At 35.6% G+C, this 72,089-nt stretch overlaps 5 protein-coding genes across 5 annotated transcripts; 4 read left to right on the plus strand and 1 right to left on the minus strand.

The window, feature by feature from the left end:
* Window positions 1-12,074: 12,074 nt before the first annotated feature.
* LOC131614818 (uncharacterized) lies at window positions 12,075-15,044 on the minus strand. The gene has a single exon (XM_058886366.1). The coding sequence runs from the start codon at window positions 15,042-15,044 to the stop codon at window positions 12,075-12,077; it is 2,970 nt and encodes a 989-aa protein (XP_058742349.1).
* Window positions 15,045-22,270: 7,226 nt separating this feature from the next.
* Window positions 22,271-31,638, plus strand: LOC131614819 (uncharacterized). Its single transcript, XM_058886367.1, has 5 exons — window positions 22,271-23,440; window positions 23,555-24,218; window positions 29,605-30,764; window positions 30,850-31,513; window positions 31,601-31,638. The coding sequence occupies exons 1-5, from the start codon at window positions 22,271-22,273 to the stop codon at window positions 31,636-31,638; spliced, it is 3,696 nt and encodes a 1,231-aa protein (XP_058742350.1).
* A 2,414-nt stretch (window positions 31,639-34,052) lies between these two features.
* LOC131614820 (auxin response factor 18-like) lies at window positions 34,053-35,897 on the plus strand. The gene is made up of 2 exons (XM_058886368.1): window positions 34,053-35,066; window positions 35,166-35,897. The coding sequence occupies exons 1-2, from the start codon at window positions 34,053-34,055 to the stop codon at window positions 35,742-35,744; spliced, it is 1,593 nt and encodes a 530-aa protein (XP_058742351.1). The 3' UTR covers window positions 35,745-35,897.
* Window positions 35,898-46,643: 10,746 nt separating this feature from the next.
* LOC131614821 (protein FAR1-RELATED SEQUENCE 5-like) lies at window positions 46,644-49,336 on the plus strand. The gene is made up of 2 exons (XM_058886370.1): window positions 46,644-46,691; window positions 46,778-49,336. Exons 1-2 carry the CDS (start codon window positions 46,644-46,646, stop codon window positions 49,334-49,336), a joined length of 2,607 nt encoding a protein of 868 aa, XP_058742353.1.
* Window positions 49,337-70,155: 20,819 nt separating this feature from the next.
* Window positions 70,156-72,011, plus strand: LOC131614822 (auxin response factor 18-like). Its single transcript, XM_058886371.1, has 2 exons — window positions 70,156-71,307; window positions 71,424-72,011. The coding sequence occupies exons 1-2, from the start codon at window positions 70,156-70,158 to the stop codon at window positions 72,009-72,011; spliced, it is 1,740 nt and encodes a 579-aa protein (XP_058742354.1).
* Window positions 72,012-72,089: the final 78 nt, after the last annotated feature.

Here is a 72,089-nt window from a genome sequence, read left to right on the forward strand (position 1 = left end):
AAATAAATGTGAAACAATTAAAATGAAACGTAATGTCAGGAGTGTGGCGGATCCGGTCAACTGCCTGGTCCTCCAGTTAGAAGCCTCATTCAGCTTCTAGTATAGGTATACCAGAATAGCTGGCCCCCAGTTCCACTGGTGAATGGTAGTCAAGTCCATGAAGTAACAGAGGTAGGTCACATCGACGTATCTTGCACTCTTGTCCACAAAGAGTGCAGTGCCTATCAAAAACCTGAACCATCACCGGAGAGCGCAAGCTCGATGATACTCCATAAATAGGCCGTTATCTGCATCCTCGGATTCGGCCGCCACCACCAAGTGGTGCTCATAATAATCGCTCAATGTGGAGAACCGGATATGAGCCCCATTTGTCGTCCGACACTCAAAATCAGCCATATCTGGGTCCATACCCAGATAGATCGCCATCCAGTCGATCGCATCGACCCTTTGGATCCGGGAATGGTTCAGCAGCATCTCCATAATCGGCAAGTGGAGAAGACACTGCACATCGTGCAAGGTGATCGTCATCTCTCCAACCGGTAAGTGGAAAGAAGACGTCTCCCTATACCACCGCTCCACAAAGGCCCCCTGCATGCCGTGGCTGATGGTGGTATACCCGGTCATGCACAACCCACCAAGCCCGGAAGCAGTCACCGTACCAGTAAACCACTGCGCCTCTTGTTTAAAGAGACCAAAAATCTTCCGCGCGTGTTTCACCATTTTTAAAGTCGGTCTTTCTTGTTACAAAAAAAACAAAAACAAAATACATTGTTAATTAGACCGTTAAGAAAATGTGGAATAAAAAGCTAAATAAATAACGGTTAAATAATAAAGTCGGATAAATTATAAAAAATACCTCTCCATCCCAGACACGTCGAGCGACGTGCTCGTGGTAGGAAATCAGCACGGTCGTGTCCCAAGGCCCTCCCGGGTAGCCCTCCTCGTCCTCCTCCCCGTGTGGAGGATCAGCATCTGGTATCTCCTCCTTCGCCTCCTGGTATCTCACCTCCTCCTCCTCCCGTACCTCCTCCCGACGGGAAGAAGATACCCGAGCCAGCCGACTCCTCGATCTAGACGAGGAACCAGGCTCATCTGTATGTATGGGTGCTCGTACTCCACCCCGTCCCCGCGTCGATGCAAGCTGCGCCGCGTGCTCGTGTCTAGCCGACGCTATATGTGTCTCTCTACAGGGTAAATGATTTAGGGGGAGGGCTGTTTTGTTTAAACTGCAAAACGCGCAGTATTTCGGAAATGCACTTTCGAAATGGTGTTTTCGAAAATGCATTTCTGAAATAAAAAAAATTTGAAAAAAAAGTGTTTTCGGAGATGCATCTCCGAAAATAGCATTTTTTTGCACTTCGGAAATGCATTTCCGAAGTATAGGGGCGTTTAAGGGTTTTCACCAGGGGTCACCAAGAAGATAAGGAGGTGGATAAAGAAATTCTCTAAAAATAAAGATAAAAAATTGTTTCAAAGCTTCCATGTTCTAGTAGGCCCATTCTAGAAGGTAAGTTATTTTCTAATTTTGTCCTCGAGTAGGATGGTGTAGGATGACAACCCACTGTTGAAGAACACATTAGTTACTAGTGTATAAAGTACTTTTTACATCGGGCGAAAAGTACTTTTTTACATTTGGCCTGGGCCCGATGTAAAGCCAGGTGTTGTAATAAGTCAAAGACATTTTACATCGGGCTAAGGCCCAATGTGAAAAATTAACATACCACACCAGTTGAATTCAGATGTCTGATGTAAAAAGTAATGCAATTTTTTATTAAAAAAAATATATACGCCATATTTTACATCGGTTGTCCTGTCCGCCGGATGTAATAGATTGTTTTTACATCGATTTTCTATTTTGCCCGATGTAATAGATAAGTTTTTACATCGGTTTTCCATTTTGCCAGATGCAATATGTTTTCTACTTTTAAGCGTATAATAGTTGTTTTTCCTATTTTAACCTGTAATATTTTTTGTACCTAATTTTCCATATAAGTTTCAAATACCATACAGACCAAAGTTAGGTCGCTATTTTGCACATTTTTCCCACAGCACACAGACCACATTTAGGTCACTATTTTCATATTTTCTAACCAATGAAAGATATAATTTCATTGCACCAAATAGCTAAGATATATATATATATATATATATATATATATATATATATATATATATATATTCTTCAAAATTTACCAAAGTATTAATCTAAGATACACGGGTGTACAAGGGTGTACAAAATTATAAGAAAGTTTACACACGGTGGACTACTATAAAATATCAAAACAACAAATATCCAACCATTTAAGTTTTTTTGCGCACTTGAAATACCAAGATGCATCCACGAGAAGATGAGTTGTAGCTTCTGAAGACAACACCAAAATTACATTTGCTGAGAATAAACAATAACACTAATTAACGTCAGTAGACAACACCAAAGTCAAGAAACTAGCTCAAATAAGAAATATAGACAATTCCATATAACTCATCAGATAAAGCTTAATCTTTATATAACTCAAAGAAATATTTTGCTCAACGGGGTCACAAATCATACAAATCATCTTGTGCTAATTTTGTAAGATCATCAAATACCTACAATACGTAAATAACAATATATTCATTCTTTGAAAATTCACATTAAGTTGTAAACCAAATACATGATGTTTGACAAACATATAAGAACCTTCACACAAGATGTTTCCAAATCCTGTCACAAGTAAACCTTATTTTAGCCACACAAAAAACCACATAATGTTATAATCATATATCAGAAACAACAATATCATAATTCAACATATATCTTAGAGTTCAGAAACACTTCAGTTACTGAATTCAGATAATGCAGCATATATTCACATCACATGATTCAACATACATCTATTACAGGATTCAACAACACGTATTTAGCAAAGGAACACTGCATATAATAACACAAGAAAATATAAAAAAGAATATGTTTGGGATATGGGGAGTCTATGAGTTGGAAAAGATGTAAGGTTTTATTAACATTTTATGATATAAATCATATTTATATCAAAACGTATCTTAGATGTTTGCCTAAATTTTGTTTTAAAATTAAAACCAGAATTCAAATTAAAAAATGTTCAAAAACACTCTCAAGTGGAATGCTTTCTTTCACACTAGAATGATCAGAATGAACAGGATAAGAATAATAATATATAATTATTAATAATTTCATTTCAAGTACTACTAGAATGAACAACCAATTAAAAGAATCAAAACAAGAATCATAACTCATAAGACACACAAGTATGTGTGTGTTCTGTGAATTGAGTTTTAAGTTAAGTATTAATGACCTTGTGTCCAAGCCTCTGAAGTACAAATGGTCTGAAAATTTAGTGCAGACGATTTATGATCAAGAGATTCTCCTCCTCAGACAATAAAGCCTAGTTACAAACAGAAAACAACAAAATTTGATACATTTCACACATTGTTAGGTTTCGTATTTAATAGTATAGAAGGGTAATGATAGGGAAATGATAGCCTTTCCAAATTATATTTTATTTTTAAAGTATAGAAGGGTTATTTACAATATGGTGCTGAATTTTCCAGGCAAAATTGGGAAGCTTAAGTGTAGTAAAAATTTATTTTTCCCCTTTTGTTGACTTCTTCAGTGATATAAACACGAAAGTTTCGCAAGTTCAGTAAGCCTCACAATTTTATCACCTGAAATATTCATGTGAGAAATGAATACTTTTCACTGCTGATATCTAATGGGACATATAATAAAAACTCTTTTGCGCACTAAAGAGAATGAACAGATTGAATAACTCACTACTAATATTATTCAAGTTTCTGATATCACTGCATCATGGTTGGATGTCAATTTATATAGGCTTAAAAAACAAATCCTTGTAAATTAAGTAACTAAATGGCGGTTTAAAAGAAACGGTGGCGGTGATACTAGCTAACTTTAACTTATTAGCTAAGTATATGCTTAGTCTTATCTATTAAGACTAAGACAGATATTAAATATTATTTTTAATGGTCCAATAGAAGCATTTTCTTAATCATGAAGAATAACACCATATCTTCAAGGCTTGATTTAATTTAGTCAACAACTTCTACAATTCAAATTACAAAATTTGAGAAAGAATGAAACAGAGAAGATATATGAAATAATTGTTGCAGCAAGTTATTATAAGCCTTACTATGCATATATCGTATGTATCTAATGTAGTTTCCAATTTGAAAGCATCATCGTCAATTAAACTAGCATCCAAACCAGCATATCCATTTCTTTCATTCTTTTATAAATCTGTAAGTTAAATATTTAGAAATATAACAATTGAAAAAATAATAATAACAGTTCAAACTGAAATTAGAGCCGGTGAGAAGCTAATCACATCAAACTTATACTAAAAACAATGAAAAATTTTAGTACCTATGATGCAAGAGGATTAGCAACTACTATCATAAACTAGGGTTAGCCATTGCATAAACACAAAACAAATAAAAGAAAGAGTTGTTCATTAATTTTCTGCCTTCTACCAAGCAGCAGCAAGGTTTAAATACAAGGACCCTAATGGATCAGATAAGTGGGCTGGGCCCAAAATAACATTCCCAAACTAAATAAAATAAAATAATTAAATTAATTCAACATGTAATCACTTAGATAGCTGGGCCTTTTAATAATTCGTTTGGGCCTTCTATCACTACTTTCTGGCCCAATGACAACCTTGTCCTCAAGGTTGGAGTCAAAAGGGGTGTTGGTCCGCTGAAAAGCTGAGGCCCAATTGTTGGAAGTGGAAGACCGCATAGGGCTAGCTGGCATTGCGTTGGTAATCCCATTTGCACGCGGGCCAGCTGGAATTGGAGTGGCAATTTTGGGAATCTGTGTGGAAGCTTCGCGTGACTTATGGACAGAGGAGGTAGAAAAATCTAACGGACTAGATTGAAACGCAGAGGAATCCAATGAAATCAAGGGAGGAGATTTAGTAACCGTTTCAATCTTGGGAACTGGAGGGGCGGTACTGTTACCCATGTGAGTTAAAGTGACTTCCACGCCAGCTAAGTGAGAAGTATGCTTAAGAGTTTCATTAGTTCCATTTAACTTTGAAGACCCAAAGCGTTGTTGTGTTTTCTCTGCAGCCCTTCCATTCTCAGATGTGTCCTTCTCTCCTAACTCAAAAACATCTAAGTCTCTTTGTGTGTGTCTCTTCTGAACCTCTATCACCTTCTCCATCCTTCGCTCCGTGTCTGTGAACGATGGCAAATCCGGTGGAAGTGGTATGAATTTACCAGATGAGTTGTCTCCGTGAAAAGCCCGTAGCTGTGAAACGTGGAAGACGCTGTGGATGCGTGAGGTAGGTGGAAGCTCGAGATCGTAGGCCACCGGGCCGATACGGCGTCGAATCGGAAAGGGACCAAAGTAGCGGTGGGAGAGTTTCTGAGAGGTGCGACGATGAACACTACTCTGGCGATACGGTTGAAGACGCAAGAGCACAAGATCTCCAACATTAAAGGTACAGTCCATCCGTTTTTTATTAGCTTGTTCCGTCATGCGTTTCCGTGCTCGTTCGAGGTTAGATCTTAAGGTGCTAAGGAGTTCTTGTCTGTGTTGCAGGTTACTATCCAGATCCGGAATAGAAGTAGTGCCTTTGAGATATTGGGGAAAAGAAGGTGGTTCTCTACCGTATAAGGCTTCGAACGGTGACATCTTGGTAGCAGAATGATAAGCGGAGTTATGCCAGTATTCTGCGAGGTGTAAGTACTTGAACCATTGGTTCGGATTATCACTGGTAAAACATCTCAAATAAGCCTCTAAACATCTATTCATAACCTCTGTTTGTCCGTCTGTTTCAGGGTGGTAGGCTGAACTGAACTTTAAGGTTATGCCCTGGATTCTGAAGAGTTCTTTCCAAAAAGAACTTAAGAACAAAGGATCTCTGTCTGAAACGATAGAACGAGGGATCCCGTGTAAGCGACAGATCTCAGTTGAAAATCTTCTAGCAAGGTCGCGAGCCGTGAAGCTGGTAGGTAGTGCAACGAGATGGACATATTTTGTCAGGCGGTCACAAATTACCCAAATGGTCGTATGACCAAATGATGAAGGTAAGTGTGTTATAAAGTCCATCGATAGTTCATCCCATACTTGCAAAGGGATTTCTAACGGCTGTAGTAACCCTTGTTTCTTTTTTGGCATGTATTTACTATGTTGGCAGGTTTGACATTCCTTCACAAACAGTTCGACATCTTTGTAAATACCAGGCCATAAGAAGGAAGCTGAAAGACGAGATAAGGTGGGTTGCACGCCTGAATGACCCGCTACTGGTGTAGAGTGATATTCTCGAATGATTGCACGACGTAGATCTCTCACCGAAGGTATAAAAACTCTATCTTTGTAGTATAAGATGTCGTTTTTGAACTGATAGATGGTTGATTCGGTTTTTGCTTTTGTGATGAGGTCTTGTCCCTCTGTTGTTTTACGGTAAAAGTCAACAAGCTGGGTGAAGAGGAGCGGAACCGGAGAGGAGATGGATAACAAAAGAGATTCGTCTTCATGCTGAACACGGCTCAGAGCATTAGCGACTTGATTCTGCTTACCAGGTTTGTAAAAGATTTCAAATTGAAAACCCTGCAATTTAGCGGCCCACTTTTGTTGTTCGAGTGTTTGGATTGTTTGTACCAGTAGATTTTTTAAGCTTCTTTGGTCTGTATATATGTGAAACTGTCTCCCTATCAAATACTGTCTCCATTTCTTTACTGATTCCGTTATGGCATACATTTCTCGGACATAGACTGATGATGCCTGCATTCTGTTGCAGAGTTTCTTGCTGAAGAAAGCTAACGGATGACCCTGCTGAGACAAGACTGCACCCACTGCAATGCCAGAAGCATCCGTTTCAATGACAAAAAGCTTGGAAAAATCAGGAAGGCACAAAACGGGAGTGGAAGTCATTTTTGTTAGCGCAACATCGGGGGAGGGTCAAGTCAGGAGCATCGTTAATTTCCGGGACATTCCTTTGAGCAACACCTTTGTGGGAGAGACACCACTTCTCCACCTAAAACCTTAAGGTGATAGGTGAGTGGGTTCTCCCACTTATATATGCTCAAGTCACCACACACATTTCCAATGTGGGACTATTATCCACACTCACACTTGATTCTCAACACTCCCCCTCAAGTGTGAGTCTTACACAATGCTCCCCCTCATGTGGAAGCTCCTCTTCCACATACACTTGTATCCGTTGACTTCAACTACATGTATCTGTTGGTTCTCTTCAACTACATGTATCCGTTGACTTTCAACTACAAGTTTTAGCCGGTCCCTTTTTCTTGAACCAAAGGCTCATGATACCATATGTTGGAATTAGACTCTCAAACCTTTGAGTAATTCCTTATCGTTAAAGATGACAATGAAGAAAATAGGAGCAAAACTAGGATTAGGGTTTGCGGAAATTAAAAGAGAAGAAGGAAGTATTTTCTGCAGAGTTTCTCTCTGCCCACAAACTGTGGAAATTCTGTTATTCACTTGCAACTGCAACTTCTGTGAATACAAGATTAATGACTTGATTACAAATAATGAGGGTTACTCCCTATTTATAGATTTAGGTTAGTCTTCTCCCTAAGCCAAAGCCCAAAACTATAAAAGCCCAAAATACCTATTTTGGAGCTAAATCAAATCTAATCTATTTTAAATCTAAATCAAATCTATCTAGATTTAAAACAAACTTATGTGTAACAAACTGTTACACACTTCGATACACCTTGTGTTCGAGTAACAACCTGCCTCGACACAAGGAATTACAAATTAACACACCACCTAATTCATTGTGTCTAAGCTATCAACATTCATCATAGCTCTTAGTCTTCTGAATATTTCGACCAGCACTCCCTTCGTCATGATATCTGCAATCTGATTCTCAGTTCTGCAGTGTTCCAAATTCATCTTCCCTTTAGCTACCTGCTCTCGAAGATAATGGAACCTCATTTCGATGTGCTTGCTTCGACCATGTGCTATCGGGTTCTTCGCAAGATTGATAGTTGACATGCTGTCAATCTTCATGGTAATTGCTCCATGATCTTTACCTGTTATCTCTTCGACCAAGTTCACCATCCATGTTGCTTGACATGCACAAAGAGAAGCAGCTATGTACTCTGCTTCGCATGATGATAGTGCCACTACTGGTTCCTTTCTCGAACTCCAAGCAACTGGTGCACCACCTAGCATAAACACATATCCTGCTGTGGATTTTCGATCCTCAGCATCACTACACCAACTCGAGTCGGTGTAACCCACTAATTTGCATTCTTTTCCCTTATCAGCTGCAGGAAACAGAATGCCATAGTCGAGAGTTCCTTTCAGATACCTCAGTATCCTCTTCGCCGCTGCTAGGTGTGATACCTTTGGCTTCTGCATGAATCTACTTATCATACCTACACTGTATGCTAAGTCAGGCCTTGTGTGACAAAGGTATCTCAATGACCCAATAAGTCTTCTGTATTGGGTTGGGTCGACATCCTCTTCATCTGGGTTCTTCGACAGTTGCAATCTTGTTTCAGCAGGTGTCGAAGTCGAATTGCATTCTTCCATCTCAAATCTCTTGAGAATTTCACTTGCATATCTTCTTTGATGCATCATCAAGCCTCTACTACCCTTGTAGAATTCGATACCAAGGAAGTATGAAATTTCGCCCAAATCTGACATTTCAAATTCCTTGCTGAGATCACCTTTAAAGCCTTCGATCTCTTTCTTGCAGCTACCTGTTATCAACAAGTCATCGACATAGAGACATAGTATAAGCAATTCACTCTTGCTTCTTCTTACATATACCCCATGTTCAGTTGTGCACTTCACAAATTCTTTCTCCCTTAGGAAACTGTCGATCTTCTTATTCCAAGCTCTTGGAGCTTGCTTCAGTCCATACAGGGCTTTATGCAGTCTGTACACTTTTCTCTCTTCGCCGTGTTTCACAAACCCAACTGGTTGTGTAACATAGACTTCTTCGTCCAAGGGTCCATTCAGGAATGCACATTTAACGTCCATCTGACACATGTGCCAATTGTTCATGTTCGCTAGACCAACAACCAACCTGATCGTTTCGATCCTGGCAACAGGTGCAAAGACCTCATCGAAGTCAATTCCTTCCTTCTGAAGAAATCCTTTTGCCACAAGCCTCGCCTTGTATCGAGTCACTTCACCTTTTGGATTACACTTCACCTTGTATACCCACTTCACATCAATTGCCTTCTTGCCTTGAGGCAATTCGACAAGTGACCAAGTATTGTTGTCTTCGATGGACTTCAATTCTTCATTCATAGCTTTCACCCACTTCGAATCCTTCAATGCCTCAGTTGCATTGACAGGTTCGACATCTGCGTAGAAAGCGTAATGTACCAGCTCACCTTCATCATTGACTACATCATCTGATGTAATCACACATTCTTGCAACCTTGCAGGCATGTGTCTTGTTCTCTGAGGTCTGCCTGAGCCTGCATCACCTCTGACTTCTTCTTGTCGAACTTCTTCTCTTTCGACTTCAGTAGCTGGTTCGTCATAAAGAATTCTCACTGAATCCTTCTTGACATTTTCAGTCCAATCCCATTCTTTAAGCTCATCTATGATCACGTCCCTGCTGATCACTACTTGCTTGTTCACTGGGTCGAACAACTTGTATCCTCCAGTCGAATGATATCCTATAAGTATCATTTGACTCGACTTGTCATCAAGTTTTCTTCTCAACTGATCTGGCACATGTCTATGTGCTATAGATCCAAATACCTTCAGATGGCTCAAGCTAGGCTTCACACTAGACCAACATTCTTCTGGAGTAATTCCTTCTAGCTTCTTTGTCGGACATCTGTTTAGAATGTATGTTGCAGTCGACACTGCTTCTCCCCAAAATTCCTTAGGTAAATGCTTTCCTTTCAACATACTTCTCACCATATTCATGATGGTTCTATTCTTCCTTTCTGCAGTTCCATTTTGCTGTGGAGTGTAGGGTGGCACCACCTCATGCATAATCCCTTCTTTCTCACATAACATGTCGAAGTCTTTCGACACATATTCTCCACCACCATCAGTTCTCAAAACCTTGAGCTTTCGACCACTTTGTCTTTCGACCATAGATTTGAACTTGACAAATACCTCGATCACTTCACTTTTCTTCTTGATCAGGTAAGTCCATAGTTTTCGACTGAAATCATCTATGAATGTAACAAAGTATTTGTTACCTCCATTCGAATCCACCTGGATTGGTCCACATACATCAGAGTATATGATTTCGAGAATAGCCTTCGACTTACTTCCTGCATCCTTGCTGAAGCTATTCTTGTGCTGCTTCGCCTGCACACATTCCTCACATACCTCGTTTGGAATGTCGATTTCTGGCAGTCCTGAAACCATATTCTTTCTTTTCAAGTCTCTGATGTCATTGAAGTTGAGATGCCCTAGTCGATAGTGCCATATCCATTCATCTCTGCTAGCTGCAGTTGCAAGGCACTCGTGTTCCATCACATTGAGTTCGATCTTGAAGGTTCTATTCTGTGACATAGGAGCCTTCAAGATTAACCTCCCACTTGCATCGACAACTCTCATCATCTTGTCTTCGATCGAAACTTTGTAATTCTTTTCGACCAACTGCCCAATGCTGAGTAAGTTGCTCTTCATGCCTGGTATGTACAACACATTGGAAATTACTGACCTCTTTCCATCTTTCCTCGTAATCATTACATCACCAATACCTTCAGCTGCTAGAGTATTGTCATTTGCAAATTTCACCATATTTTTCATCGAGGGTCTTATGTTGACAAACCAATCTTTTCTTCCAGACATGTGTGATGAGCATCCTGAATCCAAGTACCATTGGTCCTTGAATTTATGTTCATCTTTTGTTGTGACCATCAACAACATCTCTTCTTCTTCTTGTTTTGCAAACTTTGCATCACTTTCTTGACTTTTATTCTTTTCTGGACAAACTGTCGAATAGTGACCATACTTCTGACAGTTGAAACATTGAATGTGACTCTTGTCAGGCTTTCGACCACCACCTCTTCCTCTACCTGCAGCACCACCTCTTTGGTATCCTTGGTAAGAAGGTTTTCTCTGATTCGACCAATTTCCTTCTTGCTGATTTCGACCAGTCGAATTGTTGTAGCCACCTCTACCTTTATTTCCAGTCCAGCTTCCTTTGCCTTTCTTTTCGTTTGCTGACTGAGCCTGCAGAGCCACTTCGCTCTTCGACTTGCCTGCAGCTCTTTCAGCCATTCTTTGTTCATGAGATTCAAGTGTCCCTTGAAGCTCTTCTTTTGTCAATTTCGACAAGTCCTTCGACTCTTCTATGGCTACCACGATGTGGTCGAACTTAGGAGCCAAAGATCTCAAAATCTTTGAGACAACAGCTCTTGTTGTTAATACTTCTCCACATATCTTGATTTGATTCACTAGTTTCGTAATCCTAGTGAAGAAATCAGTTATGCTTTCGCTATCTTCCATCTGAAGCAATTCATATGTTCTCTTGTGAGTTTGTAACCTCACCTCTTTCACCTTTTCTGCACCTCCAAAAGATTTTTCAAGAATCTCCCAAGCTTCTTTTGAAGATTCTATATCACTAACCTTTTCAAAATTATCTGGACTCAGACATTGATGGATTATAAAGAGAGCTTTATAATCTTTCTTCTTCAATTCTTTATAAGCAGCCTTTTCTTCCTCCTTCGCACCTTCTGCAAGCGGTTCTACCCCTTCTTTTACAAGATCCCAAAGATCTTGACAACAGAATACAACCTTCATCTGCTTGCACCAATTCTCATAGTTATCTCCTTTCAGAATTGGTAGTGTTGCTGGAAAATGCCCATTCGGATGATTCATTGCCATCGCCATTCTTCTTGCCTTGAATCGATTAACCGGAGCTCTAGATACCAGATGTTGGCGCAACATCGGGGGAGGGTCAAGTCAGGAGCATCGTTAATTTCCGGGACATTCCTTTGAGCAATACCTTTGTGGGAGAGACACCACTTCTCCACCTAAAACCTTAAGGTGATAGGTGAGTGGGTTCTCCCACTTATATATGCTCAAGTCACCACACACATTTCCAATGTGGGACTATTATCCACACTCACACTTGATTCTCAACAATTTTATGCTTTAGATTTGTAAATGCTGCTTCGGCAGATTCATTCCATGTAAACTTTGAATGTCTTAATAAATCGGTGAGAGGAGCGGCGAGAGAGGCGTAGTGGCGCACAAAGCGTCTATAGAAACCGGTGAGTCCGAGGAAGCCCCTGAGAGTCGTGAGAGAACGTGGTCGAGGCCAATCCATGATTGCTTGAATTTTTGTAGGATCAGGGGTGACACCATTACTTGAAATGATATGACCTAGATAATCAACACTAGGAACAGCGAAAACACATTTGGATAATTTTGCATAAAATTGGTTAACTGATAGTAAATTGAGAATTAAAGATAAATGATGGGCATGGTCAGTTAAACAAGAACTATAGATCAAAATGTCGTCAAAAAAAACTAAAACAAACCGTCGTAGGAACGGCCGTAGTAGGTCGTTCATAGCCGATTGAAAAGAGCTAGGAGCATTAGTTAGCCCAAAGGGCATCACCAAAAACTCATAGTGTCCATCAAACGTGCGAAAAGCTGTCTTGTGTGTATCCGCCGGTGTAACCCTAATTTGATGATAACCAGATCGAAGATCGATCTTGGAAAAAATAGTTGCTGATCCTAGTTCATCAAAGATTTCATCTATGGTCGGGATAGGAAAACGGTCTCTAACGGTAACAGCGTTTAGTGCTCTGTAGTCAACGCAAAATCGCCAGCTGCCATCTTTTTTTCGAACCAATAGAACTGGGGAAGAGTAGGGACTTTGGCTGGGCTTAATTATTCCCTCAGCAAGCATGTCTTGAATTAAAACTGTCATAGCATCTTTTTGGGAATGGGGGTATCTGTAAGGTTTTACGTTGACAGGGGTGGTATTAGGTAAAAGAGGGATGTGATGGTCATGAGGGCGTGATGGTGGTAATCCGTGAGGTTTGTGAAAGACTTTTGGAAAGGATTTGAGAAGAGTGGTGATTTGGGGGGAAAGGGACGAAGGTAAAGAGTCAAAGAGGTCTGGATTTGAGGGAGAAGGGAGGGTATCTTGGGCAGGGGTGGGTTGGCAAATCAAAAGGTGTAAGGATGCTATTGAATCATTGTGGAGGAGATGGCAGATTTGATGAAATGAAGAGGGTGTGGGTAGTGTTTTAGAGTCACCTGTAATGGTGATGTCGTTGTCATTGTAAGTGAAGGAGAGCTTTGGAATTGAAAAGTCAGCCATGAGTGGACCAAGAGTACGCAACCATTCCATCCCAAGAACGATATCTGCCCCCTCTATAGGAAGTAAGTGGAACGAAATAGTGAACAAGTTGTCTTGGAGGGTGAGAGGAACTTGTTGGCAAAGTCCTGAACAGTTTAATTTAGAACCGTTACCTACCATAACCGAAAAGTTAGGGATAGGGGTAGTTTGGAGTTTTAGGTGGTGGGCAATACGAGGTTGGAGGATGTTATGTGTACTCCCTGTATCAATTAAAACAGTGACTGGTAAGCCAAAAATACTGCCACGAAATTTGAGGGTTTTGGGAGATAGGTGTCCACAAGCAGCTTGGGGTGATAGCTGGAAATAGGTTTCTTCCTGTTCTGAGTGGAAAACTGGTTTAGACTCATGTTCAGACTCATGTAAACTAGTGTCTTGTTGCAGTATTTCGTCCTCATCCACCAGTAATAAAAGGAATTTTCCAGCAGAGCACTTATGACCGGCGATGAATTTCTCATCGCAATTAAAACATAAGCCTTGGGCGCGACGCTCTTGAAGTTGGGCATTTGATAGGCGTCGAATGGGAAATTTGTTGGGCTGAATGGTGGTATTGGTTTTGGGGGGTGTAGATGGAATAGGTGGGGTTGGTTGGGTAGGCGGTTTAGGAAATGGGTCGGGAAAAGGCTTGTTATATTTTGGTTTGGACTCTCTTAGTTTAGATTCAATGAGTTTAGAAAGCCCAATAGCCTGAGAAATGGATGTGGGTTTGTGTATAGCAATTTCATTCTGGATTTCTGGAATAAGGCCTGAGATAAAACAATTCAGTATTGCATCATGTGATAACCCAACAACTTGGTTGCCCAATTTTTCAAAAGCTGCTTGATATTCCACAACAGAATTAGTTTGTTTAAGCTTAAATAATTCTGCTTGGTGATTTGCAAAAGTAGAAGGCCCAAATCTTAATTCTAATGCTCTAGTAAAAGAAGCCCAATCAGTAAGTAAGCGATTATGATGCATCCATTTAAACCAACCAAGAGCATCACCCTTCATATAAAAAGACATCATAGACAATCGATTTTCCGGGGGCATATTATAAAATCCAAAAAACTGATCTGCTTGGAATAGCCACTCTAAGGGATTTGACCCATCAAACAAAGAAAGTTCTAGTTTGGGAGAGCGAAATGGGGGTAAAGGTGGCAGATTTGTTGGTGGTGAGTAAGTATGGGGGTTTGGAAAAGGAATATTATAAGGGGAAGGTGGGGGTAGGCTGGTTGGAATAAAAGTGTAAGGAGTGAAGGCAGTGGAAACATGATTGTGAGGGTTATACGTGAAAGAAGGAATTTGGGAGGTTCCCCACGGAATTTGTGAGGTTCCCAACGAAAAGGGGATGGTTGTGGTGGTGCGGGGAGGGGTTGTGGAAGTGGACGCAATGCCGGACAGGGGTGAGGCTAGTGTAGGAATAGGGGAGAGTACAGTTTTCATACCTGAGGATGTAGGGTTGGTGGCGGCTGTAGTGGCAGCAGGTTGCTGTAGCAGCAGCTTTTGTAGTGTTGACATAATAGAGTCATATCGCGAGTCTGAGATCTGCCGGTCATTGTCCATTTTGGTGGTGATTTCCTGCAGATTCTGGTGTGTTTTATCCAGATCTGACTGCACAAAAACAAACCTATCATCCAGATCTGAATGAATCTGATCTACTGCATTAGCCAGCTGTGTGTTAGAGGTTTGAACAGCTTGTTCAATAATCTCTTGAGGTGTGGGTTGGGGTGGTTTGGGAGGAGCCATGGGTTCAAGATGAAAGCACCAATGATGCAAGAGGATTAGCAACTACTATCATAAACTAGGGTTAGCCATTGCATAAACACAAAACAAATAAAAGAAAGAGTTGTTCATTAATTTTCTGCCTTCTACCAAGCAGCAGCAAGGTTTAAATACAAGGACCCTAATGGATCAGATAAGTGGGCTGGGCCCAAAATAACATTCCCAAACTAAATAAAATAAAATAATTAAATTAATTCAACATGTAATCACTTAGATAGCTGGGCCTTTTAATAATTCGTTTGGGCCTTCTATCAACCTACGATGGATAAGAAAGAAAACAACTCACAATAGCAGTCGCTACAGAAACAAACAACTAACAAAAAAATATTAAATCAAAATACAATAAATCACAATCTCAAACCCTAAATTTTTTATAGAGATAGATTTTGTGATTAACTTACTTGATTGAGACAGAGCCCTACGAGCAAACTATCATTCCACCTAATTTGCAAAGCATCATGAAGGGAAGTTTAAAAACATAGTTAAAAAATGAATGTTTATTTTGATTCAAACATCATACTGAGTTGACTAAGGGTTGAACCGATAAAGTATGGAAAAAATCCAGAGAAATCTGTGTCGGGATCGAATTGGGTCCTTCTTCAAAGATGAGATTGAGCTTAGCGGTTGAGAGAGAACGAGTCAGTTATCAAAATCAAACATATTCTTTTGGAAACCACAAAACTGAAGTTCATTTGGAAAAAGTCAACTATGTGGGTCAACCTTTGACTTTTGAAAAAAAGGGTCAACCATGAACTTTTGAGGATTCAAATCATCAACATATGACTATGGAAGACATTTGACCAAGAGAAATCAAGAAAATTCATCAAGAATCAAAAAGTCAACAAAGGTCAAAATTAGGGTTTTTAAGTGATTTTGACCTCATTTTGGGGACTTCAAATTTCACCTACACACTCAAAAATCTCTCGACATGAAAGTTGTAGATCTCGATCATATAAACAAATATGTCACTTTTCTTATTTCAACAAAAAATGATTATTTTGAGAGATATGGAATTATGAAGATTATGTTCAAAAAAAGTTAAATTTTTTTTAAGTGTTTTCACTTGAATTTTTCCTAACTTTGTGGCCATTTTTCTCCATGATCCCAAAAGAGTTTGAGAAAAATTTTAACAAGTGGATTGAAGTAAGTAGAAAGGGATTTCCAAAGAGACAATTAGCATGAAATTCCATGGCTTGATCTAGGAGATATGATTTTGTGAAGAAGGCTCCATAACACTAGAAAAACTCCATGAACATGAAGAAGTTATGAACCAAAATCATTTAAAATGCAAAGATTCCTTTCTTGCAGCCCCTCTAACATGTTCAAGGCACCAAAATCATAAGATTTCACTTGCTTTTGAGCTATGACCCAAGTGTTTAAGACATTATCCAAGTGATCATTCCACTAATGGCATAAAGATCACACTTCCATTTTCAAAAAGAGGCTTTAATCACAACAACTCTTCTCTTGAGCCACTACAATGTTTCTTCTGCAGCAAAAGCATTTCAAATACCACAAGCAAGCTCCTAATGTTCAGAATAAAGTCACACAAGCATGCTTGAGCCTTGTACCACACCATGGGAAACCTAATTTTCTCTTTTCTTCACAAACAAGCAAGATGGTACAAGTATCACATGAGAACTCCAAATGCTGATATTTTTTCCCTCCACAAACCCTAATTCATGCCTTTAAATAGAGGGCCTCACTCCCTTGACCAAACACATAAGAAATCCAAAAGTCACTCTTCATTCCAAAATCCATATTTTGTGTCATTTGCATTTTCATAGAAATTTTTAGTTTGAGAAGTTATGGGTGCAAATCAACCTTTCTAACATCTTCCATATATCATTTGGAAGCTGTTGATCACCTCCATACACTTCCCAAACACCTCAAACTTAGAATCACTTTCAAACCTCCATTAAAGCTTCACAAAGAGCCTTAACCTTCCAAACTTCATTCCATAAGCTCACTAGTCAAACTAATCATTCAAACACCTTTTATATACCATATAGAAGCTGTTCAGATCATTGATTCACATCTGGAACACTTAGAATACATTGTGGCACTTTAACTTTTTTGTCTTGTAGGTACAATCGAGCTACAGGTTCCAGATATTTTGAAGGGCAATTAAGCATCCATTTAGCTTCCCTACATCACAAGGAAGCTATCCAGATCAAGCAAGGAGTCCTGTAACACCTCCAGGTTCAGGTAGATCTCCATTTTCAGAGGTACAAAACTTAAACTCGAGCTTACTCATTTAGGAATCATTCTGATCACTTCTTGTTATCAGTCTACTCAGAAAGATGTAAGGATCAATAGCCCTAAGGTTTTAGGGCTTAATCTTGAGTTTTAAGGATTTAATTTGAAAACTAATTTTTAGAGTTCATATGTATTTTCTCGAAATCTGAATGTTTGAGCATGAATTAACGGTTGATAGTTGTGTAGTTAAATTTGTACTTAAAAATGGATCAAAATGTACTTTTATTTTGTTAAATTTGATTAAGATTCAGAGAAGTTTGAAAATCAACCATTGTTGTTGTGGTTATCTCACGAAGAAGATGAAGATAGCTTTGGCGCCAAACTTCAGTTTAAAAAATGAAAGATAAAATATAATGAGTTGGAATCTCCCTCGCCCCAGACGTTTTTCTTCTTATTTTTTCCCTTTTCCAACTTATTTTCTCTCATATTGAGTTGGTTCATCTTTTTATCACTTATGGTGCGCTGGCCCAGTGGTGTATATTTTGTGTGGTGAGTTCAGTGGCGCGGGTTCAAGCCTTAGAAGCCACAAAAACCTTATTTTTTACAACTTGTTTATTTTAATTTTAACTAAAATTTGAAAAATCATAACAAATAGAAAAATTAACTTTTTTAACTTGTTCTTTTTTGTTTGGTTTATTTATGTTTCCAATTTTCATATTATGTTTAAAAAACCCAAAAATAGTTATTATTTTATCATGAAAAATTAATTAAAAACATGTCTTTTATGTATTAAAAAATCAACAAAATCATTTCTTTTGAATGTTTTCTTCAAATCAATCTTGTTTATTTTGTAAATATATTTTTAGGGTTAGGATAATGTGTCCTTAACTTTTTTATGCACCCTTAGACCAAATCTCCTTTAGAATTTGGTATTTAATCATTAAAAATTAATTAGGTTTAGGTGTTGATTTCAAAACCCTAATTCAAAAAATAGCTTGATCTTTGCTTATCAATGTTATGTACTTGTTTATCTTGATCATTATCTTTTGTACATGTACATATATTTGTTGATTTCCATCCTTGTGTTTTTGTACTTGTCTTCATTATATTTTCTTTGTATATATCTTTTCTATCTAACCATATGCATAAGATTTATATCTATCATTCATCATTCATTCATGAATCCACCCAAAGGTATAAACATCCTTGCTCATTACCATTGATGATTATTATACTTACTTGTTTGTCTCTTGTGACACATGTTATCTCGCACACACACACACACACACACACACACACACACACACACACACACACACACACACACTTGAGGTATCCATTGATTGATTGCTTAAGTTGTTTGTTGAAAATCCAAAGGAATGAGAATGGTATTGACTAAAATTGTCAAGGTACTCAAACTCTTTTCCAAATCTCTTTTATTTTGTGTTAAAGTATTGTTAAAGCTTTTCACTTGTTAAAAAATAATTTTGTATTGTTGAAGCTCAACCTTTTTAAACCAACCCTTGATTTTGTATTGTTAAAGTTCAACCAACCTTTTGTTTTAAAACCTTGGCACTAAGAGGTGAAGTATTTTCGGTGAAACTACTCTTAGTCCATTGACCTTGTATTTTTAAAGTTTGGTCTCATTTTTATTGGTTTTGTATTGTTAAAGCTCAATCAACCTTTTGTTTTAAAACCTTGGCACTAAGAGGAGAATTATTCCCGGTGAAACTACTCTTAGTCCATTGACCTTGTATTGTTAAAGCTTGGTCCCTTTTTTATTGGTTTTGTATTGTTAAAGCTCAACCACCCCTTTGTTTTATAACCTTGGTGCTAAGAGAAGAATTATTCCCGGTGAAACTACTCTTAGTCCATTGACCTAGTATTGTTAAAGCATGGTCCCTTTTTATTAAAAACCCGTTGAGTATTGTTAAACCTTAACACCCAAAAAGATTTTGACCACTTGGCTATTTATTTTCCTTTTTAAGAGGAACTACAAAAGCTCTGATTTCCCTATTGCACTTAAGGGGTATGTAGGCCTAAGATGCGGTGTCTTATCGAGCTCACTTTCAAAAAACTTCTTTTCCCATCCCCACAGTCTTTTTAAAAACAAGTTCACATATGCTTTTCAAATAGATGTACATAAAAAGAATATTTTCAAAGAGGTTCCCATGGGATACCATGGATATGAGGGGTGCTTAAAACCTTCCCCTTGTATAACAAACCCCCTTACCCAAATCTCAGATAAGTTTATTAGTTTTGATTTTAAAAACTTCTGTGGGTTTTATTCTCTCTTTCTCCCATTTCTTTTGAAAACAATAAAGCGCAGTGGCGACTCTGTTTAAAACAAATGAGCTAAGTCTTTCCCATGACTTTAGTCTCACCAAATTTCACCGCTACACATAAAATAAAGTGCGTCTAAAGCCAAAAAAACGTTGTCTAAAGTGTTGTTTGGCGTAGTGAATGGAAAGTCTATCAAAGTATGAGTCTTATCGTCAAGTCGATACAAAGACAAGTCGAGGAAAAGACAAGATGTTTGAATTGTGGGACTTAGGAAAATTTATAAAATTTTAGTATGATGGTACCACTACAGATGTTAGCATTGTCGAAGAAGTGGAAATGGATAAGATCATACAGTTACTAGGGACACGTGGAAGTTTTTAATGACGAAAGACGCGTGGAAATGAAGACATTTCGGACGTTGCTTGGTTGACTGTTGAAGACGATTACATTAGAACTAGTATATAAGTAATTGATGTTTAAAGGATTAGGGGTCCGCAATTTAACAAAGATTCTATATACTCAAAGTATCCAAGTTTTAGAAAGAAACGAGTGACCTAAATAGACAGTTCCATTTATAAACTCAGTTTTTGTTTACTTTGTTTAATTCACTGCACTCAATCTTTTCTTTTAATTTCGACATTCATTGTCAAATATATTTTTAAAACTTATGATTTTTGTACAATTCGTCCTAGGATATTTTCGAGTTTAATCTCTTAAGTAAAATCAATTTTGTCTTTTTTTACCAAAATTTCTAGTAAACACCTGCAAAACAAGGTTCCACATACTGTTGGTTAGGCTTTGAACTTATATATTCTGTCAAACTCTTATGCACAAACTGATTCACAACTAGAGGAACTTTTGGTATTGCTGTCTTCCCTCTCTCCTAATCTGCTTATGGAAGATTCAGTTGTTGGGTGGAGAAATGCCTCTAGTTTTTTGAAAAAAATGGCCTACATAACCTTAGCTGATTTTTTGATTTTGAATTTTGCAATTGACGCAATGCAATATGCGGCCTTAGCTCCTACCTAGAGTTCTTCAGTCCCAAGACACATTAAACTTTTCACCTGAAGGCTGCTTCTAAGAAGGCTCCCAACATGAGACGAATTGTCTTTTAGAGATATTCTCTTTGGTGCGCACAATATCGTTTGTCTGATTTGTCTTGTCCTTCCTAAAGATCTTGATCCCCTATTCTTACTCTGCTCAATTAGTCATCGCGTTTGGGATTCTATGCTAAATTGGCTTTTCTTATGCCTTTGCATCAACTAACAATGACACACATGCTTAATTTTAAACTACTTGGCAGGTATTTTAAAGAAAAAAACTCCGCTTTTTTATTTGGGTGTCGGTTGTATAGTCTAATTGGTTGGCAATAAATGATGTTCTCTTTATTAAAGGGGGGGCAAAAAAACTTTTTTTGATATCGTTTTTCTTGCTAAAAAAACTAGCTTGGAAGTTGTTGGATGCTATGTTGTTGAGGGGCTTATATTTAGCTTTGGAGGATTGATTTAGAAATCCTTTCCCCTGTTTTCATTAATTTCTTCTAGTGTTCTTCTTCTCTTTGTATAAGGATTAAGTACCCATAGTACTCAATTTCAATTCATCTCTCTATTGTGTCTATGTTTGAATTATATAGAATGGGAGCAGGAAAGGGGGAAGCGACCCAAACAGAAAAAAAAAAGGCATGAGCATTTTATTTTTAGATTTTCATATTATATTAAGATGAACAAAAGAGTATCGATATGGTCAACCAACCGAACACTATAATTTAATGTCAAATGACTTTATGTTTTATTTTATTTTAAAGTTAAATAAATTTTTTAAATATTTGCATTAAGATATCCAGTATCCAATTTAAAGGGATGAGTAAAAAAGAATTTACTTATTTTAACTGAAAAATGAAGAATATATTGTTAATACTAATATTAAATAATTTAACAAATATTAACTTTTTTTTAATAGTGATCCAAATTTAGCTCTGACAAAAAAAATAGTGATCAAAATTTAGTGTTTTTTTTGTTGTAACGGTTATCCAATATTTTGTTGAAAAATATTATTTAATTTATAATAAAAAAATTATTTTCTCCGAACAAACATGACTAAAATCGACATTTTAGTCATATTCAACTAAAATATGTTGAACACCTCACCCTAATATCAACGATTTTTGTTAGACATTCCTATAATTAGGGCTTGAGGGACAAGAGCAACACATGATTCTGTCCCTATTTTCACGTCACCACTAAACGCTGTTTCCTTTGTCAACATATAAAACATGTCTTTGCGTGAATATCTCTAAGTCTTTTGAACTTGTTTTGAGGAGATAGTCTCGTAACACTACCGCCTAAGCTGTCGAGGGTTTTTGTATATATAGGGTTCATGTTCATGTGTTTTGTTTCATGTTTATTCTTGCAGCCGCACAAAGACAAAAACACTCTCACATTAAACAGGTTCTTATTTTCACTGTTTTTCTCTTTTAGGGTTTGCTTTGAACTATTTCACAAGTTCACAAAATATAAACTTATACTAAAACTTAATCATGCCTTGTTACTATTTTTGTTGTTGGGAGCAAAATTAGGTTAACTGCATGTAAGTAGCATTGATTTTCATTTTGCTACTATCATAAGGTATTTTAGGTAAGAAATTCATTACAGTAACACTCACAACAATACTTTTTCTTATAACTAACTTTCGCAGAACTCAATTTGAAAATGGTGAGAACTAGCAAAGCAAAAAGAAAAGGTTGTAATAGTGCTCCTGCTAATATGAATATGGAGTCGGAGAAGTTGATTGATGGGAACAAAGATGTGGATCCTCAGTTATGGCATGCTGTTGCTGGAGGATTGGTGCAAATTCCAGAAGTTAACTCTAAGATCTTCTACTTCCCTCAAGGTCATGCCGAGCATGCATATCAACCTGTCAATTTTCCTGCTGATTTCAAACTTCCATCTTTCATTCCGTGTCGAGTTGCAGCTATTGATTATAGGGCTGATCTTGAGACGGATGAGGTGTACGCAAAACTCCGGTTTGTTCCTTTGCATATAAGTGAGGTTAGTTTTGATGATGACGGTGTTGGTGGCGTTGATAATATGTCTGAAAATAAGAATAAATATCAATCTTATACGAAAACCTTGACACAATCTGATGCAAACAATGGTGGTGGATTTTCTTGTCCTAGGTATTGTGCAGAAACACTTTTTCCTCCCTTAGACTATTCAGGTACCCCTCCTTCTCAGTACATTTATCCCATGGATGTTCATGGGGAGACGTGGGAATTCAAACATGTTTATAGGGGCACGCCGAAGCGGCATCTGTTAACAACTAACTGGAGTGATTTTGTAACCGACAAGCTACTTGTTTCGGGGGATTCACTTGTGTTTTTGAGAGCTGAAAACGGTGATCTTCATATTGGAATTCGGAGGTCTAAAAGACGAAATGACATTGGATTTAACCTTTCATTAAAGAGGAAACCTGGGAGTGAAATTGGAATTCGTATTGGACCATCATACAGACTTCCATCATCTTCGGGGGAGAAAGATAATGAACTTCCAAAAAATGATAAAGAAAATGGATTGAGAAGTAATGATAAGATTATGGGTAAGGGAAAAGTGAAGGCTGAAGATGTTCTCGAAGCAGTAAGACTTGCTGTCAATATGCAACCGTTTGATGTTGTTTACTATCCTCGAGTTGGTACTCCCGAGTTTTTTGTGAAAACCTCTTTAATTAGAACAGCATTTCAGGTTAGGTGGTGTTGTGGAATGAGGTTCAAGATGGCCATTGAAACGGAAGACTCGTCAAGGATAAGTTGGTTTCTCGGAACAATTACTTCTGTTCAGGCGGCTGATCCAGCATGGCCCGACTCTCTTTGGAGACTTCTGCAGGTATAGACATGTTAATTACACACTTCTTTTGAACTCAGTTATAATCGAATATAACTAATTGAATTTTCAACTTTGTTTCGGCTTTAAATAATCTTTCGATATCATACTTTTTAGGTTACATGGGATGAGCCTGATTTACTTAAAAATACGAAAAGGGTGAATCCGTGGCAAGTGGAAATAGTATCTAACATGCCTTCAATCCCTTTTTCCTCTTTCTTGCCAACATCGCGGAAGAAACTGAGATTGGCTCAATGCCCAGATTTCCCCGTTGATGGCCAATTTTCAATGCCAACTTTTCCAAACTACTTTCAAACTCCAAATGTTCCAATTTTTCATTTACCAGAAACTAGGCCTGCTGGTATGCAGGGAGCCAGGCATGATCCTTTTGGTCTCTCTTTACCGGACCTTCACATTAATAAGTCTCCATTAGGTCTCTTTAATCCTAATTTCCAACAACCACATGATCATAATGCATCAATATCGAAGACAGTCCCAAGTAATGCTGTATTGCAAAAGGCGAACAACAGTGAAAATATTGTTTCGTGCTTACCATCAGAGAAACATATTCATGCAAAGTCAGCCCAGATTGTGCTTTTTGGCAAAACCATACGGATTGACGCGGGAAAAGAAAATGCTGTGAAGAAAATCACTACTAATTTTTCTAATCTTCTGCGAGATTCGCCAAGACAATCCTCTGGTGAGAGAGTTGAATGTAATCCCAAGAACCAACGCAACAAAGATATTTTGGCAGGAGAAACAATGGAGATTGAACATTCAGGTAGGAATTAGGAATGAATTAATGTTTTTTTTTTGTATTGCAATTATTGGTTCATCTCCTATAAATTGATATATGATATATGTTAATGATCCTTTTCTTGCTCTTTCAGCGGCTTCATCGAAAGAGGTAGGAGGTGGAAGTTCTTAATTGAATCCATTAGCTGCGCGACGAAGGAGTTTACTGCCAAAAAACATCAGTTCAATTTGAAGAGCTTAATGAACAATTTTAAATTATTTTCCCTTTTCTGTAGTAGGATCATATGAGGCTTATGTTGGAATTTTTTCTTGATTTTAAAAAAAAAAATCTGAATAAATGTGAGTGGATCCTATAGCCATAATTTCCTATAAACATGATTGCTTTATAAGAAGTTATCTATGTATTCCAACAATTACACATTTGATTTCAGTTCTGATTCTTGCATTATGTGCATTCTAAGGCTGAAATTTTATATCTTGTCACTCAAAATTGGTGCACAATGCCAAGAATTGTGCTAGTTTCCAGAAAAGTGAAGAAAGAAAGAAAGAAAAAGTTTAAAGTTTGGTGAAAGTCTAACAAGTCCAAACTTCCAAGCACAGATATTAAAGGAAATGGGGAGTTTAAGTTCTGCTACTGTGTTGTTAATCATGCATATCTTTTCTATTGACTGAATAAGTAATATTAGTATAAGCGATTAGATTAGAAATAGATGATTAGTATGGAAATAACCTTAGAATGAAAGAATTGATCAAGTATATTTTTAGTGAAACTCAATGTATTTAGTTTTTAAAGAAAACTATGAAATTATACCTACATGTTTGGTATTCTCAAAAAGCGTGATGTCAAAGTGTTTTTTTTTTTTGTTTCCAAAGCATTTTACACTAAAGGTAACTCTACCCAATTTTTTATGGTGGATAGATAAGAATTTACCTTTTTTTTTATTAGTTTACTATTCCTAACTTCTTGTAATCAATTCTTAAAATCAATTATTCCTTTTCATCCGTTTTTCTTTTGTTGCTCTTAAATTGAACAACTTCAATAACCCTCCTAATATATTTTTTTTTACCCTTTTCGTCATTCCCACATTCAAAAATAATTTTGATAAAAATATCTAAACTGTTAAGATATTATTGGGATTGATATATTATTTAGATATTAGATATAATATCAAATATAATCTAATCTAATAATATCAAATATAATTTAATCTAATAATATCTATTATAATCCAAAGCTCAATCATAGTTGTATATATATAGTCATAGTCTATATCATGATTTGTATAATCCAATAACAATGCTCATCGCTCGATCCTCCTCCAATGTTGCGCTAACAAAGACAACATTTTTCACACAAATTATTTTTGTTGAGATTATATTCAAACATAAACCACACTTTATATTTCACTCAATTTTAATATACGGAGCCTCTACCTATAATTAGAGTGTTACCTTTCATTTTTTTCTCATCCATTCCTCAGTATAGGGAGCCTAGCCTGTAAGTCTTATTTGGTGTTAGAGTTCACTATGTTACATATTTGAAGATGTTATCATTGTTGGGATTGACATTATTAGAAGTTGTAAGCATCTTAGTAAAATGGCCTAAAAATATGCTTTCAGTATCCTTATTCTCTTTGTAGAAAGTTCAGTCCTCCCCTAAAATTTTTTGGATGTGATTTTTCTTTTTTCCTTGACTAACTTTAAGATGGAAATATCTAGAATCCTATCACCCTCTTTGAGAAATTAAATTTTGGCTCGTTAACTCCACCAAATTTTCTCGTTCCGGAGAGCTCTGTCAAGATCACTTTCCGCCTACAATATCCTTTGGAAGTTCTCTTTGTTGGGGGTAGCCTTCCCTAAATTGTTGAGATTATCTTGGACAAGTTTTCTCTCTTTAGTGATGTCTCCAAACATGTTCTGACCCATTTGGTCAAGGGCTTGAAGAGTATCTTTGAGCGTTGTAACATAGTAGCCAATCAAATTATCTCAAGTATTCTTGTCATTGTTCTAGTTGTCTGCCTCTGATTTCCATATATTCTCAAATCTGATTATATTGTGTATCCTGTTATACTTGGACCTGTGAACATTGTCAGTGGTCAAAGCCAATTAGAGGGTATTATCATAATTACAGTATTATCCAAGCCAATTAGAGGAAGCCAGATATCTATCTAGCCTAGCTTGAATGTAATTGTTACCCTAACAGTTATTAGCCCACGTAAATTTATTGCCTGAGTAGCCTATATCATAAAGTCCCCAAACACAAATTCTCATTATAGATTAAGTTATAAAGATACTTAATCATGGCACAAGTATTAGGTTTATCCTGATGGTTAATGTACCCATATATACCTGTATGTGACATGTATCAACACTATCACCAAAGGAAGCATACGCATGATTATAGTTTTTTTTGTTATCATAAATGTACAGAGGCCCATTTTAATTTTTAAAAGGGTCCAAATTTAAAAAGGGAAAAGCTAACATGTGCCCCAAACGCACAAGTTAATGAGATATTTATAGAAATATTTTCTTGGAACGCGTGCATTCAATGTATCGAAACTTTAAATATGACTTTATTGCATTTAATCATATTTAACTTTTTTTAATTATAGTATCCTTAACATGTGCCCTTAGGGCACATGTTAGCATGACCCATTTAAAAAATAATAGGCAAAATACTCATTTTGGTCCCTTAATTATACCCTTGAGTTCAGATTGGTCCCTTAATTTTTTTTCGTGTCACATTAGTCCCTGAACTTTCAAAATGTTTCATTTTAGTCCTTTTTGTCTAATTAGCGACGAAAAACCTTTGAAAAACGGTCACTAAATCTGTCGCTAATTAGGCAAAAAGGATTAAAATGAAACATTTTGAAAGTTAAGAGACCAATGTGACACGAAAAAAAATTAAGGGACCAATATGAACACAAGGGTATAGTTAAGGGACCAAAATGACTATTTTGCCAAAATAATATAATCATAATAATTTAAAAAGATATATAAAAATATAATTAGATTTAATTGTAATTTTGGTCTTCCATTATTTTTTTTGGATTTCGGTCCTTTATTTTTAAATCCGGAATTTTAGTCACTTTATTTTAGTTTTTTTTAGAATTTTGGTCCCTTTGCCAATCCGAAAGCAATTTTTAATGAAATGAAGCTCATATTTAATTTTTATAATTATATTGAATTTTGATCTATCTCAAATTTTACATGTATTGAGTTTTTAAACTAATAAATGGTCGATTTTAAGTTTTTAGATTATCGTAAAATGAAAATTAAATAAAAAGGTAAGTTTTAAGTTGTGAACTAAATATCAAAATAAAATGATTTAAAATTTTTTATAATATTAATTTTAATATATAATAATAATAATAACTATTAAAATTTAACGACGAGCTTAAAGAACCTAATCTAACGGTGAAAAAAGAGAATGTTGTAAAAATGCTGTGGCTTCACCTCGAAAGAAACTGAAGAGAGTTGAAACGAATTCGAAAGGGAAACGGTAACTTGGGCAATTGGATTTGTAGACAAATTATTTACATGTTTCACCCTTATAAAACATATAATCACTTTTTTTATTTAATCAATATTATTTTTTAAAAAACAACAACATATTTAATAAAAAATAAAATATTTTAAAATAAAATATATAATTTATTCAAAAGAGTTAAAAACCAATTGATTCATATTAATAAATAAAAAATTTGATTAAAAATAATTAAGTAAAATAATTTATCTTTTAATTTAAGTCTTTAGAATAAATTAAAATAGATTATTAATAATATTTTTAAATGTTTTATTTAAATATATTATTTTGTTTTAAAAAAAATAATTAAATCAAAATGATTAATTATATTTTTATAAGAGTTTAACGATGATATTTATTAAAATATTACAAAATCCAGTGAAACTTATTTGCCTCCAAAATCCAGCTATTCACCATAGGATCCGGAACAGTTAAAACAGACCAAAATTTCATAAAGTGAAGAATCGCGTGTTTTTTTTTTCTTCCGTTAGAGTTGGACACTTGGCTTAATCTAAAAGGTTATTCAAAAACAGGTGAGTATTCTGTGTTATTTTTCGGCATACTGTTATAAGATTCTGTATTTTAACTAGAATATACTAAACCCTGTCTTGTTTTATTATTCTTCCCCATATTAAACTCTCAAGGGTTTTTCTTTATATATATACATACTTTTTCATATTTCTTTTCTCTCCTGCCTTCTTAGAACTCCCTTCTTCAATACTTTAATACCAGGTTCTTATTTTTACTATTTTTCTATTCAATCTTTCTTTACTCTCTCTTTTGTAGTTTCAACTACTTTATATGTGTTGTTAGTAATTTTAGTTTCTAAATCAGTATTACAAACAAGTTAATCATGGCGGGTTAATATCTTTTGTGTTATCAAAATTGACACCAAACAACGTTAATGCTATAGTAAAAAAAACTCTCAATTTTGAATTGCTTTGCTCATGGTTTTAAAAAACTGTCGTCGTCGCGTCACGGTGCGTAAAGGTTTTCTCAATTTCGATCGATACAGGTGTCGTAACACTGATTGTGGTCGTCGCGGTGTGAATTAATCAGAATTTGTTTTTCAATATAAAAAACAGTAATAACGGTATCAGCATCTACCAAAAACGTTTTGTCGCGTGTCCGTTTTCGCGATCGCGTACCGTTTTATATAACCCTGGTTATGCTCTTATAATTTCTCTCAAATAAGAAACCCTGATTATAGTGTTTTGTTTTATTTCTATGATCATAGAAGTTTTATTTTATTATTAGCAAAGGAGAAAGTATCGTTTAATTGTTTATTTTTTATTTATAACAATTTTTAATTTTGGTAAAGAATTTATATTTTGTTATATGATATTAATAATTATATATCGGTCAATATGTAAAAGTAGCCGATATTTTAGTCAAATTTACCTAAATTAGGTTGAACAACAACTTCTCTTAATATTTACAACTGTTTTGTTAGACATTCCTATAATTATGGATTGAGGGACAACAACATCAATTTGTTCAGTTATGTTTTTAAACTAAGAATCCCTATTTTTTATCAACACTCCACCCATGTTTTTGGGAATAGTTAGGTACTTAGGTCAACTAATTTTCGGGAGTTATTAGTGAGTCTTTCAATTGGTTTTTTTGTATATACACTTAATGTGCTTAATTTTTTTCATGTGCATTCTCTCACTCACACGTAACCTTATTTTTTCTAACGCTACGTTTTTTGACACAGGTTCTTATTTTCATATTTTTCTGTTGTTTAGTATTAAAGTTTTAGTTTTGAAACCAAACAAAATATAAACTAAACTTAATGATGGCAGGTTATTATTTTTGTGTAATCATAATTAGGCAAGAAATTCAATACAATAACACTCTTTTTTTTCTTCATATTTTCGTGCAGAAAACAATTTTATAATGGCGAAATCCATGAAAGAAAGAACAAACGGTAGCAATCAAACTCGTCCTTCTAATAAGAAGAAGGAAAAGGAGTCAAGGAAGAAGTTGATTGATGGGAACAGAGATGTGGATCCTCACCTATGGCATGCTGTTGCTGGAGGAATGGTTCAAATTCCAGAACTTAACTCTAAGATATTCTACTTCCCTCAAGGTCATGCCGAGCATGCATATCAACCTGTCAATTTTCCTACTGACTTCAAAATTCCATCCAAAATTCCATGTAGAGTTGCGGCTATCCATTATAGGGCGGATCCTGCCACAGATGAAGTGTATGCAAAACTTAGGCTTGTTCCTCTGCATACTAGCGAAGTTAGTATGGATGATGACGATGTTGCTGACATCGATAATATGTCTGAAACCAAAAATAAATATCAATCTTACACGAAAATATTGACACAGTCTGATGCAAACAATGGTGGTGGATTCTCTTGTCCTAAATATTGTGCCGAAACACTTTTTCCTCCATTAGACTATTCAGATATGTTTCCTTCTCAGGAAATTTCTCCCAAGGATGTGCATGGAGAAACATGGACATTCAGACATGCCTACAGGGGCGCGCCAAAGCGGCATCTGTTCACAACTGGGTGGAGTGATTTTGTGACCGCCAAGCTACTTGTTTCGGGGGATTCACTTGTGTTTGTGAGAGATGAATACAATGATCTTCATGTTGGAATTCGAAGGTCTAAAAAACGAAACGACAGTATATTTAACTTTTCATCAAAGAGGAAACTTGATAGTGAAACTGGAATTTGTCTTGGACCATCATACGGTAGACTTACTTCGTCTTTAGGAGAGTTGAGAATAAGTGATAAGGTTATGGGAATAGGAAAAGTGAAGGCTGAAGATGTTCTTGAAGCAGTAAGACTTGGTGTCAATATGCAACCGTTTGATGTGGTTTACTATCCTCGGGCTGGTACACCCGAATTTTTTGTGAAAACCTCTTTAATTAGAACAGCACTTCAGATTAGGTGGCATCGTGGAACGAGGTTTAAGATGGCCATTGAAACTGAAGACTCGTCAAAGATAAATTGGTTTATGGGAACAATTGCTTCTATTCAGGCTGCTGATCCAGCGTGGCCCGACTCACTTTGGAGACTTCTGCAGGTATAGACATGTTCATTATATACTCCTTTTGAACTCAGATTTATAATTAATTGTATTTTTAAAATTTGTTTGGTTAATCTTGTAGGTTACATGGGACGAACCTGATTTAGTTACAAATACGAAAATGCTGAATCTGTGGCAAGTCGAAATAGTATCGGAAATGCCTTCTCCCCCTTTCTTGCCATCAAGTAAGAAACTGAGATTGGCTCAACACCCAACTTTCTCCATTGATGGCCAATTATCAATGCCAACTTTTCCAAATGCTGGCATGCAGGGAGCCAGGCATGATTATTTTAGTCACTCCAATTCATCCTATCGTGTCGAGAAAATTCCACTAGCTCTCTTTTGGCCTTATTTCCGACAATCCTTTGATCAAGATGCCTCAACATCGAGGACTGTCCCTAATAGCCCGACATTGCAAAAGGACAGCAATAGTGAGAATGTTTCCGGTGAGAATGTTTCAGGCTCGATGTCAATTTCTACACAACCATTAGAGAAACTGAATCATGAGAAGCCGAAGGAGATCGTGCTTTTTGGCCAAAAAGTGTATACGAAGCCAAAACAGTTGGTGCTTTTTGGCCAAAAAATACACATTAACTCGGGATATGAAAATGGTGAGGAGAAAATCACAAAATATTCTTCTGATTCTCCTCTACAAGACTCCTCTAGTGAGAGGCTGGAATATAATCTAGAGAACCAATGCAAAAACGATACATTGGAAGGAGAAACAGTGGAGATTGAAGATTCAGGTAAGAATAAGTAATGAATAAAATTCAAAAAATGGTTCATCTTTTAGAAATTGATATATGTTAATAATAAATTTGATGCTGTTTCAGTGAGTCCATCAAATGAGGCAGCGCGACAGTTCTATTAACAATGGAAGGAAGAAATGTAACCTGTGTGCGAGTGAATCCTATTACTATAGTCATAATTTGCTAAAAAAATGTTATCTGTGTATTCCTACACTTGGAAAGTTTATTCAATTCTAATTCATCTTGCATTGAGTTTCCCTTTTTGCTCCCTTTAATAGTATCATTGCCTATTAAAAAAAAAAAATTCATCTTACATTGAGTTTTTCTACTATGTTGATTTTTTTGGTAGAGCTATGTATATAACAGAAACCCATCATTTATGTTGAGATAAATGGATTCCAATTTCAGTGACATGACAAAATTAAACTTAGTTCAACACATATTAATTCAAACTTAATATTATACTCTTTCCTTTTCAAATTATACGTCAAAGAAAAATAAAAATCACATTTATTAAAAAAACATAACATAATATCTTTACAATTGACTTTCACTTTATAGAGCATCAAGAATTTCAATGATACGACTCAAAATTTCTTCTTTGTGTACTCTAATATATGTGGTGACAAAGTTGTCAATTTTCATTTCAACACATCCCAACTTAAACTATTGAAATGATACTTGATTACAATTCTAAAGTATTTAAGACTTCATCATAAACTTTTTTTTGAGACTTGATGACAATTCTAAAGTATTTAAGACTTGATTACAAAATTAAGTGACTCTGCAGTATGAAGATATGATGAATCGATTAAACAAATGTGAGCACAATTTATACTACACAGAATTAATTTTTTTTTGAGACATTTGTTAGCCATTGTATTAGTTGGTTACTAATAGAAGGTTGGTTAGAAGTTAGTTATCAGCTATGGTAGTTACTTGCTTTGCAAGTAATATAACTCTCTCTTGTATATAAGGACCATTTTATATCAACAAATAGAGTGCGGGAATTTCGAGTAACTCAATTTCGAATAATTTTCCGTGATTCCAATTCCAAATGTTCCAAGTAATAGTATGAGAGGCATGCAGGGACCAGGCATGATCATTTTAGTCTCTCAATAATCAAAATCCTATGGCATGCATTGACATGCGAAATTGAGTTGTGATGGAAAGAAATATAGAAGGCTAAATCTGTTGTCCAACCTAGCCGAGCCTTCGGAGTGAACTTCTTCAGCTCGGGATGGAGTATGAGATGTATAAATCAGGGTTTATCTTCTCGCTCGATGCGTGGATTTCAGATCCAAAGGCTTGTTTGGGATGGAAAGTCGAACTGTATGCTCGATGGCTGCAGAATTTTTTTTGTTTGTGAGAGGGTTTGGCAGTGGTGAGGAAGTTGTAGCAGCTGGGGTGGCTGGTTTGCGTTTCAGCTGAGATTGTTGTTAGCTAGTCTGTGTTGGTCAATGTGAGAAATTTGGATGGTCTGATCTTTCTGTCTGCAGCTTGCATGAGATGGTCGTGCAATTGTATCTTCTGTTTCTTTTCTGGTTTTGTATCAGAATCGTTTTGTTTCCAATTTGCAATGTGTTTGGGTATAACTATTTGCTTTGCTGATTTTGTGTAGCTGGGAACAATGTGACTTGTTATCGTTCTACTTAGACTATGGTTAGAAGTTGCAAAAAACAAGCTCTCCATTATGAAAAGAGAAAGATGATGAAATGCAAGAGTGAGAGAGAGAGGGAAGCTCTCGGGAGAAAGGTGAAATGGAATATATTGAGGGCGGCGCTCGCTGCATATACATCTTTGGTCACAGGAACTGTCCATGCGGAGGTCTTTTTCTCTTTAATCTCTTTGTACTGTTTTGTTTAATTTAGGGCATGTTTGGATAATTGGTTTAGTTGGAGTTTTATAACACAAGTGCTTATCAAAATAAACATTTGTGAATAAAAATTGCATAAGCTATTTTTCTAAAAAAAAAAAATTTAATTATTTTACATGTGTCATAAATTACTTTCAGTTAAGTATGAGAATTTGTAAAAATAATTTTTATTTTTTAATAAAGAATACTATAAGCTCTTCTATTGGTCAATTTGCATTGTTGTCGGGTTCATAACTGTTTGCTATGTGGTGGTTCATTCTGTTATAACCGTTTCAAAGCTGTTATTTTTAACTGACCCTATTCTTTCACATCAACTCTTTCAAACTACAAGAACAATTTTACATCAACTTCTAAACTTTGCTATTCTCTCTTTCTCTCCCCATCACATCTCTCTCTCTCTCTTAGGGATTGCAGAATCAAGCAATCAGCGAAGGTACTTTCCTTTTCTTCTTTATCTTTCTTTTTGTTCTTTCTTCTACTCCTCTTGTGTTTGATACAAAGTTGCTATGCAATGTATTTGATTCATCTAGATTTAGATATTTGATTCATTCTTTCTGTAATTTCTGTCTAATTCATATCACAACTTTCCTTTTTAATAAATTTGGTGTGTGTGCAACTGAGTATACAGTTTGACTTCTTTATGCAGAACTCGATTTTAAAATGGCAACATCTGGGAAAGGAAAAGAAAAAGATTGCAATAGAGAGTCAAAGAAGAACAAAGAGGTGGATCCTCAGCTATGGCATGCTTTTGCTGGAGTAGTGGTTCAAATTCCACAAGTTAACTCTAACATCTTCTACTTCCCTCAAGGTCATGCCGAGCACGCATCTGAACCTGTCAATTTTCCTGCTGACATCAAAATTCCATCCAAAATTCCATGTAGAGTTGCAGCTATCAGTTATAGGGCTGATCCTGACACAGATGAGGTGTATGCAAAACTCAGGCTTGTTCCTCTTAATAGTAACGAGGTTAGTAGTGATGATGACGCTGTTGGTGGCATCGATGATATGTCTGCAACTAAGAATAAATATCAATCTTATACGAAAACTTTGACACAATCTGATGCAAATTATGGTTCTAAGGTATTTTTTTGTCCTAAGAGATGTGCAGAAACAATTTTTCCCCCATTAGACTATTCAGGTACCCCTCCTTGTCAGAACATTTGTCCCACTGATGTTCATGGCAAAACGTGGGAATTCAATCATGTTTACAAGGGCTCGCCGACGCGACATCAGTTAACAATCAAATGGAGCGATTTTGTAACCGACAAGCAACTTGTTTCGGGGGATTCACTTGTGTTTTTGAGAGCTGAAAATGGTGATCTTCATATTGGAATTCGAAGGTCTAAAATACTAAACGAAAATGGATTGAGAATACATGATAAGATTATGGGTAGGGGAAAAGTGAAGGCTGAAGATGTTCTGGAAGCAGTAAGACTTGCTGTCAACATGCAACCGTTTGATGTGGTTTACTATCCTAGGGTTGGTACTCCCGAATTTTTTGTGAGAACCTCTTTAATTAGAACAACACTTCAGACTCAGTGGTATAGTGGAATGAGGTTCCAGATGGCCAGTGAAACTGAAGACTCAACAGAGATTTATTGGCTTATGGGAACAATTACTTCTCTTCAGGCTGCTGATCCAGCATGGCCCGACTCTCTTTGGAGACTTCTGCAGGTATAGACATTCTCCTTTTGGATTCAGTTAAAAGCAAATATAATTAATTGCACTTTTAAATTTTCTTTGAGTAATCTTTTGATATAATAATACTTTTAGGTTACATGGGATAATCCTTTTGTACTCACAAATATTAAAATGCTGAATCCGTGGCAAGTCGAAATACTACCAGACGTGCCAACTTTGCCTATTGACGGCCAATTATCAATGCCAACTTTTCCAAACATTCAAACTCCAAATGATTCAATGATGTATTTACCAGAAACTAGTCCTGCAGGCATGCAGGCAGCCAGGCATGATCATTTTAGTCACTCCAAATCAGTTCCATTTAATCGCGATGCTACAACATCGATGACTGTCTCTAATAACCTGAGATTGCAAAAGGAGAGCGCCAGTGAGAATGCTTCGTGCTTGATATCAATGTCTACACAACCGTCAGAGAAACAGGATCATGCAAAGCCGAAACAGATTGTGCTTTTAGGAAAAACAATACAAATTGACACAGGAAATGAAAATGCTGAGAAGAAAATCACTAGTTCTTCTTATGATCCTCTACAAGACCTGCCGAAACGTTCCTCTGGCGAGAGGCTGGAATGTGATCCCGAGAGCCAATGCAAAGAAGATACTTTGGCAGGAGAAACAGTGGAGATTGAAGATTCAGGTAAGAATAAGAAATGAATAAAATTCAAAAACTGGTACACCTCTTAGAAATTGATATATGTTAATAATATTTTCAAGTGAGTTCATCAAAAGAGGCAACGTGACAATTATATTAGCAATGGAAGGAAGAAGTCTGATTTTTCATCTTGTTGCAAACTTTTATTGAGAACAACTGTGAGAGGATCCTATAGCCATAATTTGCTATAAACATGATTGGTTTATAAGAAGTTGTCTATGTATTCCAACTCTTGTGAGTTTATTTCAATTCTGAATCATCTTGCAATATGTGCTTTCTAAGACTGAAATTTTAAGTAGTCTCAGTCATTAACTTAGATGTAACTATGCAAGCCTAAAAGGAGGAAGAAATAGTAAAATTTGATGATTCCTGCTCACAAAGTTTACCAAAAAAGCTTCTGCCATGATGCGAAGATGTTTTGTAGATAATTTTGTGTTTCTTGTATAGACTTGGTTACTAATTATAGCATTTCTCTAATCACCACAATCATCTAAAAATAAGTCACCATTAACATTTTCAATTATCTATGTTTAAAAACATGTACCGTGCCAATTAAGTTATTTCTTCTTTAAAATCAAAACCTTTAGTTAAAATCGTTACTGTTCTCACTTTCACAAACTCAGAAATTTTTAATTAATATTAATTAACATGTTTCAAATTTCAAAATCATAAAATTAAAATTTATAAACTTTATAAAAAATAAAAAAACACCAAAATCAAGGACCAATATTATACATCAAATATATTAATATTGTTCAATAAATTTTTATTTATAATTATTGATAATTTAGTTATTTTTTATTCTTATTTCACTACAAGAAAACAACCCCCCAGCGTCCAGAATTCGTGTCGTGTTATTCACGTGGGAAAAAAAGACCTGTTCCGACGAGCAAACCACGTCAGTATAATATTTTAATGATTAATAATAACAATCACGTAAACACATGGGGAGTCAGAAAAAAAATTAAAAAAAATACTTGTGACATTCTATCCACGTCGCAACAAATAAATTAAATTTTCAACCATTGAAATCTGTAAAGTCAAATGGTGGGAAAATAAAATTTTCAATTTTTTTGGTTGTGATGTGCTTATCACGTCGGAACTCCTCAAGTCTGACTTTGAATGGACATGAGCAGGCTTTGGCAGGTGAGGACAGATGAAAAAATTAAAGTTTATGAACGTTAGGTCATTAGCGACGTGATATAAATGTGTGTAAGTAGCGACGTGGTTTTAATGTCGGTGCCCATTTGACTGTTGGATATTTGTGACGTGTAATACACATCAGTAATTACTGACGTTCCTATCACGTCGCTAATATCTCCATAATTGTTTCAAAAACGCTCTCAATAATTGTGTAAGTAGCGACGTGTTTTAAATGCCGGTACCCATTTGACCGTTGGATTTTTGTGACGTGTAATACACATCAGTAATCACTGACGTTCCTATCACGTCGCTAATATCTCCATAATTGTTTCAAAAACACTCTCCTTCTCACTTCCTCTCCGTCTCATTTTCTCTTCCCTATCTTCCTCACTTTTCTCATTTTCTTCCTCCCTTCTCTCTTCTCTCTGCATTCTCTTCCTCTTCCTCTAACAATTCCTCTCTTTAATTCCTCTTCTCATTCTGTTCCTCTTCCTCACACAATTTTTGAAGGTATATTTTTTCTAATTGTATTTTATATTAGTTTATTTATTATTTATTATTTGTATTGATTATGATTCTAATTTATGTTAATTTTTTTATTCAAGATTTTAAAGTATTTTTTGAAGATTGAGGAGATATAAAAATTGAACTAGAAGATTGGAGGAAATTAGAAGATTGAGGTATTTCTATAATTTTAAATCTGATATATTAGTTAGATTATTGGTAGATTTAAATTAGATTGTTTTTTATGTTATATTTGTGTTAATAGATAAATATTATATTTTTTCTGTAATATTTGTGATATATTATTTATATTATTGAATATTATTAGGTTAATGTAGTATGTAATATTTGTGATAGTAGATAAATTTTATATTTTTTCTAAAATTTTTATGATATATTAATTAGATTGAATGTTATGATGTTTATGTAGTAATTTATGGTAAATGGTAGATATATATTTGTTGATGTTTTTTAATAAAACAGATTATATTTTTTATTATGTTTTTTATTAAAACAGATTGTGTTTTTTTTGTGTAAGCAAGATGGAATATATAGGAGAACAAAGGGTTCTCAAACCTGTTTACAGAGAGGACGGAATAGAACAAAAAACCGCCAAAAAGAAATTACAAACCAAATATAGCTATGAGAGAAAAAACAAAGGGTCTTTAGTAAACTCATAGAAACTATATTTGTGTTTAATAGAGATATATTTGTTTAGTTTATGGTAAATATATATATTTTTAAGAAAATAGATTATGTTTTTTATTTTTAAATCTATAATATTATTTCTAAAAAATATATATAATTTATTAAAACGAAATATATTTTTAAACATAATTTATATATATGTAAGTTATTATATACAATTAAACATAATTTATATATGTAAACTATATAGACAACATTTATAATATACAATTTTTTTTAAAAGTTTAATATTTATTATTTAATGAAAAATAGAGGTTTAATATGTATTGGAAAATAGAATATTTTTTAAAATGGTAAAAAGAAAATTTATTATATACGTGTATGTTAAAAAGGTAAAAAGAAAATTTAATTTGTATATAGTATGTTATTATGTTAAAAAATGGTAAAAAAATATAATTATATATTAATATGTATTTGAAAATAGAAAATTTTTTAGAATGGTAAAACAAAAATTTATTAAATATGTGTATATGTTAAATATGTGTATATACTTTTATATTAAAAACATGATTTATACATTCTATTTTTATTTTTATTTATACGTGAGTTATTAAAAAACATGATTTATACATTCTATTTTTTTTAAAAGAATAAAGTTTATATATTATGTGAGAATATGCTTGTTATATGTTATAGATTTTGTATAGCTAATATATATGTGTGAATATGTTATATATTATGTGAGAATATGTTAAATAAAAAAATTATATAGTTAACATAAATGTTATAGATTAATTAGTGTAATGGTATGATCCAATCTCTGTGGACAATTCGCAGTAAAATAAGACAACTTTATTCTCCGAGTCCAAGTAATTGTATACCAACTCGTAGATATGTTTAACAAAACCATAGAAATCATCTTCACCACCGTCTGTAACTCCTTTTACGAATACACCACTGTTTTTTGTTTTTTTTTCCCTTCAGTCCAAGTCTCAGTGTGAAATTTATATTCGTTCACGAAGTATGTGTGCCATTCGTTTGCGCTTAGAATATGGCCTTCACACAAATTTCTCAAATGGAGTATTTATGGAGTCGGTGTAACAATGCATGACAATCTATCCTTGAACCATGCTGGAAATTATGCATGAACGACACCGGATGTTGATTGTACACCGGTGCTTTGAAAATAGACGTTGTTAAATTCCTTATAAAAAACACACTATAAGTTTCAAGGTAATAATATTTACACACTATAGATAAAATTAAATAGTTGGGTATACTTGTTGAAGCGGTAAAGCGGAAAGCAACAAAAGTTTTGGAAGTATTTATCAGGGATTTATCGTGTCCACAGAGATTGGTGAGAAAAACTTCTGTTCGACTATCTCGCATTCTAAGTTTCATGATTGGGTTACGGAAAGTAAATGCGAGAAAAGTAAATAAAAACAAATAAACAATCTTAATAGTCTAAGAGAAATAGTTATGGAATTGCATTTCGTTCTACCCGTCGAATACTTAAACCTGAAGATCTTATCGCAACACACTCATAATACGCATCAAAATCACCAGGCATCAATCGAGACGCCACATCAGCGTCCATGTCTGAAACACCGACGAAAGCTCAACCGTACTATTCACATCAGCGATGTCTCAACCGACATAAACAACACCAAGGCATTAAATTTGATACCCATTACGGTTATTAGCCCTAAATCCATTTCTAAAATCTAGAAACTAACAGCTATCATTCCTAATCAAGATCTATGATGTCTATTTCTAAAACAACACAAATCCAGAGCATTTAAGCAAAAAGATCAAGAACAACAACAATGATGATTTGTAAAGCAAATATATAAAAACGATCCCAAGATCAACAAATGTACATACAATAAGAGTAGAAATATACATACAAAACCCACCATTGGAATGAAACATAGGGAAGAAAGGAGATGAACCAGAAACTCTCACCGTATCAAGGCAATCGAGACAAATCCATAGCCAATCCACATGATGTAGCGCCTAATGGTGTTTCCTAAACCTCTAAACCATCAAGAAAGGATCAGAGCTCAATTTGTCAAAGAAGAGATGATAAAACCTAACAAAATCTGATTTTACAACATATATATAATTCTGAACTCACAGACCTCGCTAAGCCACACAGATCTCGCTAAGCGAGCTTCCAGTAATTCGTACATTATTTATAGATATTTTACACTAAACGACAAAAATTGATCTGGCTAAGCGAGAAAAAGCTGGCTAAGCGAGCTTGCGAAGCAAAAGTTACTACCCGAGGAACACAAAAAGGGCCATAGCGCGCTAGAATTTGCGCTTAGCGAGTTTGACAGAACTTTGGCTCTTTATTTCTTCAAAACGCGCATTTGGAGCCGTGTCTTCGACACTTTATTACTCGAGACTCCAAACATGCAAGAATACATACAAAAAGACATTAAAGCTATCAAACGGTACACAATTACAATAAAATACAATAATCTGTAAAGTAAACGTATTTACAACAAAACGAAGTTTATTCAAACGATATTGTCAAAAAGAATAGATAAGTGCAACAAAACTTATACACAAAAACAGATACAATTTGCACTTATCAATACTTGCTCAAGATATGGTTTAACTTCAACGCAGTTGATCAAGACATGAACATGTGCGGATTGCATTTCTTGTTGGGTCAACCAATGAACACTTTTCTTTCGAGATGGACGACCTGAAAGCCCAAAGATTGATAAGGTGAATTGACTTCTTTCGTTAATATTTACATGATTCCTTATGATTCTTGGAGTTAACCTGAAGTTGTTGAAATAGTGACTGCAAAAATGTGATGTTTCTCGGTGCAAGTAATGTGAACATATTGATCCTTCAACTCTAGCTTTATTTTTCACTGATTGCTTAGAATCACCCATGAACCTTTCAAATGGATACATCCACCTATAATGAACAGGTCCTCCAAGATAAGCTTCATATGAAAGATGCGCAGGTAGATGTTCCATGGAGTCAAAAAAACCAGGTGGAAATATTTGTTCAAACTTACAGAGAAAGATTAGAATATTTTGGTCCAACTTAATGATGTCATTCACTCTTAAAGTTGACGCACAAATATCTCTAAAAAATTGACTAATTTCAATTAGTGGATTAAGCACATGTTTGGGTAGAGAATCGAACGCAATTGGTAGCAATTGTTCCATAAATATGTGGTAATCATGACTTTTCATACCATGCAACCTCCCGGTGTTAGCATCGGCACACCTTGCTAAATTTGAAGAATACTCGTCAGGCATCCTTAATTCTTTTAATCATCCACAAACCGCTTTAGCTTCTTCTAAAGTTAGATTGTAACTAGCCTTGGGTTTTAATAATTTTCCATTCGGTTGAGGCTTCAACTCTAACTCTTTTCGATTACACCAAATTTCCATGTCCTGTCTAGCTTTCTCAATATCTTTTGTTTTGTCTTTAACATATATCACTATGCTAAATATATTATCAAAAAAATTCTTCTCAATATGCATAACATCAAGATTATGGCGCAACAAATTATCTTTCCAATATCCTAGGTCCCAAAATATACTTCTTTTTGTTCAATTGTGTATGACCCCGTATCTTGGAATTCTACATGCTTTACCAGTATCTGTGATTTTTGATAGGTCACAAACTTGGTCCCATACAGCACCTGGTGACAATCGAGGTGGAGGAAGATCTGTTACCACTTCGTCTTTTTTGAAATTTGTCTTGTTTCTTCTATAAGTATGATTTCTTGGTAGGAATCTGCGGTGACAGTCAAACCATGAGCTCTTCCTCCCTTTATCCAACATAAACGCCTTAGTGTGTCTCATGCAATGCGGACAACCTATTTTGCCAGGCGTACCCCAACCAGACAACATACCATATGTTGGAAAGTCATTAGTGGTCCACATCAAGGAAGCTCGCAAAGTAAAGTTTTGTTTACGAGATATATCATAGGTGCATTCTCCAATCCACAACCTTTTCAAATCATTAACTAAAGGATGTAAGTACACATCAATTCCGGCTTTTGGACTTGACGATCCTGGAATGATACAGGTCAAAAACATGTACGGTTTTGTCATGCACATCTCGGGAGAGAGGTTGTAAGGGGTTACAATAACTGGCCAACAAGAATACGCACTTCCCGACGCTTGGACATATGGAGTAAATCCATCAGAGCATAATCCAAGTCTCACATTTCTAGGTTTTGCAGCAAAATCAGGATGTATCTGATCAAAGTGCTTCCAAGCCTCGCCATCAGATGAATGTCGCATAGTGCCTGAACTTATTTGATTTGTATGATGCCATGTCATCTGACTTTCACTATGCATTGAAGCAAACATTTTTTTAACCTAGGTATAATCGGAAGATAAAACATGGACTTCACTGTTACATGTGTTTTCTTACGGTTAACGGTTTTACTTTGAACTTGATATCTTGGACAATTACAGAACTTACATACCTCCAACAATCCATCATTAGTACCAAACTCATTGTCATAGAACAACATGGAACCATTAATGCACCAATCGATTTTTCTTACACTTAAACTCAACTTCGACACCAACTTCTTTACATCATAAAAAGTTGTAGGCAAGTTGTCTTTCGTAGCAGTCGAGTCCAACATCATTTTTATGAAGAATTCCAAACACTGATCAAGAATATTCCAATATTCCTTTGCAGCCAATAATCGCACACACATTGATAACTTTGAGTCTGACGACCCCTTAAACAACGGTATACTCATCTCATTTAACAATTGATAAAATCTCCGTGCTTCCTCATTCGGCAACTCTTGTCCATCAAAATCTTCAAGTTGATCATATGTCACGTTCACACCAAAAGCATCCTCAACCATGTCACCGATCAAATTAAAGTTTTCCTCATATTCCATAGTCGGTCTACTACTTGAAGCATGCGTATTGCTAGTCTCAGGTACGTTCATCGGCAGTTTTTCACCATTAGACGTCCAAACCCAATAATTTTTAATGAAACCCCTTCTATGCAAATGACGTGTTACTTCCTCTGGATCACTAATTATATGTCTACATTCACATTTAAGGCAAGGACATCTGACCCCCTCTTCACTTCGACAACATTCCTGAGCAAATGCCCACGTGATAAACCCATCAACTCCTTCTATAAATTTGGGTTTAAGTGCACGTCTTCCTAGTTCCAATCTATCGTACATCCAACTACGATTGTACAAATAATATTTTATACTGCACATTTGTACAATCATACAATTTCATATGAGTAAATTTTTAACTATTTAATATATACTCAAATAATACATTATATATTAATAACTTTTTTAACTAGTCTAAATTTAATTAGTCTATATTATATACTAATACATGCTAGAAATAATAAAATGCTTTTAAAATACAAATACTACAAATAATACATATAATAATATTATGTGTTTGTTTTAAATACATATTTAATAAAATATTTTTAATACATAACTATTATTTTCTATTTAAAAAAAACATATAATAAAAATCTAACATATAATACATACTATATATTCTATTTTTTAAAGTTATATTTTATTCTAATATAATAAAAAAATTATAATATTTAACAAATGCTCAAATAATACATTATATACTAATAATTTTTTTAATTAGTCTTTATTTAACTAATCTACATTATTAGTCTATATATACATTATATGCTACAAATAATAAAATATTTTTTAAATACAAATATTACAAATAATACATATAATAATATTATGTGTTTGTTTTAAATACATATTTAATAAAAAAAAATTAATACATAACTATTATTTTTTAATTAAAAAAACATATAATAAAAATATAACATATAATACATACTATGCATTCTATTTTTTTATCTTCTGTTTTATTATAATATAATTAAAAAAACATATATATAACAGATTTTATTTTATAAACTCTGTTTTTAATAGATTCAATTTTATAAATTATGTTTTTAATAGATTCTATTTTTAATAAATATTATATATTTAAAACTAAATTCTATTTTTAATAAAAATAAAATAATATATTATATATTATGTTTATAGATTCTATTTTACTAAATATTATATATTTAAAAATATATTTTGTTTTACTAAATAAAATATATTCTGTTTTTTAATAAATAATAATATAGATTTGAAAATAAAAAATATAATCTGTTTTAATATATAATATATATACATATACATATATTATAAAATTTGTTTTAATATATATAAAATCTAAACAACATAAATCAATAATATACCAACAACAATCAACAATAAACAAAAATCTTAAATAAGCACATACATTAATTAGAAATTATACTGTTAAAATTGAAAACTTACCTCTATGAAGCTTTCAAATAAACTCTCAAATACACAAACAATGCTTGAAATCTTCAAGCTTAGTAGACTACTACAAAATAAATATTAAATATTAGAGATTATTTTGTAAATGAAAATTGAATAAAAATAAAACAATTAAATATTACCTTTTGATTAATATTGTGTGAGGAAGAAGAACTGAAAATCTGTTGGTGGTGGAAGAAGAGAAGAAGGAGAAGAGATCTCTTGGTGGTAGTGGAAGAGAAGGGGGAGAAAGAATGAGGAAGGAAGAAAGAGGAAGAGTGAGTTTACTAGATCAGTGCGTTGGGTAGTATTTAATGGGCCATACCGATGTGATTTTCATGACGCAACCCAATGAAGTGAAAATTACGTCGCAACTTCTCCAACGGATAGAAGTTTGCCACGTGTGGAACATGTCGCTAGTTGCGACGTGTAAAGCATATCGCAACAGTTCCAACGGCTGCTGCATTAACTGCTTTTACTGAGTCAAGTCAGACCAAGTCAATTCAAGGTCAGCGAATATTCCCTGTAAAGCGTTGCGACGTGTATACCATGACACAACCAAAATTTTCAAATTTTCAGAAATCCCTCCATCAAGTTGTTAGGGTTTTTAATATTTTTTAAATTAATGTAAATCCAGCGACGTTATGACCACGTCGCAAATATATTTTTTTTAAAAAAAATATCTCTGACTCCATCCATTTTTACGTTATCTTCAATATTTTATTTATAAAAGGTGTAGTGACGTGGTAACCACGTCGCAACCACCAATTTCTAGCCACGTTTTAACCACTTCACAACTTCACGTGGCTGGGAACATATTTTTTGTAGTGAGTGTTAACGAAAAATCTTTTTTGATGTTTTGAAGATAACAAAACTTGTTAATTTCTTGTAAGCTTACTGAAGCTATTTTAATTAGTGGTGTAAGTCTGACGAGATTAAGAAAATACATAGTTGAAAAGGTGCATAGAAGAATTTTTTTAAAGCAAAAGTAAATAAATCTCCTAGATTGCAAGGTCTGAAACATACACTTGAGTGAAATAGTATAAATCTTGTTGTGTGATCTCTCTTAAATTCTATTATCTATTGTATTGTCAATCACACGGTAATTAAAATTGGACCGACCGGTTCAACAGGTTAGACAGAGAACTAGAACCCTAACCGTTTCAAAATAATGCATGATTTAATTTTCTTTTTCCTTTTCTAATCAACTTGATGTCCAGTCCGATTTTAATTACATTGTTCAATCATATTCACACACAACACTAAAATATTATCTTAAATTTACACTAAACTTTCTTCTCCAACTATTCCTTGAAGACTCTTGGAGATGTAAAAATAATTGTACTCCGTTGCTGTTTATTGAAAAAATGAATTTATATTTAATTTTATTTTAGAAAAAATGACTTTTGAATTAAAATATTAAATAAACATAAAGTTATAATTTTTTCTTATAATTTGTACAGTGATAGAAAAAAATTGTGTATTTGTTTTTTCTTATAAATCGATGGGAGTAAGCTATAAAGCTTTTTCCCTAAGAGCATCTTCAATGGTGGTATTTTCTTTTGAGTTCTCCACCTAGACATGCCACATCATAGTACCATTACATTGTAATGCAACTATGAAAAAATTGTGGTACCCAATCAAATTAGTTTATGAGGTAAAGTTGTGGGCCCAATAATAACTTTTTAGAATTATACAATTAAAATAAAAATTATAAAAATTATTTTAAGATGATGTGGCTAGTGGGACCCATAAAGAACCCAAAAATGAGTTACACCATTGGAGATGGCGCCGTCTAAGGTGCGCAAGGTGGATAGGTCTCTCACCGTGAGAGACCATTTTTTCCTTTTTTTTTTTTTCAAATGAACAAGAGCCGTTAGATTAGCTGTCCCTAATGGTCACTCACTTCACTAACACACACCATATCACCACCATCCCTTACACCTTTTGCAAACGTACAACACACCTTTCTTCGCCGTCCTTCTTCCACTGTGTCCTTCTTCCATTGTCCTTCTTCATTTCTTTTTCTGCAGCCATTACTCTTCTGCGTTTTATTTTTCTGAAACCATTTTCTTCTTCATTTTCTTTTGTGCTCCCTTCTGATTTCTTCTTTTTGTGCTCCCTTCTGATTTCTTCTTTTGCGCTCCCTTCTGATTTCTTCTTCATTTCTTCCATTTTCGATCCTCTTCCATTAACGATTTGTGTCTGAAGCAAGTTTTTGTGCTTAGTAAAAGTAACAGATATTGAGTTAAAGATGGATGGTGGTGACGTTATTGGCCATGGAGTAATGCAAGTTAACTCTGTAAGTCAATTTTCAAACAATCTTATCTTGTGGTTGTAACCCTAATTGATGGTTGATTTACTATTTAGTTATTTATATTTTTTTAGGAAGCACACGATGGGATTTTTCATGAGAATGGTCGTGTTAACGATGACGGTGAACTGGATTTTGTTAGTGATGGATGCTTGGATAATGTTGAATATGACAACAGAGTTGTTGATGAAGATTCTGAGTTTGAAGAAGTTGAATACTATGATGAAGATGCGGAAGAAGATAATGAATTTTACGGATGTGAATACGATGATGAAGATGGAGATGATGATGGCGAATTAGATGGTGATGATTATGATGACGAGATAGGTTCCGGTTATGTTAGTGGACACGAATATTGGAATACAGATTCAAACGGCGGTGGAATTTCTGGGGAAGGATCGGAATGGGGTTCGGACAGATTGAATGAATCGATATCTTCAGATCAACTTCCAGACGAATCATTTGTTGTTGACGAGTTTGACGACATTGCAAATATGGACATGTTTAACTTGCAATGTGATGATGTTTCGAAGCTGCAATTTGGAAGTCTGGAAATAGCTTACACATGGTACTGTTGGTTTGCAAAGATGAACGGTTTTGCAGTCCGTAAAGGTCAAGTTATTAAAAAAAAGAGTGGAGATGTTACTCAACAAACATTTCTTTGTAACCTTGCAGGATTTAGGCAAAACAAAGTAGATAATCGCAAACGTGGTCCGAGGCACGAAACCCGGTGTGGATGTGAAGCAAAATTTCGGGTTCATATTGATATAATTTCACACCGTTGGTATGTCACAGTTTTTACCTTTGAGCACAATCATGCAATGTTAAAGGAGAAGCACTGCAGGCTGTTGGCAGGTAATAGGAAGCTTAGTAAGTCAGATAAGATGCAAATTAAGAATTTTGGGAATGCCGGAATCAAAGTAACTCAAATGATTGGTTCATTCGCTAATGCTGCCGGGGGGTATGATAAGGTAGGATTTTTGAAGAAGGATGTACATAATCAAATTGCAAGACAAAGGAAAGAGATGTCTTCTGATGCTAAAGGTGCTGTCAGGTATCTTATTGATCTTCGTGTAATAGATCCATTGATGCTTGTTGCACACACGGTGGGTGCGGATGGAACGTTGCAAAACCTATTTTGGAGCGACGGTGAGAGTCAAAAGAATTATGAACTGTTTGGTGATGTGCTTGCTTTTGATGCTACCTACAAGAAAAATAAGTACAGGTGCCCATTTGTTGTTTTTTCTGGTGTTAATCACCATAACCAGACGATTATATTTGCTACTGCCATAGTTTCAAATGAGGTTGAAGGGACATATGTATGGTTGCTGGAGCAGTTTTTGGTTGCAATGAAAGGTAAGACACCTTTATCTGTAATAACGGACGGTGATGTTGCTATGAGAAATGCAATCAGGAAAGTCTTTCCCAACAGTTACCACAGGTTATGTGCATGGCATCTCCTACGAAATGCAATTTCCAACATTAGCAATCCCAATTTCATCCCTGTTTTCAAAAAATTAATGCTTGGTGATCACGATGTTTGGAAATTTGAGAGTCTGTGGAATGAAATGTTAGATAGGTTTGGGTTAGAAGATAATAATTGGATCAATGAATTGTACCAGAAAAGGAAGATGTGGGCAACAACTCATATTAGGGGAAATTTCTTTGCAGGAATAAGAACGACATCGCGGTGCGAAGCATTTCATAGTCATATGGGACAGTTTGTACACTCGAGGATGAATATGACTGATTTTGTTAAGCAGTTTCATAGGTGTGTGGCATATTTTCGATTTAGAGAGGTTCAAGCTGATTTTGAATCCCAATATGGACAGGCAGTGTTGCATACCAATCTTAGGGCGCTTGAGAGGTCAGCATCAAAGCACTGGACAAAAGAGATATTTGAAATGGTACGATCTGTTATGAAAAAGGTAACCTTAACATCTGTATTAGATATTCAAGATATGGCATCAGTTACCATTTATGCGGTGACAAAATACAGAGACGAAGGGCATGGATGGCGTGTTTCCCACTGTCCATCGAATAACGATTTCAGATGCTCGTGTCTTAGAATGGAATCCATTGGGATTCCTTGTGAGCACATTGTTGCTGTGATGGTTTATCTTAATATTGTAGAATTTCCTGAGAATCTTGTGCTGAATCGTTGGTCATTATATGCGAAGGAGTCTATTAGTGGAAGTTATGAAGATGGTTCCCACTACTGGGATTCACATTTGGTTGCTAGACACGCTACTTTGGTGAATCTTAGTAAGGAGGTCGCTGACTTGTCATATATGGATGTTGATGATTACAAAAAATATTTAGAATATCTGACTAATGAACTTTGTAGGCTTAAATCGAAGTACAACAATGAAGATGTTCCAGATAACATACATGTTGAAGAGGAGTTGGTGAATATACTTAACCCTTCATGTTCAAGAAGCAAGGGTTGTGGACCAGGTACTGTTGGTACATCAGAGAGACCCAGGCGGACACAGACGTGTGGGATATGCGGTGCAGCTGGTCACAACAGAAGATGCTGCCCTACTCTTGGAGCAGATGGAGAGCCTCCTGCAGATAGTTCTTTACAATCAGCATCTATAAGGTTAAGTAATGACTATGGATTTTCAGTTTGAAATTCAGTGAAGTGATGAAGCAATGCCAAAATGATGTTATGCTGCTTGTTTGGCAAGGAAGGTGTCTGTTTCTGTTAAGAATGGGTTAAGAATGGGAATGTGGTGAAGTAAGAGGTGGTATTCGTAGTTTATTGTATTGGATAATATAATTGGCAGTTATACTGATTTTGTAATTTTGGGTGCTGTGTTGCAAATGTGGGATTTGTTTTGTAATAGGCATTTGGTATGCTTATTGTAACAGACATTGTGTCTTGTTAGTTTTAATATATCCAAGGCTGGAAGTTGATGTAACTGAAGAAGTGAATTGCTGTAATTTTATCCTAAAGCACATTGAAATTCATCTATTGTTGTATTGTAATTTCCCTAATTCAACATAATATATTTCATAAATTAATCAACAATGTTCTAAATATTACTTAGATAGAGTAAATTCATACTGTATTATTTGTGATAAAAATACAATGCACAATTTTGATTATGAAACCAGCCAAATTAAATTAAAATAGAACAGCACCAAAATTTCTAAAGCAGTACAAATAAATAGGATTGCTTACCTGTACTATTTCAAAACTTTGGTACCTTTGGTGCAATATGAAAATGCAAAAATAAATAGCATAATTTTTCAATTCAATGGAACATAACAATTAAAGGTGCATCAACATAATTTAAATATTCTTCATGTTACATTTCTATTTTCCAATATCAGGTGCATCAACATAGTTTCAGTGGCAGCTACTATTATATCATCACTTTCCTCTAATCAAATGCTTTGGTGCAAGCACAGAAGCCTTAGGTGCAACCATTCAAACCGCTCCTTCAACAGCATTCGCTGCAGCCTACAGTTCAATCCACTGCCAATTACTTCACATAATGCGTTGTTGTTATTTGCCATCATCAATATATCCACACCCAAGGACACAACAACTAGCACATAACAATGTAAGCAACAGAAAGCAGCAAAGGGCGGTCCAAATTACACAAAACTGCATAAAGCAGCAAGCAAATTATCCTAAAAATATATTACAGACAATCATAGTAGTAGTTTCAATCAACAAAACATGGTCCATGCAGCCATCCAAATATCCAAACAAATGGCCACCGCACATTCTCATTGTCTAAGTCGCGGTTGTCATAACTTTCCAGTATTCCTTCGACTTCCGAATGAGCTCGTTGTTGCAGTCGTTATGGTTTCCCATAAGCAAACGCATAGTTACGGCCATCCTTGTGACAATCTCATTCATCTGGAAGTGAAATGTGAAATAGTTAACAAAGATTATTTTTGGGGTTAAATGGTGATAATTTATTGTAAACACAACACATCAGAATTGCCATATAATCATACCACACCAAGAGTGTTGCTTGTGAAGTTGTTCTGCATGTTCATCCACTCTACCACCCATAGTGCAGAGCTGTCACTGCCAATACAACACAACGGGTTCAGTTTGACCAATTGTATATGGAAAGTGATTGTCGATTGGAAGAAATTTGATACCTGGTTCCACAGTTTGGGATCCCCCTTGCCTCCACAATATCCCAGTATTCAAAGTCCGTCATCACGTGAAGTGAGAATGAACTTTCATACACCGTTTCCACCAGCTTATTTAGCGCAGCTCCCTGATAAATTAAGAAGATATAGCTTATTATAGCTTCTTTTCTCAAACATGTGATTATAAAATTCACTTATACTCACGATGTTTCTGATGGTGGACCTTCTTTCTGCGACCACGTCCTCGGTCAGGTGCGAGTCCAAATGATAGATCTTGCGATCATCTAATGAAATGACCATGAGGTACCAGTGTCCACGTTGGTCTTCTACTGGGACATAAATCTATAACGTATATCAAATTTTTGAACAAATCCGTTAATTGGCTTATGTAAAAAAGGAGGCAGTGCATACAACATCTAACGATTAGAGACAATTAAATGAAACATTCTACCAATCTCAGGTGATCAAAACGAACAACCCAGTCATCTTTGTAAAACATGTGTAATTCCTCATGACCATTATTTTTAACAACATCTTCCTACAACCAACAGATAGTTTAATACATTAGCATGTGATTATCACTTATTAGTAAAGACTCATGTAAAATAAGCATCATGAATAATTTGGAGTTTATGGTAATTACCGCGAACGACGGAGGCAGGCACCATAAATTTTTGCATACGTTTTGGTGTTGTGACCACATCACCTTCAACGCCATCATCAGTATAATCTGTTCCAAGGTTGGAATTCATTTACACCAGTAACCAGTTAGCCAACAAACATAATACGTAAAATGATGGGTATGTGTATAGGTTAGAAATGTACCTCACTTGAAACCAACATTCCTGGACACATACACTCAAAATCAGCTCTGGTGTACGCTGTCCTACCAACCCTGAATATTGTATCACTGAAATACAACAACGGTTGTTAGTCATTGTTAAAGAGATTTCATAATAAGGTAATAAAATTCATGTCCACGTACGATGAGTCAAAGTCTTCTTGGAAGACATACGCACACACCCTGATTTCCGTTTGATCCAGTTTCATATCAGGGGAGGTCTTAACCGCGCATCTGAAATGCTGCTTAATATAGGACTTGTTAAGAATATCATACACAATCGACATAAACATTGTTCTTTCATAAGTACTGCTTAATGAATTTTGATTACCTTCGGGACCATTAAACCAGTACTGTTTCTGAATGCATTAGTCCTCCCAATAGCAATAGCTTTTTTAGCTCTACCGCCCGGAGATTGTCGTTTGACACCGAGTGATCTGGGAGTGGTTGCAGCTTTTCTCTGCAAGTTGCCAATAGCATTACCTGTAGGCCTCGACCCCTCTCCTGGTGATGGTGTGAATGAGAGCTTTCGACCCTTGGGAGTTGTTGATGTCTTCATCAGCTCCTTGTTTATTGAAATAAATATTAGAACAAATAATTTGAATAACATGGTAAATCAAGTGTTTAAAGTTTAAACAACATTAACGTAAAACCATGCAAATATATGAGTGGAAGGCATGTCACCTTTGCATTAAACCTTCGGCTATAATCACTACTGAATGGCTTGTTGTTGTTGTCTGCAACTTCTTTCCCACCCCTGTTTGAATCGGCATCAATGTATGGAAGTTTCCCATAGCTTGTGTTTTGCCGTTTGCAAACAGTATCGGTACGTACGTAGTTGTTATGGGAGACTGTTCTTTTTTTAGCATTCATTCTTTCCTCGGAGTCGTAGTCAGATATGTTTATTGTACCAAAGTTCTTCAGCTTCTCCATCCCTCTGTCCATCATCTTTTCTTTGCCCCGATCATTTCCATCATCTTCTGCATCAGGGGAATATCCAGAGCTAGCATGGACAACTTTGTCTTTGAACCTTGGGCTACGCATTTCCCCACCTACTTTTTTTAGTATCTCTTTTTGATTGAACACAAGTTTGGTCATCATGTCGTTGTGAGAAATCTCCAGAATATCTATCCTGAAACTTAGTTTCTGCATCATACACAATGGTTGAACCATATCAGTAGTTATATAACACAAAAGTTCAACATAAAACGTTTCAACACAACTCTTATATCTCTTTTTTTATAAGCAATGGATTTTATTACTCAGCACCAGTAGTGCATTTCCACATTACAGAGTTGTATGAATATTACAACTCTTATATAGTTATATACTTATATTTTAAAAGCATGTTGGTTTCAAAAATGTTTACCTCCACGGCATCCAACACATCAGCTAACGTGACTTCTTTGGAGCTTACATCAGGTTTAAATGAGTCGTGATCTACATCTTGTCCAACCCTTGGAATGGTTGATGAACAAATCCTCTCGCCCATCTTTGAGGAGTTTTTGTCACCATCCCTACATAAACACCACAACCTTTATTACTTATGTACATGAACATATAAAAATGTAACACATAAAGACATACTAATAAATATTATTAAGAAGGAAAACTTGCATTCCGTTGTCTTTTGAATGGCCAGGGATCAACACAAAGTCGTTGCATCTTGTTGGTTCCATTGATAATGAGTGCTCTCTTGCTTGTTGTTTTTTTTTATAGAACTTGCTTGTTGTTGATGTTGCTAATATAAAGAAAATAAGGAGAAACGTAGAGTAATGATGTAGAGACTAATCTCGATACCTATTCCATCAAATCACTTAATTACCATTTAATGTGGAATTGACCCAAGCTATCACAATTGCATAAAGTAAATCAGTTGATATCTTAATATAATATTAAGACCTGTTTGATATGCTACTTGCACATGAGATATTAATATTGTAATCACATACATACCATAAGGTTGAAACTAATGATACATTATATATATATATATATATATATATATATATATATATATATATATATATATATAATGAGGTGCACACCACTCCATCCATAATCAAATATCCCATACACATATAGGGATCAAATGAAAGGTACTACAAACGACAAACGAGTTTCATAAAATGGAACTTATACACATGCAACGCCATGCAACTAAGCTAAAAACACAACAACGATTAAGACCGTAGTCACTACATTGAGACTTGAATCAATCTAAAAAATGGAACACCGTCCACATTGTTATTATATACATTCACTTAACATGTTCATTAGCTAAAACTTGGTTACTGAGGAGCCTGTTTTCTGCTTTCAAAGTAGCAATCTCCATGTTCAGTTCAAAGTTTGCATCCCTCGCATTTTGAAGTTCTTCCGATAGTATTTGGACGTTATAGTAGTTGTAATCACGAATCCTTCTACCTGTTGCGCAAAGCAAACGACGCATTAACAGCACCGCAACATCTTCCTTCGCGTCATAGTCGTCTTCGCAAAACGGCCAACTGAAACCATAGATTTGGAAAACAAAGGACTACACAAACAAGCATGATACCTTAAAAATTGGAAACCATGTTCAACCTTGACTTCGTGTAGATTGTATACCGGTACAAGGATTCTCATACGGTTGCAAACTACCTCTACCTGTTTTTGTATGCTATTTTGTAGAACGATATCCTCCGCGTCTGTCTCCTCGGCCAAGTTCGACAAAACCGTAGCTTGTAATACAAATAAAAAAGGTTCATAAAGGTTAATAAAGGCCATACATAGTTACATATCATGGTTATCGTTTAATATTATAAGCAACGTATATATACTACATAACATAAGGTTGTATTGTATCAACTTACACGACAGATCTTGAGAAGGCTGAACTTTGTCGTCTGCATACGAACACTCTTCAGATTCGCACGAGTTGATGTTGTGATGTTGTTCATAGACACGACCTACTTGTTTGCAATATTCCGTGTATGCCCTTTCAGCTTGCTCAAGGCTGTAATATTTGCCATGTGCGTTGTTACTCCATTTGTTAACTTGAGCAAAACATTCAGGCCACGACAAATATATACCTGGGTTACGACCTTCAAAAACTACGTATACTTTCTCCATTATCACCCAGGTCACAGTAGATCCCTTGTCTGTTTTGAGTGGATGAAGTTTACCAGCTTTCAAGTTTAAGTAGATGAAGTTGAGTAAATGAGAGCAATAACTGAGGTAGGGTGGTAGTAGTTGGCCATGGGTTAATTACTTGAGCGGTTGAGTATGGTAGTAATTGATATGATAGTTTAATATTGAGGAATGACATTATTACACCCAAATTTGACAATTACACACTATTTTGATACGGTTTGCTTTTTTATTTTATTTAATAGTTATTATAGCATTATTTGAATAACATGAAACTATGAATAATAATATGAATAAAATTAAATAAATAAAGTTTTGTACTCTTTTGTATTAATGAATAATATGTCACAAAATAAGTATAGTTAGATTGAAAAATATATGTTAGTAATTAAGTAATATACTAATTAATCATAATATAAGCATAAAATAAAATGAAGAGGATCTAAAAATAAAAGCCATTTTAGAGAGTTGACCCCCCTAAAACGGTCCTAAATTGGAAGACCCAATTGAAATTAATTTTGATATATATAAAATCAGTGACGGAGTCCGATATTTTGTGAGAGCAATATATTCATGTAGTGTAATAAAAGAGTTTTTATTTTCTAAGCTTAAATATACATCATACGTATATTAAATATATATCATACATATATTTTATTATGAGATTTAATTTTGAAAAATATTTAATAATTTTGTAATTTTTATTTGTATAATTTTCTCAATGTTATTATAAACAAAATTATTTATCTATCCATCTCTTTTTATATATAAATATAAATAATAATGATATGAATAGTTGTTTGTTTGCCATGTTTGATGATAATGTTGTAATGTTAAAATAAAAATATACAACATAATCTTATTTTTGAAAATTTAATTAAGAATTATTTTAAATTTAAGCATAAAACCAACTTGTCTCTAATTTAGTAGGACATATATGATTTTTATAATAAAAAACTTACTATCATTTATAATGAAACCTTAAATAATTATTCATATACCATGTGAATTCATATTTATAACAAAAATACTTTTTTGATTAGTTAATGCGTTATTCAATTTTAATTAAATATATGTTGCAATAGTTATATTATATATTGAAATGCTTATATTTATGTTAAATATATGTTGCAAATTTTGGCATATCTGCCCATGTTTGGTTTCTCATGTTTCTGGGGATTGGGATATATATGTCGTTCAGCTTTTCCCATGCAAACTATGTCGTTTTCGAAAAAGGACAAATGCTACAGAAAATACAATTGTTCACACATAGCCACCTCTGCTGGTCCCACCACCCCATTCTTTCCAATACTTTAATCAAAAATAGCATAATATATTGATTTCTTGAGCATTACTTAAAGTAGTACCAGTACTACTAGTAGTACATTATTTTTTCTGCAAAAAATCTACTTTACTGACACAGTTGATATTCACCTTTTGCTTCATTTAATATAGCTTTTTTTTTCACACGTGGACAACACATTCCTTTCCTTCATCCATCTTGACCCATTTGTGCAATAGTAGGCGGTAAAAACTAAATATTTTATGCATTCATTTTACCGCCTAATTAAAATATGGCGCCTTTAAATACACTCCCTCAAAAAAAAACCAAGTGCTGTAACATGATAAAGTGGTGATTTTTCTATGGGCCATATGTATTATTTGAAAAGGTTATTTTAATATAAGTACTTAATTTTAATTGAAATATGTATATTTATAAAAAAAAAACATATTTCAATTGTGCATTAAAAAACAACATATTTATTAATTGGACAAAATAAGAATATTTGTGTTTAAATAGTAAATTTAAGTAAGTATTTAAATAAAAATCTGAAACAACCAATGGATTGGACATTAAAATATATATATATATATATATATATATATATATATATATATATATATATATATATATATATATATATATATATATATATATATATATTGATTTCAATATATACTTAACTGCAATATTATTGATTAGAGTATATTATAGTATATATTGATTTAAAGCCAATGCAAAAATAATGATTAAAGTATATTAAAGTATATATGTGTTGACGTTGATGAATTTAAATACTTATTTGGTGCTATAATATTGATTTCAATCTAATGCAATAATTTTCACAAATACGTATATATTTAGTTTAATATTGTTTGAGATGTATCTTCATTAAAAATATAATTTTACAAATACATACTTTACAAATAAATACACATGGTTCGACATCATCAGTTGAATCCCTGACATGTTCCACACATGGTTCAACATCATCAGTTGAATCCCTGACATGGATCACACATCGTTCGACATCATCAGTTGAATCCCTGACATGTTCCACACATGGTTCGACATCATCAGTTGAATCCCTGACATGTTCCACACATAGTAAGACATCATCAGTTGAATCCCTGATATGGATCACACATGGTTCGACATCATCAGTTGAATCCCTGACATGGATCACACATGGTTCGACATCATCAGTTGAATCCCTGACATGTTCCACACATGGTTCGACATCATCAGTTGAATCCCTGACATGTTCCACACATAGTTCGACATCATCAGTTGAATCCCTGACATGGATCACACATGGTTCGACATCATCAGTTGAATCCCTGACATGTTCCACACATGGTTCGACATCATCAGTTGAATCCCTGACATGTTCCACACATGGTTCGACATCATCAGTTGAATCCCTGACATGGATCACACATGGTTCGACATCATCAGTTGAATCCCTGACATGGATCACACATGGTTCGACATCATCAGTTAAATCCCTGACATGGACCACACATAGTTAGACATCATCAGTTGAATCCCTGACATGTTCCACACATGGTTCGACATCATCAGTTGAATCCCTGACATGGATCACACATGGTTCGACATCATCAGTTGAATCCCTGACATGTTCCACACATGGTTCGACATCATCAGTTGAATCCCTGACATGTTCCACACATGGTTAGACATCATCAGTTGAATCCCTGACATGTTCCACACATAGTTCGACATCATCAGTTGAATCCCTGACATGTTCCACACATGGTTAGACATCATCAGTTGAATCCCTGACATGTTCCACACATAGTTCGACATCATCAGTTGAATCCCTGACATGTTCCACACATGGTTAGACATCATCAGTTGAATCCCTGACATGGATCACACATGGTTCGACATCATCAGTTGAATCCCTGACATGTTCCACACATAGTAAGACATCATCAGTTGAATCCCTGATATGGATCACACATGGTTCGACATCATCAGTTGAATCCCTGACATGGATCACACATGGTTCGACATCATCAGTTGAATCCCTGACATGTTCCACACATGGTTCGACATCATCAGTTGAATCCCTGACATGTTCCACACATGGTTCGACATCATCAGTTGAATCCCTGACATGTTCCACACATGGTTCGACATCATCAGTTGAATCCCTGACATGGATCACACATGGTTCGACATCATCAGTTGAATCCCTGACATGTTCCACACATGGTTCGACATCATCAGTTGAATCCCTGACATGTTCCACACATGGTTCGACATCATCAGTTGAATCCCTGACATGTTCCACACATAGTTCGACATCATCAGTTGAATCCCTGACATGTTCCACACATGGTTAGACATCATCAGTTGAATCCCTGACATGGATCACACATGGTTCGACATCATCAGTTGAATCCCTGACATGTTCCACACATGGTTCGACATCATCAGTTGAATCCCTGACATGTTCCACACATGGTTCGACATCATCAGTTGAATCCCTGACATGGATCACACATGATTCGACATCATCAGTTGAATCCCTGACATGGATCACACATGGTTCGACATCATCAGTTGAATCCCTGACATGGACCACACATAGTTAGACATCATCAGTTGAATCCCTGACATGTTCCACACATGGTTCGACATCATCAGTTGAATCCCTGACATGGATCACACATGGTTCGACATCATCAGTTGAATCCCTGACATGTTCCACACATGGTTCGACATCATCAGTTGAATCCCTGACATGTTCCACACATGGTTCGACATCATCAGTTGAATCCCTGACATGTTCCACACATAGTTCGACATCATCAGTTGAATCCCTGACATGTTCCACACATGGTTCGACATCATCAGTTGAATCCCTGACATGTTCCACACATGGTTCGACATCATCAGTTGAATCCCTGACATGGATCACACATGGTTCGACATCATCAGTTGAATCCCTGACATGTTCCACACATGGTTCGACATCATCAGTTGAATCCCTGACATGTTCCACACATGGTTAGACATCATCAGTTGAATCCCTGACATGGATCACACATGGTTCGACATCATCAGTTGAATCCCTGACATGTTCCACACATGGTTCGACATCATCAGTTGAATCCCTGACATGTTCCACACATGGTTAGACATCATCAGTTGAATCCCTGACATGGATCACAAATGGTTCGACATCATCAGTTGAATCCCTGACATGTTCCACACATGGTTCGACATCATCAGTTGAATCCCTGACATGTTCCACACATAGTTCGACATCATCAGTTGAATCCCTGACATGTTCCACACATGGTTCGACATCATCAGTTGAATCCCTGACATGGATCACACATGGTTAGACATCATCAGTTGAATCCCTGACATGGATCACACATGGTTCGACATCATCAGTTGAATCCCTGACATGTTCCACACATAGTTAGACATCATCAGTTGAATCCCTGACATGTTCCACACATGGTTCGACATCATCAGTTGAATCCCTGACATGTTCCACAAATGGTTCGACATCATCAGTTGAATCCCTGACATGTTCCACACATGGTTCGACATCATCAGTTGAATCCCTGACATGGATCACACATGGTTAGACATCATCAGTTGAATCCCTGACATGGATCACACATAGTTAGACATCATCAGTTGAATCCCTGACATGTTCCACACATGGTTCGACATCATCAGTTGAATCCCTGACATGGATCACACATGGTTCGACATCATCAGTTGAATCCCTGACATGTTCCACACATAGTTAGACATCATCAGTTGAATCCCTGACATGTTCCACACATAGTAAGACATCATCAGTTGAATCCCTGACATGTTCCACACATAGTTAGACATCATCAGTTGAATCCCTGACATGTTCCACACATGGTTCGACATCATCAGTTGAATCCCTGACATGGATCACACATGGTTCGACATCATCAGTTGAATCCCTGACATGGATCACACATAGTTCAACATCATCAGTTGAATCCCTGACATGGATCACACATAGTTCGACATCATCAGTTGAATCCCTGACATGTTCCACACATAGTTAGACATCATCACTTGAATCCCTGACATGTTCCACACATGGTTCGACATCATCAGTTGAATCCCTGACATGGATCACACATAGTTAGACATCATCAGTTGAATCCCTGACATGTTCCACACATGGTTCGACATCATCAGTTGAATCCCTGACATGGATCACACATGGTTCGACATCATCAGTTGAATCCCTGACATGTTCCACACATAGTTAGATATCATCAGTTGAATCCCTGACATGTTCCACACATGGTTCGACATCATCAGTTGAATCCCTGACATGGATCACACATGGTTCGACATCATCAGTTGAATCCCTGACATGTTCCACACATAGTTAGACATCATCAGTTGAATCCCTGACATGTTCCACACATAGTAAGACATCAGCAGTTGAATCCCTGACATGTTCCACACATAGTTAGACATCATCAGTTGAATCCCTGACATGTTCCACACATGGTTCGACATCATCAGTTGAATCCCTGACATGTTCCACACATGGTTCGACATCATCAGTTGAATCCCTGACATGTTCCACACATAGTTCGACATCATCAGTTGAATCCCTGACATGTTCCACACATGGTTAGACATCATCAGTTGAATCCCTGACATGGATCACACATGGTTCGACATCATCAGTTGAATCCCTGACATGTTCCACACATGGTTCGACATCATCAGTTGAATCCCTGACATGTTCCACACATGGTTCGACATCATCAGTTGAATCCCTGACATGGATCACACATGGTTCGACATCATCAGTTGAATCCCTGACATGGATCACACATGGTTCGACATCATCAGTTGAATCCCTGACATGGACCACACATAGTTAGACATCATCAGTTGAATCTCTGACATGTTCCACACATGGTTCGACATCATCAGTTGAATCCCTGACATGGATCACACATGGTTCGACATCATCAGTTGAATCCCTGACATGTTCCACACATGGTTCGACATCATCAGTTGAATCCCTGACATGTTCCACACATGGTTCGACATCATCAGTTGAATCCCTGACATGTTCCACACATAGTTCGACATCATCAGTTGAATCCCTGACATGTTCCACACATGGTTCGACATCATCAGTTGAATCCCTGACATGTTCCACACATGGTTCGACATCATCAGTTGAATCCCTGACATGGATCACACATGGTTCGACATCATCAGTTGAATCCCTGACATGTTCCACACATGGTTAGACATCATCAGTTGAATCCCTGACATGTTCCACACATGGTTAGACATCATCAGTTGAATCCCTGACATGGATCACACATGGTTCGACATCATCAGTTGAATCCCTGACATGTTCCACACATGGTTCGACATCATCAGTTGAATCCCTGACATGTTCCACACATGGTTAGACATCATCAGTTGAATCCCTGACATGGATCACAAATGGTTCGACATCATCAGTTGAATCCCTGACATGTTCCACACATGGTTCGACATCATCAGTTGAATCCCTGACATGTTCCACACATAGTTCGACATCATCAGTTGAATCCCTGACATGTTCCACACATGGTTCGACATCATCAGTTGAATCCCTGACATGGATCACACATGGTTAGACATCATCAGTTGAATCCCTGACATGGATCACACATGGTTCGACATCATCAGTTGAATCCCTGACATGTTCCACACATAGTTAGACATCATCAGTTGAATCCCTGACATGTTCCACACATGGTTCGACATCATCAGTTGAATCCCTGACATGTTCCACAAATGGTTCGACATCATCAGTTGAATCCCTGACATGTTCCACACATGGTTCGACATCATCAGTTGAATCCCTGACATGTTCCACACATGGTTCGACATCATCAGTTGAATCCCTGACATGTTCCACACATGGTTCGACATCATCAGTTGAATCCCTGACATGTTCCACACATGGTTCGACATCATCAGTTGAATCCCTGACATGGATCACACATGGTTCGACATCATCAGTTGAATCCCTGACATGTTCCACACATGGTTAGACATCATCAGTTGAATCCCTGACATGTTCCACACATGGTTAGACATCATCAGTTGAATCCCTGACATGGATCACACATGGTTCGACATCATCAGTTGAATCCCTGACATGTTCCACACATGGTTCGACATCATCAGTTGAATCCCTGACATGTTCCACACATGGTTAGACATCATCAGTTGAATCCCTGACATGGATCACAAATGGTTCGACATCATCAGTTGAATCCCTGACATGTTCCACACATGGTTCGACATCATCAGTTGAATCCCTGACATGTTCCACACATAGTTCGACATCATCAGTTGAATCCCTGACATGTTCCACACATGGTTCGACATCATCAGTTGAATCCCTGACATGGATCACACATGGTTAGACATCATCAGTTGAATCCCTGACATGGATCACACATGGTTCGACATCATCAGTTGAATCCCTGACATGTTCCACACATAGTTAGACATCATCAGTTGAATCCCTGACATGTTCCACACATGGTTCGACATCATCAGTTGAATCCCTGACATGTTCCACAAATGGTTCGACATCATCAGTTGAATCCCTGACATGTTCCACACATGGTTCGACATCATCAGTTGAATCCCTGACATGGATCACACATGGTTAGACATCATCAGTTGAATCCCTGACATGGATCACACATAGTTAGACATCATCAGTTGAATCCCTGACATGTTCCACACATGGTTCGACATCATCAGTTGAATCCCTGACATGGATCACACATGGTTCGACATCATCAGTTGAATCCCTGACATGTTCCACACATAGTTAGACATCATCAGTTGAATCCCTGACATGTTCCACACATAGTAAGACATCATCAGTTGAATCCCTGACATGTTCCACACATAGTTAGACATCATCAGTTGAATCCCTGACATGTTCCACACATGGTTCGACATCATCAGTTGAATCCCTGACATGGATCACACATGGTTCGACATCATCAGTTGAATCCCTGACATGGATCACACATAGTTCAACATCATCAGTTGAATCCCTGACATGGATCACACATAGTTCGACATCATCAGTTGAATCCCTGACATGTTCCACACATAGTTAGACATCATCACTTGAATCCCTGACATGTTCCACACATGGTTCGACATCATCAGTTGAATCCCTGACATGGATCACACATAGTTAGACATCATCAGTTGAATCCCTGACATGTTCCACACATGGTTCGACATCATCAGTTGAATCCCTGACATGGATCACACATGGTTCGACATCATCAGTTGAATCCCTGACATGTTCCACACATAGTTAGACATCATCAGTTGAATCCCTGACATGTTCCACACATGGTTCGACATCATCAGTTGAATCCCTGACATGGATCACACATGGTTCGACATCATCAGTTGAATCCCTGACATGTTCCACACATAGTTAGACATCATCAGTTGAATCCCTGACATGTTCCACACATAGTAAGACATCATCAGTTGAATCCCTGACATGTTCCACACATAGTTAGACATCATCAGTTGAATCCCTGACATGTTCCACACATGGTTCGACATCATCAGTTGAATCCCTGACATGGATCACACATGGTTCGACATCATCAGTTGAATCCCTGACATGTTCCACACATGGTTCGACATCATCAGTTGAATCCCTGACATGTTCCACACATGGTTAGACATCATCAGTTGAATCCCTGACATGGATCACACATGGTTCGACATCATCAGTTGAATCCCTGACATGTTCCACACATAGTTAGACATCATCAGTTGAATCCCTGACATATTCCACACATGGTTCGACATCATCAGTTGAATCCCTGACATGGATCACACATGGTTCGACATCATCAGTTGAATCCCTGACATGTTCCACACATAGTTCGACATCATCAGTTGAATCCCTGACATGTTCCACACATGGTTCGACATCATCAGTTGAATCCCTGACATGTTCCACAAATGGTTCGACATCATCAGTTGAATCCCTGACATGGATCACACATAGTTCAACATCATCAGTTGAATCCCTGACATGGATCACACATAGTTCGACATCATCAGTTGAATCCCTGACATGTTCCACACATAGTTAGACATCATCAGTTGAATCCCTGACATGTTCCACACATGGTTCGACATCATCAGTTGAATCCCTGACATGGATCACACATGGTTCGACATCATCAGTTGAATCCCTGACATGTTCCACACATGGTTCGACATCATCAGTTGAATCCCTGACATGGATCACACATGGTTCGACATCATCAGTTGAATCCCTGACATGTTCCACACATAGTTAGACATCATCAGTTGAATCCCTGACATGTTCCACACATGGTTCGACATCATCAGTTGAATCCCTGACATGGATCACACATGGTTCGACATCATCAGTTGAATCCCTGACATGTTCCACACATAGTAAGACATCATCACTTGAATCCCTGACATGTTCCACACATAGTAAGACATCATCAGTTGAATCCCTGACATGTTCCACACATAGTTAGACATCATCAGTTGAATCCCTGACATGTTCCACACATGGTTCGACATCATCAGTTGAATCCCTGACATGGATCACACATGGTTCGACATCATCAGTTGAATCCCTGACATGTTCCACACATGGTTCGACATCATCAGTTGAATCCCTGACATGGATCACACATGGTTCGACATCATCAGTTGAATCCCTGACATGTTCCACACATAGTTAGACATCATCAGTTGAATCCCTGACATGTTCCACACATGGTTCGACATCATCAGTTGAATCCCTGACATGGATCACACATGGTTCGACATCATCAGTTGAATCCCTGACATGTTCCACACATAGTAAGACATCATCACTTGAATCCCTGACATGTTCCACACATAGTAAGACATCATCAGTTGAATCCCTGACATGGATCACACATGGTTAGACATCATCAGTTGAATCCCTGACATGGACCATACATAGTAAGACATCAACAGTTGATAATTTAGAAAATAAGAAAATAATTTAGAAAATACTTAAAAATTAATAATTAATAAGAAAATAAGAAAATAATTTAGAAAATAATTAATAACTTTGTGAAAAAAATTAATAAGAAAATAACTTTGTGAAAATAATCAATAATTAATAATTAATAATATAGAAAATTAATAATTAATAAGAAAATAACTTTGTGAAAAAAATTAATTAAAAATTCATAAGATAATAATTTAGATAATAAATCCACTTTGCCATTAATGAAAAACTATTTTTCCTGTTTGTGTGTTTTGGAACATCAAAACATTGAAAATTAAAAAAATAAAAACAGAGGTTAATCATCAGTTGCATAAAAAGTAAGGGTGAAATTAGGGTTTATTTCCATCTTCAATCGATACTGCTACTGCCAACGACATTGCGCGAGATTCACGGACACACACGACCATGGCTGAATGGGGAAGGTTTGTTCCAAAAATTTGTTTAATTCCTTGATCTTAAACTGTTCTTCTGCTTCTCCAATATCGGGTTTTCATGTAATGTGTTTGTATAATGTCTATAATTTAACCTGATAATCATACTGTATTTGAAGAAGACAGTAATATCCGTGTAAAAAGTGATACGGGATATTGAAGTGGTTGTTTGTTAAAATGCAGGGTGAAAGAAGGAAGCTGCGATGAGGATGATTCCCAGGAAAGGAAAATACCTGGGAAACGCACAAGGAGCTTTGTTTTGAAGCAAATGTTGGAGGAGGTCGCCAGGAACAAGAAAGAAAGCAAAGTTAAAGGTAAAGACGGTCAAGGAGAGATGCCATCATCTGCATCCCAAAGGTACTTAACTTATGATTTTTAATAACATGAAAACCAATTTCTCCTTGCCATTTCTTGTTGAGTAGGATGCAGGTATGATTGTAACCATTAAGTGTTTTATTGGACCCTGATATGATGAACTCACTACCAGGAAACATAGTCTGCATAAGGATACTTCCAACATTAGGAAGGAAAAAGGCACCATGGAGAAAGGAAAAAGGAAATGTGAGGGAAGTGGTGAGGTAGAGAAAGGGAATCTTAAAAGAGAAGGATGTGCTGAAGGTGGTGTTGGTTGCAGCCACAAACATAAGGGTAACAACATGGAGTCTTCGGACCTCCACGACATTCAAAGAGATGAGCATGAATACACAACTATATCATCGGATAGCGAGAGGTAAATCAAATGTGTACTGGAATTGTGTTGAAGTAACTGCATAAGCATTTGTTTGACCTTTTTATACATTGTGTTCGTATGAAGCGCCGACACGCCATTCAGAAGGCGTGTCGCCGCGTCGGACATGGATACTCGCACGACACGCGTATGACACGTACATTGCATTGTTATATTAATATATAAAATATGTTCTTGCCGTGTCCGTGTCCTATGTTTTCTGTATTAGCGGAGTCCTCGTGTCCGATGATATGTCCCGTGTCCGAGTCCGGGCTTCATGTTAATTGTGATTTTGTTTCAGTGTCAGGGTGTATAGCCCTATAATTGTGGATCAGGACGAAGAGATGTGGTCGCGAGAAGTAGTTGATGCGAAGAGGACGCGGAGTAATGTTATGGTAGGAAATGAAAAAATTTGATTTGTTGTATAATTTCAATTGTGTTTGAATTGTATTGAAGCTGATAATGATTTCTATTTAATTTGCAGCAACTTCCAGCCAACGTCATCGACAGCTGCCAGCTGCGAAACTTTTCAAATATTGAGCTCTATGACTGTGACAATAATGAACCCTATGACTGTGAGATTAAGAAGAGTTCGAAGAAGAAGGAGTGTTATTTGTGTGGGGCTTGGTTTGACTATATAAGGCATGCTGAAGTGCAGGTTGGTGACAAACTTCGCTTTGCCATCCGTTACCCACCTGTTGAACAAATCATGGTTTATGTTGAGCGCAGGGGTGATACCGCAGGAGGACATTGAAAGGATCCGTCGTGAATGAATTGCTGCGGAATACTCAGTTTTTTTTGTAAACTGTATGTTATGTTGGGTGCTGAAATACTTGTAAAACATAAGCACTCATATTGAATATTTCAGGTTTTAAAAGAATACTTGTAATGTAGTTTATTTGTCTATTTTATCTATTAATATATCTAAAATTTGTTTTATGTGTATAGTTAATTTTAATTTTTCATATTTCAAAAAATTTCATGATATTAAGTTGGATTTATTTAAAAAATAAATATATCTATTAATTTGAAAATATATGTTTATTTTTTATTTTAATACAAGTTTTAATCTATAAATATCATCTACTTGCTTACAATTTGTATTTTTTATATGACCAACATGATACTTGTCTTAATATTATTGGTGGGTCAACAAGTCAAGTTCTATTTATTAGGAATCACTGGGGGTGTTGGTGTCACTCTTGGCTGCATATAAAAAACGAAGCCTTGTTTATATATTATAAGTGGAAGGCATGTAAATAAATGAATACATTGTTTGCCCTAGTGGCTCAGCTCTTGCCCTTAGTCTTCTCTCTTCTCCAAGGTCTGGGGTTCGATCCCCTCCCAGACCTTTTGTTCATTTTATTTTTAGTTTTAGCTGTTTTGTATTCTGGTCAACAATATTATGATGCTTTTTTTTTTCCAACTTTTTCTTTTAACAATTTATTTACTTATACATAATTTTTATAAATAATTTAAATTTTAAGAATGTTAATTTTACTTTGATAATTTTTATAGGTCAATATAATTTATTTAAACGTCAAAATAATTGTTTTTAAATACAATAACTTTTAATTTAAATTAACGTGAGATTTCTAAATTTAGACATAATTTATTTTTTAAATTAAAAAAAATCAAATTTTATAAAATACATTTAGCGTCAGATTTTGTAAGTTAATTTTTTTTTTTAATTTAAGTAAACATCAAGTTTTTAAATAAAAAACAATATTTTTTTAAATTTTAAAAAAAATAAAATTAACGTGAGATTTTATAAGATTAATATAATTCATTTTTTAAATTAAAAAAAAATCAAATTTTACTAAATAAATTTAGCGTTAGATTTATTAAGTTAAATTTTATTTTTTTTAATTTAAATAAACATCCAGTTTTTAAATAAAAAATAATATTTTTTAAATTTAAAAAAAATTAAAATTAACGTGAGTTTTTATAAGATTAACATAATTTATATTTTAAATTAAAAAAAAAATCAAATTTTACAAAAAATATGTTAACGTATTTAAATAAAAAATATGTTAATGTATTTTAAAAAATGTTATTGATTTTTTTAATTTAAATGAATATCAAGTTTTTAATTTAAATAAATAAATATGCAGTTTTTAATTTAAATAAATAAATATGCAGTTTTTCTATTATTAATTTTAATTTTAGTAATGTTTATATGTTAATGAGAGGGGGTGCATGTTGCAAAATTAGAATATAATGAGTTGGTGCAGGTAGCAAATATGAAAATCAAAGATCTATGCATTCTTAATTTGTTGCATTTCTCAATTTTGCTCCCTTCCGATTTTTCTTTTATTTTTTCAATTTTTTCAGCACTCAATTAATGCATAATCATTGGCTGCAGAATTTTCAGCTTTTTCTGTACCATTCTGCATTGGAAACAGCGCCACACTTACACAAGCATTAAAGGAATTTTATTGTGTGTGATTGGTACACCATAGCAACCATGGCTCCAATTCAATCCAAGGGTACTTTAATTCAATCCAATGGCAGAAAAGCATTTGAAACAAAAAAAAAAAAAATGATGTCTCTCACGGTGAGAGACCTTAACAGGTCTCTCACCCTAGCCTGAGCCATTGGAGATGCTCTAACAAGTTTAGATAAGAATCTATACTTAATAGCAATATAACATAAATTACCGGAAACAATAAACAACACAGAGAGCGCCAAAATTAAAATGAAGAAAAAGTTGAAATTGAAGAGTGAGAGAGAGGGGGAACCACCCGGGAGAAAGGTTAAATGGAATATATTGAGGGTGGCGCTTGCTGCATACATCATCTTTGGCCGGAGGAACTGTACATGCGGAGGTTTACGTATCATTTTTGGTTTCTTTGTACTGATTTGTTTAATTTAGGGCATGTTTGGATAATTGGTTTATTTGAAGTTTATAGCACAACTGCTTAACAAAATAAGCAGAACAAAAATTGCATATGCTATTTTTTATAAAAAAAATTAATTATTTTTATATGTGCCATTAACTATTTCAGTTAATCTATGAGAATTTATAAAGAATACTATAAGCTCTTCTATTGGTCAATTTGCATTGTTGTTGGGTTCATAACTGTTTGTTATGTGTAGGTTCATCCTGTTATAACCGTTTCAAAGCCGTTATTTTTAACTGACTCTAACTCTTTGAAACTACATAGACTCTCACTATCTCAGAAACAGTTTTTCATCAACTTCTAAACTTTGCTATTCTCTCTTTCTTAACTCTCCTTCACATCTCTCTCTCTTTCTTAGGGATTGCAGAATCAGGCAATAAGGGAAGGTACTTTCTTTTTATTCTTTCTTCTACTCCTCTTACTTTTTCTATTTCATTTCTATTGCTTCTTCTTTTTAACTTTCAATCTTGTTTTTTATTGCTTCTTGATATGTCTATGAACTTTGGAAGGGGAAGAATCCTCTGCAACTTTGTCATACTGAGATGAGAGTGATTATGTTGTAGGGAGTCCTTAATACACGTTATCTCATTGAAATTTTCTTGAGTTTGTTACACGTTTTCTTCTTTCTCTGTAGTTATAACTAGGGCTGAATATATTTGATCGATTTAGATTTAGATACTTACACGTGTAATAGAGATTTTATGGTTATAACTATTGATTGAACAAATAAACTGCAATTTGTATTTCTGTCCAATCATTCTTTCTGTAATTTCTGTCTAATTCATATCACAATTTTCCTTTTTAATAAATTTGCTGTGTGCAACCGAGTATACATTTCAAAACTAAATGTTAAAACTTCTTTTTATGCAGAACTTGATTTTAAAATGGCAAGATCTAGGAAAGGAAAAGAAAAAGTTGCAATAGAGTCAAAGAAGAATAAGACAGATGGGAACAAGGATGTGGATCCTCAGCTATGGCATGCTCTTGCTGGAAGAATAGTGCAAATTCCACAAGTTAACTCTAACATCTTCTACTTCCCTCAAGGTCATACCGAGCATGCATATCAACCCGTCAATTTTCCTGCTGACATCAAAATTCCATCCCAAATTCCATGTAGAGTTGCAGCTATCCATTATAGGGCTGATCCTGACACAGATGAAGTGTATGCAAAACTCAGGCTTGTTCCTCTGAATAATAGCGAGGTTAGTTTTGATGATGATGCTGTTGCTGGCATCAATGATATGTCTGTAACTAGGAATAAATATCAATCTTATACAAAAACCTTGACACAATCTGAAGTAAGCCATGCTTCTTTTGGATTATCTTGTCCTAAGAATTGTGCAGAAACAATTTTTCCTCCATTAGATTATTCAGCTGACCCTACTTCCCAGGACATTTCTCCCACGGATGTTCATGGTGAAACATGGGAATTCAAACATGTTTATAAGGATGCGCGAAAGCGGCATCTGTTAACAACTGGGTGGAGTGAGTTTGTAACCGAAAAGCTACTTGTTTCGGGGGATTCACTTGTGTTTCTGAGAGCGGAAAACGGTGATCTTCATATTGGAATTCGAAGGTCTAAAAGAGGAAACAAATTTGGATCTAACCCTTCATCAAAGAGCAAACCTGTTAATGAAATTGGAATTCATCTTGTACCATCCCACGGAGAACTTACCTCGTCTTCAAGAGAGAAAGACGATAAACCTCAAAAACATGATATAGGAAATGAATTGAGAAGTGATAAGGTGATGGGAATTGGGAAAGTGAAGGCTGAAGATGTTATTGAAGCAGTAAGACTTGGTGTCAATAAGCAACCATTTGATGTGGTTTACTATCCTTGGGTTGGTACTCCCGAGTTTTTTGTGAAAACCTCATTAATTAGAACAGCAATTCAGAATAAGTGGCGTTGTGGAATGAGGTTCATGATGGCCATTGAAACTGAAGACCCGTCAATGATAAATTGGTTAATGGGAACAATTGCTTCTGTTCAGGCTGCTGATCCAGCATGGCCCGACTCTCTTTGGAGACGTCTGCAGGTATAGAAATGTTTATTACATACTCCTTTGGAACTCAGATTTATAAGCAAATATAACTAATTGCATTTACAACTTTGTTCCAGCTTTGAATAATCCTCTGATATCATACTTTTTAGGTTACGTGGGATGGTCCCGATTCAATTACAAATACAAAAAGACCGAACCCCTGGCAAGTTGTAATATTACCGGACATGTCACCTTCAATCTCTTTTTCCCCTTTATTGCCTCAACACCTAAAGTTTCCCATGGATGGCCAATTTTCAGTGCCAACTTTTCCAAACAACTTTCAAACACCAAATGTTCCTATTTTTCCTTTACCAGAAACTAGTACTGCAGGCATGCAGGGAGCCAGGCATGATCATTATAGTCACTCCAAATCAGACTTTCACCTTGAAAACACTCCATTAGATAACCCAGCATTGCAAAAGGAGAGTACCATTGAGAATACTTCGTGCTTGATATCAATGTCTACACAACCGTCAGAGAAACCGAATCATGCGAAGCCGAAACAGATTCTGCTTTTTGGACAAACAGTACAAGTTAACACAGGAAATGAAAATGCTGAGAAGAAAATCACTAGCTCTTCTTCTGATCCTGTACAAGACCTGCCAAAACGTTCCTCTGGTGAGAGGCTGGAATGTAATCCCGAGAGCCAATGCAAAAAAGATACATTGGCAGGAGAAACAGTGGACAATGAAGATTGAGGTAAGAATTAGAAATGAATAAAATGTAGTATCTTTTTTGTATTGTGACTACTGGTTCATATCTTAGAAAATTGATAT

This window comes from Vicia villosa, linkage group LG6 (genome assembly GCF_029867415.1).
Source record: "Vicia villosa cultivar HV-30 ecotype Madison, WI linkage group LG6, Vvil1.0, whole genome shotgun sequence".
NCBI lineage: Eukaryota > Viridiplantae > Streptophyta > Magnoliopsida > Fabales > Fabaceae > Vicia > Vicia villosa.

Coding starts and splice junctions, on each gene's coding strand:
- LOC131614821 (XM_058886370.1), top strand. CDS start 46,644: ATGGATGGTGGTGACGTTATTGGCCATGGAGTAATGCAAGTTAACTCT. Junction 46,692..46,777: donor GAGTAATGCAAGTTAACTCT/GTAAGTCAATTT, acceptor ATATTTTTTTAG/GAAGCACACGATGGGATTTT.
- LOC131614820 (XM_058886368.1), top strand. CDS start 34,053: ATGGCAACATCTGGGAAAGGAAAAGAAAAAGATTGCAATAGAGAGTCA. Junction 35,067..35,165: donor CTCTTTGGAGACTTCTGCAG/GTATAGACATTC, acceptor TAATACTTTTAG/GTTACATGGGATAATCCTTT.
- LOC131614819 (XM_058886367.1), top strand. CDS start 22,271: ATGGTGAGAACTAGCAAAGCAAAAAGAAAAGGTTGTAATAGTGCTCCT. Junction 24,219..29,604: donor AATGGAGATTGAACATTCAG/GTAGGAATTAGG, acceptor ATTTTCGTGCAG/AAAACAATTTTATAATGGCG. Junction 30,765..30,849: donor CACTTTGGAGACTTCTGCAG/GTATAGACATGT, acceptor TTAATCTTGTAG/GTTACATGGGACGAACCTGA.
- LOC131614822 (XM_058886371.1), top strand. CDS start 70,156: ATGGCAAGATCTAGGAAAGGAAAAGAAAAAGTTGCAATAGAGTCAAAG. Junction 71,308..71,423: donor CTCTTTGGAGACGTCTGCAG/GTATAGAAATGT, acceptor CATACTTTTTAG/GTTACGTGGGATGGTCCCGA.
- LOC131614818 (XM_058886366.1), bottom strand. CDS start 15,044: ATGGCTCCTCCCAAACCACCCCAACCCACACCTCAAGAGATTATTGAA.